At 44.9% G+C, this 61,276-nt stretch overlaps 2 protein-coding genes across 3 annotated transcripts; both read left to right on the forward strand.

The window, feature by feature from the left end:
* Positions 1-5,113: 5,113 nt before the first annotated feature.
* On the forward strand, positions 5,114-13,565 carry LOC128101046 (protein PET117 homolog, mitochondrial). The gene is made up of 2 exons (XM_052723754.1): positions 5,114-5,539; positions 13,248-13,565. Exons 1-2 carry the CDS (start codon positions 5,444-5,446, stop codon positions 13,392-13,394), a joined length of 243 nt encoding a protein of 80 aa, XP_052579714.1. The 5' UTR covers positions 5,114-5,443; the 3' UTR covers positions 13,395-13,565.
* A 100-nt stretch (positions 13,566-13,665) lies between these two features.
* On the forward strand, positions 13,666-48,401 carry Kat14 (lysine acetyltransferase 14). Of its 2 annotated transcripts, none has more exons than XM_052723752.1 (10): positions 13,666-13,941; positions 16,393-16,511; positions 21,609-21,730; positions 28,044-28,225; positions 32,342-32,758; positions 32,844-33,409; positions 40,134-40,270; positions 41,936-42,111; positions 43,743-43,933; positions 47,332-48,401. In XM_052723752.1, exons 1-10 carry the CDS (start codon positions 13,680-13,682, stop codon positions 47,503-47,505), a joined length of 2,346 nt encoding a protein of 781 aa, XP_052579712.1. In that variant the 5' UTR covers positions 13,666-13,679; the 3' UTR covers positions 47,506-48,401. The 2 variants fall into 2 exon arrangements, with proteins under 2 accessions (XP_052579712.1, XP_052579713.1); XM_052723753.1 differs by lacking the exon at positions 47,332-48,401 and adding an exon at positions 42,352-42,398 and having other exon boundaries at positions 43,743-43,855.
* The last annotated feature ends 12,875 nt before the right edge of the window (positions 48,402-61,276 follow it).

The raw sequence follows: 61,276 nt of genomic DNA on the forward strand, positions 1-61,276 counted from the left end.
AAAAAAAAAAAAAAAAAGAATTAAAAGCTGGGCAGTAGTGGTGCATGCCTTTAATCCCAGCACTCAGGAGGCAGAGCCAGGCGGATCTCTGTGAGTTTGAGACCAGCCTGGTCTACAGAGCGAGATCCAGAACAGGCACCAAAACTACACTGAGAAACCCTGTCTCAAAAAACCACACACACACACACACAAAAAAAAAAAAAATTAAAAAGCCACTTTTTACTATTCTTATTTTTATACAAGATTTGGATAGAAGTGTACTGTGCATAGGATATATGCACATAGCTGAAAGTCACCACTGGATCATATTTTGCAGACAGCCAGGACCAATAACCCAGATGAAGAGACTGAATTATATCAGCATCCCTGAAAGCTCCTCTCACATTTTTCCTGGAAGATATATCCTCTCCTGACCCCAACATGGTCCCCAAGATAGTCTCTTCTGGAAAGGAATTTATGCAGATACAATCTTTTATGTCTGGATTCTTGCATTTTGCATTAGGTCTGTGAATTCTCCTGTGAATCCCTTTGTATAAGAGGAATTCTTTCCTTCTTCCTCTTCCTCTTCTTCTTTTTTTGACACAGTTTCTCTACATAGCCTTAACTGTCCTGGAACTCACTTTGTAGACCAGGCTAGCCTTGAACTCACAGAGCTCTGCCTGCCTCTGCTTCCCAAGCTGCGGAGATTAAAGGCATGCGCCACCACTACCCAGTGAATTAATTGTTTCTTAAGACCACTTAGTATTTGCCTATATGACAATCTCACAGCTTCCCTGTCCCTTTTCCTGCTGATAAATGTTTGGGTGGTATACATTTAATATTTATTTTACATTATTAAATAATTTTAACGTTTACTTTTGTGTTTGGTGTACATTTGTCTATCTTTAAATTTTGTAAATTATTATTTTATTTTATATGTATGGGTATTTTGCCTGCATGTATTTTTGCGAACTACATGTGTACCTTGGTGCCAGAAGAAGGCATTGGATCCCCTGGAACCACAGTTACAAATTATTGTGAGTGGCCACATGGGTGCTGGGAATTGAATGTGGGTCCTCTGGAAGATCAGGCATTGTTTTTTTTTTTAAAATTTTATTTTATTATTTTGTGTGTGGGCATTTTGTGTGCATGCAAGGCTGTGCACTACGTGAATGTAGTGCCCTGGAGACCAGAAGATGTTGAATCCCCTGGAACTGGAATTATGTATAGATGTGAGCCACCATGGGTGGTGTTGGGAAGTGAACCTGCATCTTCTGCGTGAACAAGTTCATGCACCATAAATTAACCACTGCATCATCTCTCCAGCCCCACAAGCATTGTTCTTTTTTTTTTTTTTTGGCCTTTCTTTCTTTCTTCCTTTCTTCCTTCCTTCCTTCCTTTCTTTCTTTCTTTTTTATTTAATGCCAAATGCTGCTTATTGAAGGAGGGAAGAGGTCTTAAATACAGGCTTACAGCACAATGGGAGAACCCTGGAGGGCAGAAGTTCACTACTGATGTTTTACAATCTTGCATCTAAGCTGTTAACACCCATTATGTAGGATACACAGACAAGGAACTTCCCTTAAGCATTCAGGAGGGTGGAACCCGGCAGGGAATTAGCATAGGGAGGATATCAAGGTCAAGGTCAGCAAGCAAGGCAACAGTTACCCAAAACAGGGGCCAGGACCCTTCAGGTCCCCCTTTTACTAAAAAATGAGCTTCTGACTTAGGTTGCATGGGACGTCAGCAGGTCACCTTACCCGTCATGGAGACACCTGCCCAGGCCACACAGGCGCTCTGTCTTAGGTTGGTGAGTGCCCCCCAGATATTACCCGTCTCTGAATACTCATTATCATACAGGCTCAATCACGTGTGAGCTGCAGAGTTAATTGCTGCCAAAGATCTCAAAGTGGCACTGGGCTTGTAATCTGTGTGTTCAACACAGAAGAGACCAACAGAGGTCCTATCCCACCCATAGCCAGTAGGCTAAAGGCAACTGAGCCATTCCCTTCCTTAACGAGCCTTACTGCAAGTTGGAGTCCTTGTAAGATGGTATCCTAAAAGCAAATGGAACTTGAGTTTATAAAATTATAATTTTCAAAGCCAATCGAAATGTATATAACTATTGAATTAAATTTATCATGCCCAATAGAATGAAAGATTAACTAACTGTGGTAGCTACTTTTGCTGCCAGGGTCTCCACTGTGCTAGCTGTAGTAAGCAATTATGAAATGGTAATCCCAGAAACAGTAGCAGTGGTGGCCGCCACTGCTATAACAGCAACAACGGCAGCATCAATGTCAAATTCTTTCTGGAGCGTGTGGACATCCACTGGCATGGATACAACTCCAGGAACACGAACCACCAGGGCCCATTTTTCTTGATCCCAGCACAACTTAAGCTGGCAGCTCTGTAAAAGAACAACTAAGAACCATAAAGAAAAAACAGGAGCATAATTAATGTCTTATGATGACTACATTCAGGCTCATAAATTTTAAGGTATCTTCAAAGGGGGGGCTAAATGAATTTCAGGAGGCCAATAAATGTTGCACAGAGCCACTCCTGAAAAGTAGGTACTACACCAGACAAGCATTGTTCTTAAGCATTGATCCATCTATCCATCCCTTATCTATCTTTTTTTTATTTGTTTACATTTACTTATTCACTTATTTTGGGACAGGGTCAGTAGTCCTGGCTGTCCTAGAGCTCACTATGTTGAGCAGGCTGGTTTCACACTCAGATTCTCCTTCCTCTGCCTCCTGAGTGCTGGGATTAAAGGCATGCATACCATGCCTGGCTTGCCTTACCTTGTCTTTTAAGGACATATGCACGCAGCTCTGCTGGCTGTGTGAATCATTTGCTGGATTATGGGGTCCAGGTGTACAGAGAGTTCCAGCTGCTCCATGTGTTAGCCAACAAAGAGTATTGTATGTCAACTGAAGTCAGTGCTTATATAAGCAATGGTAGATAACTTTTAAGTATATTTAAATCATATTTAAAGGATCTAACAACTCTTTCCTTTTATTAACTCTGAAAAAATTGACATTGTTCTCTAATGCTCTGAATGGATTTTGAATCTGAAATAACTTTGTCAAATCATGTACAGGTGTCTAACTTAGGATGTCTCCACTTAACATTTTTAGACTTCGTGATACTGTGACATCTGAATGACATCTGCTCAGTAGGGAAGCAACTGCCTTGGAGCCTAGCAGTGAGCTAAACACCCAGTTCCAATTTTGAATTTTAATGTTTTCTTGCAGTCCCTTCTCCTGATGCCAGACAGTGTAGCAAGTCACAGCTGCCAGAGAGCCTCATAACCATGAAGGACCAACTAACACATTACAGTGTGCTATGTGGCTGGGCCAGGATGCTTGGTAGGTGAGATACCTACATGTGGATATCCAGTTTTTCTCAGCACCATTTGTTGAAAAGGCTATCTTTTCTTATCCTTAAACTACAATTTTGTCCTTGGGTGTCAGTACTTGGAATCTATGAGTCCTGTCACTCCAAAATAGGGAGCCCTGATGATGTTTGGGTAGTCTCTTCCACCTTCTTTCTTGTTGACCACAGTTGCCTATAGCTTTCCCTCCTCTGAGGGATGTGGTTCCTGGGATAAGCCTGCTATGGGGGGCCCATCAGAGATGACCACTGAGACACAGTTTATAGGTAACTGAGAGGAATAAAGTATCTTTATTCCAGCTGGCTGTGATTGCACTTAGGTATTTGGGACCCAAGTGCAGTACTCAGTGTTTGGGGTAAGGGGTTTTTAAAGGCGAAACCACATTCTGGTGTCTCACATGGCAGCTTCAGGGGGAGGTTTTGTGCAAGCAAGCAGTTTGACAGAAGCTAAGATTAGTTAGTTGGGGCATCTTGACCTTGGATTCCTAGAATAGAGTTGGGTAACTTTCTACAGGATTCTCCATCAAGGAGAATAAATTCTAGTTAACCCTAAAATGGCCTCAGCAAGAATACAAGATGGAAGAACCCCTGCACTGTCTTGCCCTGTCACATGCTCTCCCACATACTCTTCTAGCATTTCAGGTGTACCTCAAACATAGGAGTTAACTGAACACGGTAAAATAATGTGTTCATCAGCGATGCTTTCTTTGGAAGGTCTTGGCATAAAAGAGAGAAAACAAGGCCGGGCGGTGGTGGCGCACGCCTTTAGTCCCAGCACTCGGGAGGCAGAGCCAGGCGGATCTCTGTGAGTTCGAGGCCAGCCTGGTCTCCAAAGCGAGTTCCAGGAAAGGCACAAAGCTACACAGAGAAACCCTGTCTCGAAAAACAAAAAAAAAAAAAAAACAAAAAAAAAAAAAAAAGAGAGAGAAAACAAGAAAACTTATTTAGTAGAAACTTCAAAAGTAAATACATTGCTTTTCAGTGTCTGATGGCATGTAGTCACTCAGCCACTAACTTAAATAATAATAATTATACAAAACATTTTGCTTTGGTTGATAAACATTGGTCTACATTTTTCAACATCTATTTATTTATTTATTTGTTTGTTTGTTTAAAATGGGATTTCCTCTGTGTAGTGGCTGTCCTGGGACTTGCTCTGTAAACCAGGCTGGCCTTGAACCCACAGAGATCCAACTGCCTCTGCTGGGATTAAAGACTTGTATTTTGAACCGAGGTGAATGTTGGAGAAGCCCTGGGAAAAGCTGTATTAGCCCTATCAACATCGTCTATGGTTGCTTTCACTGACGAAGCTTTGAATATGTATTTTCGTGGGTAGGAGTGATTTAGTGATACACAGTTCTTCATCGGCAGCTCGGTTAAATACTTAAAAGTTCTGGGAAGCCAAGCCTCTTTTTAATTTAAGGGGGAAGTGCAAATGACACCATCCTTAGCTTCTTGTGAACTACTCTAGTCTCTAATTTTCCTGATTAGTATGACATAAGGATCTTGCCTTTCTGGCAGGCTTCAAGGGAATCAAAGACAAACCGGCTACACATTTCCGGGTCCTTGCTGACCCGGCGCATTTCCCAACTGGAGTTGAGTAGGAGACATGTAGCGGAGGCTGAGGCAGAAGGATTGCGAGTTTGAGGCCAGTCTGAGCTGCATAACAAGAAACCAACCACCCAACTTTTAGACTGCAAGAAAATTCAGGGTCTGATCAGTCACCCCACAGCGTTGAGTTGTCCTCCGCACATACTCCACAAGTACCTCCCAACCAGACCCACGCGTCAACAAAGCTGCCCAGCACAACGACTTCCTGGTGGAGGCGGTCCCCAAACGGGGAATCCCCCTGCCGCAGGGCCCCACTGGAAGCCGCGAAGCGAAGTTGGGCAGGGGCTACGCTCGGCGCTCGATTGCTCGAGCCTGGCGACGACAGAGCCCTTGCGACGGCTCTGCGCTCGAGGGGTCGAGCCTGGCCCGTTGCCGCAGCGGCGGCAGCGGCGGCGAAGCGGCGGCGGCGGCAGCGGGGACGTGAGCGGGAGCGAGTCCGCGGCCCAGAGCGGGAATGTCGAGGAGTTCGAAGGCGGTGCTGGGCCTCTCGGTGCTGCTGACGGCGGCCACGGTGGCCGGCGTGCATCTGAAGCAGCGGCAGGACCGGCAGGTCGGTGTCACGTGAGCGCGCCTTCCGGAGCGCGGAGCCCGCAGCGGTCCCCGCGCGCGTGGCGGGCCGGGCGGGCTTCGAGGGCGCGCGCGTCCAGGGTTCTGACTCCTCTCCCCAGCCACGAGGCCTAAGGCTTGGGCGGAAGCCTCGGGGCTGGGGTGTAGCCCTGAGGTAGAGCGCTGGTAGGGCGAGCACGAGGCCCGGGGGCACCACAGCCCACAAAAGCAATACCCAGTAGTTGTTAAGTCCCGAGATAACGCAGCCGGCTCCCAGCACATCCCCTGTGCCTTTGAGCAAGGCAACTTGAGATTTTTGTAATTTTTGCGTAAATGAACAGTCTGCTATGCAAAGTCGGTTCCGAAAACGATAAAAAAAAAAAAACAAACAGCACCCTCCACGTGTTCTTTTGATGCTTTTATTTCAGGGAATATCTGGCTTGTTGGTCTGCGACGGTCTCTTTATGTTCTCATTCAAGTTTGCAACGGTTAGTGCACTAGGCACATTGAGAACGCATAGTTCATGATGGCCTCTCTGGAGTCTGTTCTTTTTTTACAACGGAGCTACGGTCCGCAGGCCAGTATTTGGTTTTTGGCCTTTCAGGCAACACCTTGACAGGTATTTGGCTTGAACCGGATGTGCCAAAGGCAGAGTAATGAACTGAAAGCATCAAGAGTGAGCAGCCCCATTGACTTCGGTATCCACAATCTAGAAAGCCGAGAGGAATCTTGAAATGTCCTAAGAATTTTGAGGCGCAGGGTGGGATACGCAGTGATTTAGAGGCACACAAGAGATTAGAGATTTGGGGTTAAAGTCTTGTACCATAGGGATATCTTAGAGTAGAAGTAAGCAACTTCCTTCTGAGGAGGAAAAGGAAAAGATGGTGGTGCTGATTAAACTTGGCGGATAGGACAGGATGTCTGTATCATCCTGATGTGTTTTGAAGACAGTGGGTTGGAATTAGAGCTTTGTCTCAAGCCATGTTCCTGAGAAATGTTTACAAGGTGACCAGACCAATGAAACCAGATCTCTGGGAGCATGGAGACTCAGCTATGTTCCAAAGCTATGCCAAGGGCTTTAATGAAACAGGGTTGAGGATGGAAATGTGGAAGAACAGAAAGTTTTAGGTGTTTTGTGGAAGTTAGTGGTAAGAAAGGCCGACCAAATAGCCTCTCCTTCAGATATTCATTAGCAGCTTACCATCTAACATCGAGGAAGGAAGGATTGCTATGGTGGATGTGTTGAAAACTTCAAGGCAGCAATCAATGAAATAATGACTTGTTTTCTGTCTACCCCACACCAGGCGTGGTGTTTTTCACTTTACATACAATGTCTTTAAGCTACTTAGTAGAAACGAAGTACAGATGGTCCCTAACTTACAGACAGTTCAACTTGGTTTTGACTGTGACAATAGGAAAGCAATATGGTTTGTATTTAGTGAAACTTTCTTTGAATATTGAATTTGGGTATTTTCCCAGGCCGGGGATAAATGGTAGGATTCTTTCTAGATGCTGAACAAGCCACAGTCCCCAGGGTGCTGCAGGATAGTGTGTTGCTGAGTCCTGGCATTCGGTGGGTTAGGTGGACTCAGTATACCTTTTGACTTTGTTATTTTCAGTTTCTTAAGGGTTTTTTCTGGGTGTAGTCCTATGGTAAGTTGAGGATGTTAGTGATTCTGCAGGAATCACAGCTCCAGATGTTAGAATTGGGTGAGTAAAGAGCTGTCTTAGGGTTTCTGTTACTGTGATTAAACACCATGACTAACAGCAATTTAGGGAGGAAAGGATGTGTTTCAGTTTACAGTTTCATATCAAAGTCCGTCATCGAAAGAAGCTGAGGCAGGAACCTGGAAGTAGGAACTGAGGGAGAAGCCACGAAAGAATGCTGCTCTCTGGCTTGCTTGCTCCTGGCTTGCTCAGTACATTCAGGACCATGTGTCCATGGATAGGACCACCTGTCCAGGAGTGACATTACCCACGATGGGCTGGGCCTTCTTATATCAATCGTTTATTAAGACAACACCCCATAGATTTACCTCAGGCCAGTCCTAGGCATTCTCTAAGTTAAAATTCCATCTTTCAGGGGTTGGAGAGATGGCTCAGCAGTGAGGAACACTGCTGTTCTTCCTAAGGACCCATGAGCACCCATGCTAGATGGCTCAGAACTGCCTGTAATTCCAGCTCCAGGGGTACACACACACACACTTGCGTGCGCGCACACACACACTCGTAAATTCTCTCTTCAGGTATGTCTAGGTTTGTGTCAAGTTGATAAAAACCAAACGGCACAATTGATCCCTTGTCAGCTTGACACAAACATATCACTTATTAAAGTGTGATCTTTTTGTTCACTCTCAAGATCTCCTATTAATGTCAGTATCACAATATAAAACATATTCCTAACTTTAAAAGTCCCTGTCTTTAAGTCTTAAAAAGTTCAGGTTCTCTCTCCCCCCCTCCCTCCCTCCCTCCCCCCTCCCTCTCTCCCTCCCTTCCTCTCTCCCTCTCCCTCTCCCTCTCTCCCTCCCTCCCTCCCTCCCTTCCTTATGACACAGGGTCTCTGTAAATCAGTGGTTCTCAGCCTTTCTAATGCTGTGACCCTTTAATAGTTCCTCATGTTGTGGCGACTGCAGCCATACAATTATTTTCGCTGCTACTTCGTAACTGTAGTCTTGCTATTGTTATGAATTGCAGTGTAAATATTTGTGTTTTCTGGTGGTATTAAATGAGCCCTGTGAAAGGGTCTTTCCACCCAAAAGGGTTGCAACCCACGGGTTGAGAACCACTGCTCTAAACTGTCTTATTGTCTTGGAACTCATTTTGTAGACTAAGCTGGCTGCTAACTCACGAGGTCTGCCTGCCTCTGCCTTTTGAGTGCTGAGATTAAAGTCATGTACCACCATTTCTGGCCCAAATTCAGATTCTTTGAAACATCAGAGGTCTCCTTCAGAGTTCAGCCTTCTCTAAAATATCCAGTCTCTTAATTGTGGACTCTTGTAAAATCAAAAATAAGTTAAATATTTTCTTACTCCAGTAGGGAAGAACCAGGGCACAGTTACATTCTGAACAAAGCAAAACCAAAAACATTAGTGTAAAAAGTTCAGTGCTTGACATCTGGGACCCATTCACCATCCTTTTGGGCTCTGAGGGGCCTTGTCATTTCTCTAGCTCTGCCATCTACAGCACATGAAACTGGCCTTCTAAGCTCAGGCTGGCTCTACTCCACAGCAGTTGCTGTTCTTGGTGATTATTCAATGATATTGGCATCTCTAAAATATTGGGGTCTGCCCTGCAACTGGGCTGTACAGCTCCCAATAACCTCTTCAGGGCTCTCTTTAGAGACTGACCCTGAAATGTGGTGCAAGCATTTCTCTCCATGATCCTTGGGGCTTAAACTTCAACTAAGCCCTGGGAGACTTACACATCACCAAAGGTACAGTCCTGGCCCCCTCTGGACCACAGCTTCTGTGTTCCTACCCTGAGGAAATACTTCTCTGAAGATTTCACCTCACTGATGCTGGTCTGTTAATCAGAGCTGATTTCTCAGCTGCAGCCAACCCTTGTAAATTGTCCCAGTATAGATCTACTCCAGTGGTGCTGGTATCTTCCTAATCACAGCTGATTCTTAAACCCCAGCTGACTAGAACCATATATTCTCATTTCAAAGTGTCACACAGCCTTCATATAATCTTTAAAAGACTTTCAAAACTTCCCTTTTTAATTTCACAAGCTGGCCTCCACCATTTGCATTTCTCTCAACACTCTTATCTTCAAAGATCCCAGAGAACAACCTTCTGAACTCTGAGCACTCAGCAACTTTTACAGCCCATGTTCAGGTGCCATCTCAACCTTCCTCCCTCAAATACCATCAGATCTAACATAGCAATACTCCACTTCTGGTACCAGTCTGTCTTAGGATTTGGTTCTATTGCTGTGATAAAACACCATGACCACAAGGAACTTGGAGAAGAAAAGGTTTATTTCAGTTTACAGTTCTGTATTACAGTTGATCACTGAGGGAAGTGAGGACAGAGACTCAAACAGCCCAGGAACCCGGGAGAGGAGCTGACACAGAGGCTGTGGAGAGGTACTGCTTACTAGCTTGCTCTTGACTTGTTGAATTTGTTTTCTTAGACTCCCAGGACCATCTGCCTAGGAGTGACACCACCCACAATATGACAGGCCCTCCCACATCAACCACTAATCAAGAAAATGCGCCATAGACTGTAGGTGGACTTTTCTGTCCCGCCAGCCTCCCCCCAAAAAAACACACAGAGACTTAATATTAATTATAAATGATCAGTTGGTAGCTTAGGCTTATTTTCATCTAGCTCTTATGACTTAAATTAAGCCATTTTTATTAATCTGTGTGCTGCCCCGAGACTCGTTTATCTTCTGTACGTACTTCCCATCCTTGCTCAGTGTCTCATGGTGTCTCCTCAGACCCTGCCCCTCTTCTTCCCAGGGTCCTCAGTGTGGTTGTAACCTTATCCTGCCTAGCTATAGGCCAGTCAGCTTCTTTATTAAACCAATCACAGTGACATATATTCACATAGTGTAAAGGAATATTCCATAATAGACTTGCCCACAGGCCAGTCTTGTATGGGCATTTTGTTGTTGTTTGGTTGGTTTTGGTTTTTTGGTTTTTTTCAAGATAGGATTTCTCTGTGTAGCTTTGGAACCTGTTCTAGAACTCGCTCTGTAGACCAGGCTGGCCTGGAACTCACAGAGATCCGCCTGCCTCTACCTCCCGAGTGCAGGGATTATAGGTGTGCACCACCACCCGGCCTGGTGTGGGCATTTTTTAGATTGAGGTTCCCTCTTCTCAAATGACTCTTGCTTAGGTCAAGTTGACATGAAGCTAACGTGGAGCCAGATCTTAGTTTAGTGTGGCAAGTGGGAGTTAGAGGTGTGAGGCAGTCTCTTGAAGGAAGGTAGGAATGGTGGGTGGAGATGAATCTCTCAGCACAGGCTGATGTCCTCCAAAAGGAGCTGGGAGATAAGTATTGAAGGAATTTTGTGCTGTATCTCGGTATGAGGAACACTGTGACAAGACCTGGGGGTTAAAGAAGATTGAGCCAGTACTTGGGAGGCTAAGGTAGGAGATCTTGACTTTGTGGTCAACTTGGGCTAATTACAAGAACTCATCTCAAACAAAACAAAAATTGAATTTCAGTTAAGTGTCCATCCAGGCATTTTTTTTCTTCTTTTAAGGTTTTATTTTATTTTGAGACAAAGTCTCCCTATGTAGTTTTGCCTGGCCTGGAACTGAAGATGTGTACTACCATGCTGGACCTGAGCCCTGTACTCTTAAATTTCCTAACTCCCTTGTGTAGCAAATGAAGCTATAGGCCTGGAAGAGGCTCAGCAAGTACTAGGTGAGTCTTTTTTTTTTTTTTTAAATAAACTTTATTGTAAAAATAACAACAAAAAACCCTTGCAAATAAATAAAAAACATCACACACCAAAGTTAATGAGACTCAAAGACGGTACAGCTCAATGAACTTCTATAGTTTTTAAGTTTATTTATTTATTTATTTATTTTTTAAAGATTTATTTATTTATTTATTATGTATACAGTGTTCTGCCTGCAGGGACACATGCAGGCCAGAAGAGGGAGCCAGATCTCATTACAGATGGTTGTGAGCCACCATGTGGGTGCTGGGAATTGAACTCAGGACCTCTGGAAGAACAGCCAGTGTTCTTAACCTCTGAGCCATCTCTCCAGCCCCTATTTATTTATTTTATTGTTTGATATTTATGAAGGTTTGCATGTAGGTATGAGCACTACTACATTTATGCCTGATCCCATGGAGGTCAGAAGAGGGCATCGCATCCCTTTGGACTGGAGTTACAGATACTTGTGAGCTGCCATGGAAATTGAATTCAGGTCATTTGCAAGAGCAAGCGCACTTAAGCCCTTCTCTCTCCAGCCCTTCTATACTATGGTTAGAGTAGGCATTCAGAACAGAAGCTGTGGAGCTTCACATTAAATTTTATACTTTCGATATCAAATATATTTTATGCACTTGCCACCAAACCCAGAAAATCCATGACAGAATTAGAACTAGAAAAACACTTAACTTATATTCTCTTTTATAATGTGTGTCTATTACCACTCAGTCCTTCCTCATCCCCTTTTGTATAGCCTTTCTTGTTCTCTTTCCATCAGATTATACTATACCCACATGTGCATTTGTTTGTATATATACAAATATCATTGGCTAGATTCTGCATATGAGATTTCTTTATTTGTAATTGTATGACCTTGCTCAATATTATACATTCTATCATTTTCCTACAAATTTTTTAACTTTAATTTTCTTTAGAGCTGAGTAGTATTCTATTGTGTGTGTGCATGTGTGTGTGTGCACATCAGATTTTCATTATCCATTCATCTGTTGGTGGACAACTAGGTTGATTCCAATTCTTTCTTAGGCCAGTCTTTAAAAATAAAGATAAGAGGCAGGCAGATCTCTGCATTTGAGGTCAGCCTGGTCTACATAGGGAGTTCTAGGACAGTCAGGGTTACATAGAAAGATACTTAAAAAATAAAAATAAAAATAAAATAATAAATAAACACACACACACACACACACACACACACACACACACACACACACACAGACTGGAGAGATGGTTCAGTGGTTATGAGCACTAGTTGCTCTTGCAGAGGACCTGGGTTTGATTCCCAACACCCATGTGGTAGCTCACAATCATTTGTAACTCCAGTTACAGGGTATTGGACACCCTCTTCTACCCCTACAGGCACTGTACTGGCATAACTTGTAGATAGAACACCCATATACATAAAGTAGAATTCAGGTTTTTTAAGTGAAAAAAATAAGAATAATAATCTCATGAAGCTTCTGTTAAAAATGTACTCTTGTGAGCTACAAAGTATAAAATATTCATAATAGTAACTGAGTGGGCATTTTAAATTTCATGTTAGGCACCAGGGTCACATTCTGAGATTGTTTTTAGTACTTACTAAGGTAATGACCGTTGAGGAACTTACTTTTTTCACTGGTAATTGTACTTTTTTTTTCTTTCTAATTGTAATTGATTGGGAATTTTGTATTTCTGCCTTTTCATGATAGAAGTCCTTTATTTTCTCACATTCTTACTGTCTTTTTTTCTCTTGATGTTTAGCGTCTGTCTCAGGTAACTGCTTATAGGAAGGCAGTTCACAGTTTTGCTGTACTAACTCATCAGATTTTAAAAGTATCACTTAGAGCCAGGCGGTGGTGGTGCACACGTTTAATCCCAGCATTCTGGAGGCAGAGCTAGGCGGATCTCTGTGAGTTTGAGGCCAGCCTGGTCTACAGAGCAAGATCCAAGACAGGCACCAAATCTCCACAGAGAAACTCTGTCTCAAAAAACCAAAAAAAAAAAAAGTATTATTTAGCAATTAAATTTATAAAATTCAACATAGTGCCAGTTTTTTATATTTCATTAATTCCTATTAAGTTTTCTATGTTCAGGGATTCTTAAAATGTTGTAAGAAGTCACTTCAGTATTAACATAACACATTACCAGATTTACTTGGTGGTTTCTTTATTTACATTGTACAGAAGTTAAAATTGTAATTGGGTATTTGAAATCGGAACATTTTGAGTGTATTTTGGTGGTGCTGTTATTTAGATTTGGAGGCACAGGATGGGAGCCACCTGTTCAGGGGGTAACTAAAAATCTGCTTCTTATGTTTTTAGAGGCTTCGTGACGGAGTGATTAGAGACATTGAGAGGCAAAATCAGAAAAAAGAAAACATTCGTCTTTTGGGAGAACAGATTATTTTGACTAAGCAACTTGAAGCAGAAAGAGAGAAGATGTTGAAAAAAGGATCTCCAAACACTTGACTTTGTGAAAAATTGATGGGGTAGTGCTGGGTTAGCGTGTGTATATGTGGGTATGTGCACGAGTGTGTGTGTCCATAGAGAATAGCTAGTGAGATCTGTCCCCTCCCCCCCAAATCACTGTCCATTTAAACTTTATTAAATAAAGGACAGTGGATCCTGTCTTCTAAATCACTTCTTTTAAGTCTGTTCTGTGTGGATAAAGTACTCGTGGGCAGATGCCCTTCTGAAGTTGTCTGGAGATTTTGCAGCAGTCCCTGTCAGCTTAGGAGAGCTTGTGAGCAGGGAATGATGGAGAGTAACATCCACCTGGGTGGACTGCTAAGTCGGCATGATGATGAAGCCACAAGAACATCTACCTCAGAAGGGCTGGAGGAAGGTGAGGTGGAGGGAGAGACTCTCTTGATTGTCGAATCAGAGGATCAGGCATCTGTGGACTTATCTCACGACCAGAGTGGGGATTCCCTCAACAGCGATGAAGGAGATGTATCGTGGATGGAAGAGCAGCTGTCTTACTTCTGTGACAAGTGCCAGAAATGGATCCCAGCTAGTAAGGAGCTTCTCAATTCCTTTGATTGGTCAATCCCTGTGTGATGGTTTGTTTTCCAGTCTGTGAAAAACACTAATAAAATAGACTTGAATAAAAAGATAATTATTATATTTATTATTATTAACCTAGTTTATCAAATGTAAATATATATGAAAACACATTATTTTGTTTTTAGTTTTCTAAGACATTCATTTATTTTATATGTATGTGTGTGTGCCTGAGTGTATGTACACCATGTGCATGTAGTGCTTGCAGAGGTCAGAAGAAACATCAGATCCCCTGGAACTGTAATTACACATGGTTGTGAGCCACTGTGTGGGTGCTGAGAACTGAACCAGTATCCTCTGCAAGGGCAGTAAGTGCTCTTAACTGCTGCGTTATCTTTCCATCCTCACAGAAACACATTTGTATTAATGAAAATTGTTGATCACTATCCCATTGTTAAATTAACATTCTGGATGGTCGCCCAAGAAAAATTAAGAATCCTGTGTTACTTAAGGAATTGGCCATATTTTCCTAACAAGAATATGCTGTGGGTTGGGGGACACATTCTGTTGCCAGTATAGAATTAAAGTTCAAGTTCACAGAACCTACTGTGTTATAGTTGACATTTGTGGGATACTGCTGTTGTCTTCTGATGAGAGGTTAGAACTGGCAGCGCAAAGACGTTTGCTTCCTGCCTTTAGACCAGGCTTATTTTCCACTCTGGGCCTCTTATCTGCTGGAAGGAGTCACAATGCACAGATCTTGAGGTTTTCAGCTGCTTGCTTCATGCTTTGCCAGCCATCACGATCCTTAGCCACACAGCATTTTCCATCAGGCAAGAGACAGAAAAGGCATGTGTACTGGAGGAATGCTTTATGTAAGAGTTTATAGCTAGTGAAATGGAGCAGTAACACACTTAGTGAGGTGGGTCAGTTTCTGGTATGTGGAGGCTTCTGCTAAAAATGGATTCAGTTGTTCAAATTAATAGCTACTGTAAATAGTTAATAGTAACAGTTGATAGAAAACAAACCTAGAATTGACTATTTACCTGGTTTTTGCTTCTTAGCTATCTAGTAAAGCTAGGTTCCACCCCAAATCTCTGGTTTTTCTGTTGTCCTCACAGGGTAGATTTTTAAGGTGACTTTCATGATTGGGCCCTGCTAACTTTTTTTTAGGGAGGTTAGGTGAACTTTTCATTCTTTTTTTTTTTTAACCGCACCCCCCACCCCCCGGAGTTGAGGACCAAACCCAGGGCTCTACCACTGAGCTAAATCCCCAATCCCGAACTTTTCATTTATAAATAATGCTTTGTGATTCCTAGGACTTTGTACCTTTTTGTTTTCTCTGGAATATGCACCTGTACAGCTTCCCTGCATTCCTGTTCCACAGGCAGCCTCTTCTAGCCAATTTCTATTCTCCCTTGGGCCCAGTAGCCCCCTATTCCCTCCACAGTGGGGTTGGGCATCTCTTTTCTTTTCTTTCTTTCTTTCTTTCTTTCTTTCTTTCTTTCTTTCTTTCTTTCTTTCTTTCTTTCTTCCTTTCTTTCTTTTCTTCCTTCCTTCCTTCCTTTCTTTCTTCCTTTCTTCCTTCCTTCCTTTCTTCCTTTCTTTCTTTTTTTTTTTAAGATTTATTTATTTATTATATGTACAGTGTTCTGCCTACATATATGCTTGCAGGTCAGAAGAGGGCATCAGATGGTTGTGAGCCACCATATGGTTGCTAGGAATTGAACTCAGGACCTCTGAAGAGCAGCCAGTGCTCTTAACCACTGAGCCATCTGTCCAGTCTCCAGGCATCCCTTTTCTATGCCCTTACACTGCCCTGTGATGCACATTACATCCTACTCTGGAAGTTTTCATGTTGCACAAAGTTTCAGCAGCACCTGGGAGCTTTAATTCAGAGCTCAGACCTGGACTCAGACTGAAGCATTTTATTTGGGGCAGACGTGGCCATAGTAAGGAAATAAAGCCCAGCCACCTAGTGGTTCTGATGCTCCAGAATCAGAGAATCCAGAACCAGTGCAGTTGTGTTTACCTATGTTCTTTGCTGCCTCCAGATTTATGAGCCCACGAGAGCAGGCTCAGGTCACGTCTGCCTTACACATTGCATATCCAGTTCCTAGCCTGGTGCCTGGCTGGTGGTACAAGCTCAGGTATTCCCTGAAAGAATGTTTGAAGAGATCTGCCTAGAGGAGTCAGGAATGTGGCCACTGGGAAATCCAGTTAGAGCAATCATACCTGCTTTTCCAGGACCTTTCTCCTAAAAGCTAAGGAGCCACAGGTTCTAGGAGGGGCGTGTGCCTGACATTAGAAGGAGAAACACCTTTTTCCTCTGCTGCTGTCTGGGTTGGCTGCAGAAGGAGAAAAACACACCATGGAAAACTTGGAAATCTGATCGATTGACTGAGCCTTTGGGTTGCCGCTGCATGAGATAAACCCATGATGTGACTTGTGTTTTCTCTTGTAGGTCAGCTGAGGGAACAGCTGAGTTACCTTAAGGGCGATAACTTTTTCAGGTTTACTTGTTCCGATTGCTCGGCAGATGGCAAGGAGCAGTATGAACGGCTGAAGCTGACGTGGCAGCAAGTGAGTACCAAGCTCTTCTCTAGAAGCAGCAGGTTGGGTGCCCAAGAAATTGGAGTGGTTATCCAGAGTGAGGAACTTCAGAGTGGTGTGGGGGTAGGGTGCTTTACACTTCACAGTGGAAAGGGGTACAGTGTGTGGAAAGAGCACTTTGTGGTTTAAAAAAATACTCAATGCTAATTTAGTGAATTCTTGAGAATCTGGATCAATTTCACTTATGTCATACCAAGCTTAGACTCAACTGAAAACCAGGCCCACATTTTCTGGCAGTCATTCCTGGCATAAGAAAACCAGAGGTAGCTACACTGGAAATAGATTTGGCAGAAACAGTTTGACTTCATAACAAAGACAAAATAACCAACAGGTTCAGCATTCCTGCATTTGAACTTGGAGAAAAGTCTTTGTTGATAGATACTTTTAGCTGTCTCAAATACTAGCACTCTAAACAGTAACTTTTTACTGACCTTCAAGTTATATTAAATTATTTTGTTTTATTTTAATATGCATATATTTAGTATATATATATTAAGGTAACAAGGTATAGCCAGTCCTCAAGTTAAACATTAAAGAACTTTACAGTAATCACTGGTTCTGTTGATGTCAGTGATACTGGGGCAAACCCATGGCCTTGCTTACATTAAGTGAGCTATGCTCCAGACCCCCTGGGTGTCTTGCTTTTTAGTTTATTTATTTGACATATCCTGAGTACCTACCGTGAACCAGGTATGATTTGAGGTCTGGAGAATGCTGAGGTGGGTGAGCCAACTGAAGCCTCCACCCCTAGGCCTTAGGGGCCACTGACATTCCACAAACAGATGAAGTGATAATTACCCTAGCACTCCTTCCTTTGAAGAAACAAACAGAAAGGGGAAAGCTTTTAGGTATGCTGTGTTGGCCACCTGGGGTTCTTGTGACTGACTGTACTTGCCTTAACAATCTAAACAGCTGTCTTCATCACCAGTGCTTTTTTAGTTCACACGGGAGTCCTGTCAGGCTGTCTGACTTGCCAGAAATACATAGGTAGAAAATGAAGGAAGTTTGAATTAGTAAATAGTCTCATGAGGGTCACAGTTGCACTTTCCCCGCTGTAGATGTCATACTATATGTAGGCCAGGTATGTTACTACGAAGAGAATTGCAAATACATAGGTGGACTTGTACTTAGCCTGCACGTAGCATCTCATAAAAACTGGAAAATGGAGGAAAGCAAATTTAAGTGGCCATTTTCAAGAATGTTAGTTTTCTAACTAACATGTTAGAAATGTAATGTTTTTAAAAGAAAACTTAGTTCTTATATTCCTCAGAATATGTACTATTGGCCCTGTTTATGTTCTTAGTCGGGTTAGCACTGATTGAGAAAACTTTTTTCACTTCTAGAAGATATATCGGTTGTGGATAATACCCTGGAAGGAAGAAGTCATAACTTAAATTATAAATCTTAGATATACATATAACTTAGGTATACATTCTCATAAGCTACCAACCAGCATTTCTGGACCAGCTAGTCCTCAGTAACTTCAGTAGGGGTCCAGATACTTAGAGCATTATAGTTTGTGTTTTCAGCTTTTTAATCTCAAACTTTAATTTATTGGAGAAGTAAGGAAGATGCTTGCAACACACAGCATTTTCTTTGCATTATAAAATCCTACCAGTAAAGATCCACCCTCTGGATGGAAGACCCCTTCCCTCCATGTCCCTCTGTGTCTTCTCTTCCTCCTGGTGACTCTTGACTTGCAGCACAGAGGAGAAACTTTGCAGAACACCTCGGGGGCTAGAGACGCTTGAACATTCTTGTCCTGGACTTCTGACACAGACAAGCATTCCTTGTCTGCTCTTTCTGGGCACAGTTCAGACGACAGCCCTGGAAATACTTTGTCCAGAAGACCTTATGGTGAGCTTGGTCTGGTGTGAGCAGAAAACTGATCTGGCGTTTTAAGCTCTTAGATCACATTCTGGAAGAGGAGGAACAACGGATCCTTTCAGATTAGTGTACAGTACGTCCAACGAATACTGGTAACAGAAAAGCCATTTTCAAGTAAATAGCTTATAATTCATGAAATATGTTAAACATACTGGAAATAAATAACAGGCAGGTATCTACGCTTGAGATTGACAGTGAGTACATGTTTCTGAGTAGGAGTCTGAGAATAGCCAAGTTTATTCCATAACTAAGGTGTCTTTTGAATGATAATTTTTTTCTTTCTTTGAGGTAAAAGATATTTATGTAACATGTACTGTTTTTCATTGTTCATGTGTAACCATCTCCAAAACTTCTCCCTAAACTGAAACTTGATGTCCATTAAGTGACTCTTGTAGCTAGAGTTTTCCTGCCTGGCCCACAGTCAGGACAAATCTCTCTCACCTGCCAGTCCCACAGCCTCTCAGACCCGACCAAGTAAACACAGAGACTTATATTGGTTACAAACTGTATGGCCATGGCAGGCTTCTTGCTAACTGTTCTTACAGCTTAAATTAATCCATTTCTATAAATCTATACCTTGCCATGTGGCTCGTGGCTTACCGGCATCTTCACATGCTGTTTGTCCTCGTGGCGGCTGGCAGTGTCTCTCTGACTCAGCTTTCCACTTCCCAGCTTTATTCTCCTCCTTGTCCCGCCTATACTTCCTGCCTAGCCACTGGCCAATCAGTGATTTATTTATTGACCAATCAGAGCAACACATTTGCCATACAGAACATCCCACAGCAGACTCTCATCAATTTTAACTGTTTAAAGGAAGTCATGTGTTGGCTGATGTTGACCTAATGTAAAAATAAGTGGAAGACACTTGAACAGTCTGTTTGCGGGGTAAAATGTTCAGATGCTGTGCATATGGTAACGTGCAGACAGTTGAAATTCTGTGATGTAGTTCCTGGGCCCTTTGCATGGTGTAAATGTGGACATAACTCTTCTCTTAGAATCTCTGGGAGGGGAATGTGGTGAGCACACCTGATGGTGGCTTGAATTGCAGCTTATCAGACCTCCTTGTAGAAAGGGTTATTTAAGCATTTTTCTAGACTCTGTTTCCTATTCAGTTTCTTAGACTCAGTGTAAGTTAGGATGTTTTAGAAGATTTATTTTATGTGTATATGCATGTCTGCACATGTGTGCAAATGCCTGCAGAGGCTAGAAAAGGGTATTGGACTGTGGAGCTGGAGTTACAGGCATTTGTGAGCTACCTGACATGGATGCTGGGAACTGAATTTGGGTCTTCTGGAAAAGCATCAATCTCTCTAGCTCTTATGGTTTTCAGTTGCTTCCACAGTTTTGTCCATTTCTGTAAAATTGCTTATATAAAACATCTGCATATATATAGATGCCAGGAATTGTCTGAAAGCATAGCCACTAAAATGCTAAAAACTTTTTATTTTTTCTTTGTTATTACTTGCTTTTTTTTTGGAGACAGGATCTTACTATGTATCTAGGCTGTCATTAAGTTCACAACCTGACCCCAGCCTCCTGAGTACTATGTAATAGGTACCTAACTACTCATAGCAAAAGTGCATGCTTTTTTTCATGTAGAAACTTCAAAGGAATTAAGATTTTATTTTGTGTGTGTGTGTGTGTGTGTGTGTGTGTGTGTGTGTGTGTGTGTGTTTGCATATATGTGCAGGTGTTTGTGGAAATCAGAGGGCTTTTGGATCCCCTGGAGCTGGAGTTAAAGGCAATTGTAAGCCTAATGCTGAGAACTGAACTCTGGAAGAGCAGCATAGGCTCTTGACTGCTGAGCTAGCCCTGCAGCCCTGGTGATTATTTCCTGATTGTAGCACAAATCCTAATTGGTCTTATTAATAAAAACCTGGAGTCAGATTTCAGGATGAAAGCTGAAAGATCAGAGAAGCAGAGCAGCAGCCACTAGTTCTTTCTTACCTTTACAAAATCCTCAGCCAAAAGTGACCTGAGCTCCTTTCTCTTCCTGCCTTGTATTCCTTTCTCTGCCCAGCCATAGCACTTTCTGTCTCAACCTTCCTAGTGCTGGGATTAAAGGCGTGCAAGCGTGTGTGTGTGTGTGTGTGTGTGTGTGTGTGTGTGTGTGTGTGTGTGTGTGTGCGCCTCCCAAGTACTGGGAGCAAAGGCACAAGATCCCAAGTGCTAGAACCAAAAGTGTTTGCCACTACTGCCTGGCTCTGTTTCTCTTTTAGACTGGATCAATTTTGTGTAGCCCAGGGTGACCTTGAACTCACAGAGATCTGTCTGCCTGTGCCTCCGAGTTCTGGGATTAAAGGTGTGTGCCACCACTGCCTGGCCTCTATGGCTAACTAGTGGCTGGCTTTGCCCTCTGATCTTCAGGCAAGCTGTATTTGTTGGATCATACTCAAAATATCACCACATTTGATGGTGGATTTCAGATGCCTTTTACTTCTTACCTTGCTCTCTTCTGTGCTATTGAAGTCTTCTATGACGGCAGGTGTTTTTGTGTTTCTGGACCGTGCTTCTCATAGTAGGCCAGGAATCACTGTCTGTAAAGGTGACAGGATTGGACTAGACAGGAGTTAGGACACTGAGCTTCAGGGTGTCTTGGAGCCTTCTGTGAATGGGATGGGCAGCCAGGCCTTTTAGTTCCCTGCCCCTTGTTTACTCCATTGAAGAAAGGTATCTACAGCTCCAAGTGGCTGTGTCACTGAGAAGATGCCTGTAACTTTGGCCAGGTCTGGAATTCTGCGTCGTGTCTTTACTCTATAAAAAAGCTTAGAAAAGTATGCATTCAGAAATGATTTTTAACATTGAATAAAGGCTAGCACCATCTGTCAGAACATGCTGTGTGGGTCAGCTCCTGGTTGTCAGCAGGTAACCCCTGTTCAGAGCTGCTGTGAATAGCAGGGTGCTTGTGACAGTGCATGCTGATCAGCCCAGCCACACATCAGCCCTCCGTGTGTGACACATACCGAGCGTTGTACCTAATAACTGAACTAGTGATAGCTTACAAAAGCAAAAAAAGACTGCCCAGATTATTGCAAGAGCTCATCCTCTGTGTCCTCTATTCCCCCCGCCCCCCCCCACCCCCCCACCTACTTGGAATGTGAAACAGATTGGCTTTCCCCCATGGATACTTACATCCCTCCTCAGGCTACCCTCCCAGCCCGTCTTCCATTTGTGTTTTAGGTGGTCATGTTGGCAATGTACAACTTGTCTCTGGAAGGAAGTGGACGTCAAGGTTATTTCCGGTGGAAAGAAGATATCTGTGCTTTTATTGAGAAACATTGGACTTTTTTACTAGGAAACAGGTAACATGATTTTAAAACATCTTATACTGGAAGAAAGATGTAATAAGGTATACACAAGCTGAGAACCTAATGTAACCCTGATAGTGCTTTACAGTGTAGCTCAAAATGTGAGTTTGCATTGTTTCCTCTTCCAGAGGAGAGCGTAGGCTTACTGAACATAATTGCTTTTGCAGAGATTCTTAGTGGTTTTTGTTTCTTTTTTTGTTTTGTTTTTTTGAGACAAAGTTTCTCTGTAACAGCCCTGGTTATCCTGGAACTGCCTCTGTAGACCATGGTGGCCTCAAACTCAGAGATTCACCTGCCTGTGCCTCTGCCTCCCATGTGCTAGGATTAATGACAGGTGCCACCACTGCCTGGCTTTCTTCTTAGGTTTTTTAAAATGAGGTTTCAGTAACTAACTTGAGGAAACAGGACTGTGATGTCTGTTTTTTGTTATTTTTCAGATAGGGTCTCATTATGTAGCCCTGGCTGGCCAAGAACTCACTATATGGACCAGACTGACCTTGAACTCATAGATCTGCCTGCCTCTGCCTCCCGAGTGCTGGGATTAAAGGTGTGCACCACATCAGGCAGGGTTTTGTCTGTTTTTTGAGGCTATATTTTACTGTGTAGCCCTGGCACACCTGATTGTCTCTGTGTAGCCCAGGTTGTCATCCAACTCAGGAATATTCCTACATCCGTCTTTAAATATGTGCTAGAATTGTAGGTGTGTACCACCATGCCTGACTCTTATAGATTAGTTGCCATTGTATATAATTTTGTTTAATCTGCTTTTATAGTCCTGGCCTTGAATACTTATAGAGGATAGTGTGTGTGTGTGTGTGTGTGTGTGTGTGTGTGTGTGTGTGTGTGTGTGTGTGTGACAGAGAGAGCACATTTAGGTATACTACATGCCTGCAGGTACCCACAGAGGCTGGAGGGTATTGGATCTTCTGGAACTGAAGTTGCAGATGGTTGTGAGTCACCTGATGGATGTTAGAAATTGAACCTCTGTAAGAGCAGTAAGTGCTCTTAACTACTGATCTATCTCTGCAGCCCCAATAAAATAACATCCCATTTTGTTTGATAATTTTGTTATGTTGTAATTTAATAGGTAATAAGAATAGCTTCTTATTCTCCTTACTTGTACATAAATGGTATATCTTAGTCAGTGGGTTTCAGAGTTGATGGAATATGCTAGAACATAGTCATAATAGTTACATTTTTAAAAACCGTCTGAAAGCTGGGTGTGGTCGAATGTCCCTTTAATCCCAGCACTCTAGAGGCAGAGTTAAGAGAATATCTGTAAGTTCAAGGTCTACAAGTTCCAGGCCAGCCAAGGCCATATAGAGAGACCCTCTCTTAAAAACAAAACAAAAAACAAACAACAGCATCTGGAGAGTTGGCTCAAGGGTTAAGAGCACTTGTTGCTCTTACAGAATACCCAGATGGATTCCTAGTGCCCACATGGCAGCTCCCACTCACCTGTCACTCCAGTCCCAGGGACTCTGAAGACCTCTTTTGAATGTCATGAGCACCTGGCACACATTGTACAAACATATATGGAGGCAAACACTTATGCACATAAAATAATAAAACAGAATAAACAAATTTAACAAAACAAAACCTCAACCACCTGAAAGATGATCCCCACCTATTATAATCTCACTTGTAGAGCTATGTTAAGGAAACTATGTTTGAGCTCTGGAGTTTAATAAAGGCTTGCATCTTCTAGGAAATTGGTCAGTTTCAGTTCTTAGCACCATAGCAGATGCTATGCCACTAGTTATATGTCACCTACCTCCAGCTCGAGGCAGGGAGCTGTATACACCTGGTTTTGTGGATGCTTGCAAATAGACTACAGGACCCAGGGTAGCCAAAAAGAACCTTCTATAAATACTGTGTTTGTGTTCTGGTCACTGGTTACTGCTTATCATCACACCCATGGACAGAGACAGCATCCAGTGTCACTGCATCTCCCCTCACTGCAGATGTGGGTAATGAAGTTACAAAAATGGTGAGTAAGCACATAAAAAGATGCTCAAAGTCACTATCACTAGGAAGATGCAAATAAAACTGCTGTGAGGTACCACCTCACCCTATAGGGCAGCTGCTGTGAGGTATCACCTCATCCTACAGGGCAGCTGCTGTGAGGTATCACCTCATCCTACAGAGCAGCTGCTGTGAGGTACCACCTCACCCTATAGGGCAGCTGCTGTGAGGTACCACCTCATCCTACAGGGCAGCCCTCAGAAAACAAATGGGCATGGTGGCACATACCTATAATCCCCATTCAGGGGCATGAGTCAGGAGGATCAAGAGTTTGAAACTAAACAGAGGCTATGTAGAAGTTTGGACAGATAATGAAAGCCTTCTCCTTGGATCAGTCAGTGAATAACGACTGTATTAGCATGCCCACACACCCAGGATAGGAATATAGAATTGCATGAACATAAAGTCTGGTGACTCCTCAAAAAGTTAAATGTAGGATTATCATATCTAGCAGCTCTACTCTGGTCCTCACAATAACTAAAATGAGGAAGCAATACCAGTTTATCCACACATGATTTATAAGCATAGTATGTACATATAATGGAATGAATATTTAGTCTTAGAAAGGAAGAAGATTCTGCTGTGTTACAACATGCATACATCTTAAGAACACTATGCTAAATGAACTCAATCATAAGCACACTGTGTGATCCACTTACACTAGGTAGTTAGAGTAATGAAAATACATAGGTCCAGGAAGCAGAATGATGTTTGTCTTTGGTTGGAGAGCAGGGCAGACTTTGAGAGAGTTATTTGTTTAATGAGTATAGAATTTGCTTTGTACAATAAAATGAAGGTGGGTGATGGGAATGGTTGTAGAATATGAGTGTTTGTAATGTCTACTGAGCTGTGCACTTAAAAGTGGTGAAGATGTCCGTAGTTTGCCTATTTCACCACAATAAAAATTTGGTTCAGAGAGGGGTAAATAGGTGAAAGCCATTTTCACAGAGGTATTGCTGCCTGCTCCACAACAAACTGACTCCGTTCTGCACAAGTAGTGCTGTCTGCTGTGTCTGTGCTGTGATTTTCATAGGCTCTGTTCACTTGTGGGTGGTTCCTGGATGAAAGGGCCATCAATGGATGCATTAGCAGCAGAAGGTTACTGCCTGCCAGTCCTGGAGGCTGACAGTATGAACTCAAGGTGCCGGTGGGGTCATTCTTTCTGAAGCTGTGAAACTCAGTGTATTCTTAGGCCCTCTTCCAGCTGCTCTTAGCTTCATGTGTTCCTTGATTTGTAGATGTCCTCCCTCTGTCTTTACATCTCTCTCCTGTGTCTGCATTTGTCCTGGGTCCACAGTTCACAGCCTTGTATAAAGACAATGCCAATGGGTACTGTTGCTTAGCACTTGCTGCTAAGCTTGACAACCTGGGCCTGATGCCCAGGACCTGCATGGTAGGAGGAAAGAACCAATTCCTTAATCTCTGGCCTACACACACACACACACACACACACACACACACACACACACACACACACACACCAATGACATCATCTTACTGCTTGAAGTCCCTAAAGAGACAATTTCCTGTAGGTTTCTTGTCAAGTCCTGGGGATTATACGTGAAATATTTTTTTATGGGAGGAGCACAGTGTTGTGAAACGTCACTCAAGAGGTCTTGGTAGGTTTGAGCCATGAGACATGCCATGCGGGCAGCAGCTAAGGGGGCACATCGAAAAGTTATTCACACCATGCAGGCAAGGCATCCATGTGGAAAGTGTTATTGGGGGGAAGAAAGGAAAGGAGAAAGGCGGGGGGAGAGAGAGGAGGTGTACACCTTGTGGGAATAGAGAGAAAGAGGGGGTAAGGAGTTTTCTCTTAAGAATGACATGGGTGGGTCCCCAAGGGGCGGGTCTGAATGCCAACATTCTCTAACACACAGTTCAGTTTTTCTGTTTGAATCAGCCTTGTAAACAATATTCTCGTATATGTTTCTTTCCTGTCTTTGATTTCTGGGTTCCAAGTGTTGGTTATGTTATGGCGCTGCTCCTTGTGGCTGGCCGCAGCCTGCGGCCATGCCAGCAGAGGAGAGTGCTGATTGGAAGAATCACGGCCATGGTTACCTTTTTAGAGCTTTATTGGGGGGGGGGAGGAAGAGACGGGGGGGGGGGGGGGGGGGGAAGGAAGAAGCGGAAAGGAAAGAGAGGGACGCACAGAGGGCCCACCCGCTTTTTAGGCTGGGACGCTGTTGCAGGCTGATGACGTAATTAAGGACAAAATCCTTACACCAAGGATACACACATGAAACACATATTCTGAGAGTAACCTCCGGAAAGCATGCTTAGATTCCCACTAGCAGTGTGTGAGTGCTCACATCTCATACTTTTAAACAATACGGTAGGGTTTTTTGTTTTTTGGTTTTTTTTTCTGAGACAGGGTTTCTCTGTGTTGCTTTGCGCCTTTCCTGGATCTCTCACTCTAGACCAGGCTGGCCTTGAACTCACAAAGATACACCTGCCTCTGCCTCCCGAGTGCTGGGATTAAAGGTACGCTGCCACCACCTCCCACCTGGTAGTTTTGTTTTTAATTTTGTTTTTATGTGTATGAGTGTTTTTGTCTTCGTATCACTTGCATTCCTGTTGCCCACAGAGGTCACAGGAGGGTATTGGGTCCCTGGAAACTGGAATTATGGATGGTTGTGAGCCACCATGTGGGTGCTGGGAACTGAACCCAGATCCTCTGCAAGAGGAGCCCCAGGGAGCCTTTGACATCTCATTAAGAATTGCTGATATCAGGGCTGGAGCAGTGGCTTAGAGTTTAAAAGCACTTAGAGTTTAAAAGAACTCAAGTTCGATTCCCAGCATCAGTATCTTAGCTCACAATCATCTGTAACTCCAGCTCCCAGGGGCTGTCTGTCTCTAGGGCACCTGCACACACACATACACAATAAAAATAAACTTAAAACTGGGTGGTGGTGGTGGTGGTGGTGGTGGTGGTGGTGGTGGTGGTGGTGGTACACGCCTTTAATCCCAGCACTTGGGAGACAAAGGCAGGCAGATCTCTGTGAATTCGAGGCCAGCCTGGTCTACAGACTGGGTTCCAGGACAGCCAGAGCTATTACACTGAGAAACCCTGTCTTGAGGGAAAGAGAAAACAAAACAAACAAAAAACCTTAAAAGAATTGCTGGGTTGGCTGAGCTCGGAGGAACATTAGCTGTTTGGTAGGCATGATACTGCACTTTTTCTTGTAATTGTTTGGATCCTAATGGCCACGTTAAAAGACATTCCTTGGCAGAATGATTGCCAAGGGATGGGTGGGCATGAGAAAGCAGGAAAGACAGTTTCTCCCATGGTCTTACCCTTGGGTGAGGGGGCGTGGGTGGGAAAGGTTAAAAAAGTGGGGATGTAGGAGAGATCCTTGGAGACCAAAGAAGCCTTTGCCCATGGACTGGAGGACTCATGTAAGCTGTAGCTCTTACTAAGCTTTTCTTTTCTAGTGCGTTCGTTTCTTTTCTTTTGTTTTCTGGCTGTTAGATTGTTTCCCTTTTGTGAAAGAGTTTTTGAGAATTTCTGGTAATTGATTTATGTCTGCAAAGTGGAAATCGTGGCCATTGAAGTAATTTTCAGTAGATGAGGAGTGGCCTTCAGCATGTTTCTCCACTTGTTATGTTTGCTGTCTATGAAGCATGTCTTGGAACCACTCTAGTACGTCAGGGCTTGCTGAATCAGATGTTCTCCAGGTGAAGTAGGACTAATTCACTAGGACTAATGATTAACTGTTACCAGTGCCAGGCTCATAGTCAAGAAAGCTGACTTGCTTTCTTGACACCTCCCTGGCCTCCCCCTCCCCCATGCTGAGGACCAAACCCAGGACTTTGCCTAGCAAGCAGTCTACCACTGAGCTAAATCCCCAACCCCAAGTGCTTGTGTTTTGTTTGTTGTGTTTTTTTGAGCCAGGGTTTCTCTATGTAGCCTGGAACTTGCTCTGTAGTCCAGGCTGGCCTAGAACTCACAGATATCTCCTGCATCTGCCTCCTGAGAGCTGAGATTAAAGGCATGCACTATGCCTGGCTGTGATAAGTGTTTTATGTTTGAATTACTTCATTTGATCCTCTTAGTTACCCTATAAGGTAATTCTGTTATCCTGGTTTCACAGAGAAGAAACTAAGGCAGCTGGAAGGTGGTGGAGCCAGGACTTGAAGCCAGGCAGACCCCAGCCTTTTCTCTGGGCTGCAGTGCTCTGTCTCCATTTGACAGCCAGGCATCAGTGAGAGTTAAATAGAGTGTACTCGCTGTGCTATGGTCACATGGAAGTGCCAGTAGCTTTTGACTTACCTGTTTTAGGAAGAAGACTTCAACGTGGTGGAGCACAGTCGCTGGCTGCCTCAGTGTGGGGAGTCCTGTGTACTTCCGTTCCGGCGCTCAGGAATTTGGAGAGCCTGGATGGTGGAAACTTGTTCATAACAGGCCCCCAACAATGAGACCCGAGGGAGAGAAGCTGTCTGCCTCCACTTTGAAAGTGAAAGGTAAGGTGTGAGAACTGCCCAGGACCCAGGCTGGAAACTTACCCAGCCTTCCCGCTGCATCTGGAGCTGTGAAGCTGGACAGTTTCAGTCACAGGGGCAGGGAGGTGTGTGTGTGTGTGTGGGGGGGGGGGGGGTTGCTGTATGTAAACACTATAAAAATTATCATTTTAATAACTAATCAAGTTACTAGTTTTATCATTCAGGGTTTCTCTGTGTAACAGCACTAGCTGTCCTGGAACTCACTCTGTAGACCAGGCTGGCCTTCAACTCATAGAGATCCACCTGCCTCTGTGTTGTACAATCCTAAATGGTCTTGTAATAAAAACTTGGGCCGGGCGGTGGTGCCGCACACCTTTAATCTCAGCACTCAGTAGGCGGCAGAGCCAGGTGGATTGCTGTGAGTTTGAGGCCAGCCTGGTCTACAGAACGAGATCCAGGACAGGCACCAAAACTACACAGAGAAACCCTATCTTGGAAAAAACCAAATTAATTAATTAATTAATTTTAAAAAAAGAAAGGGAAAAAAAAAACCAGAGCCAGATATTGGGGTAAAAGCTAAAAGACCAGAGGAAACAAGCCACAGCCACTTCTCACCTCACCGACTCCTCAGCCGATCCTGTCTCCATGAATCCTCAGACTGAATGCCTCTGAGTCCTCAGCTGAAAGAGGCTCTAGTTCCTGTCTCCTCTCGTCTTCTATGCCTTTCTCTGCCCAGCCATCACTTCCTATCTCAACCTTCCTAGTGCTGGGATTAAAGGCATGTGTGCTTCCCAAATAACTGGGGTTAAAGGTGTGTGCCACCACTGCCTGGCTTTGTTTCTCTCCTAGACTGGATCAATCTCATGTAGCCCAGTGTGGCCTTGAACTCACAGAGATTCAGACAGATCTCTGCCTCCCAAGTGCTAGGATTAAAGGTGTGTGCCTGGCCTCTATGTTTAATCTAGTGGTTGGCTCTATCTGATCTTCAGGCAAATTTTATTAGAGTACAACAAAATATCACCACACCTCTGCCTCCCAAGTGCTGGGATAAAGGGGTGTGCCACCACTCACCACTGCCCAGCCAAAAACCTTGTTAAAGCTTATAAATTTAAAAAAATAATTGGTGTGTGCCTTTAATCCCAGTACTCTGGACGGAGAGGCAGGTAGATCTCAGTGAGTTCAAGGCCGGTCTGTTCTACATAGTTCCAAGACAGCCAGGGCTACCCAGTGAGATCCAAAACACACACACACACACACACACACACACACACACACACACACACACACACACACCCTGGGGATTGTAGGGTTTTGTGTTTTTTTTTTTGTTGTTTGTTTGTTTTTACTCTTTGGGGGCCCAGCACTCAGCTCCCAAATAAAGACATGGAGACATGGAGACTTACTTATGAATGCCTGACCTTAGCTGGCTTGTTTCTAGCCAGCTTTTCTAACTTAAATTATTCTGTTTCTCTTTAACTATGTTTTGCTTCTGGGCTTTTTAATCTTTCTTTATTCTATATATCTTTCTTTCCTTCTTGCTCCGTAGCTGACTGTGGCTGGCCCGTGTCCTCCTCTCCTCCTCTCCTCCTTTCTTCTCTCAAGCCTAGATGTCTCCTCCTATTTATTCTCTCTGCCTGGCAGCCCCTGCCTGTTTTTCTCTCCTGCCTAACTATTGGCAGTTCAGCTCTTTATTATCAGGTGTTTTAGACAGGCAAAGTAACACAGCTTCACAGAGTTAAACAAATGCAACATAAAAGAATGCAACACATCTTTACATTATTAAACAGATATTCCACAGCATAAATGAATGTAACACATCTTAAACTAATATTCCACAACAGTGAATAGGGGGTGTCAACTAGCATCGAAGAATGTTCAGTCTCCTACAATCTCTTGCCTAGAGTTTCTTTTCCCAGAGTAACCTCTGTTACCTCTTGTGAATGCTATTAGAGATTATCTCTAGATTTGAGCATATTTTCTCTCTCTCTCTCTCTCTCTCTCTCTCTCTCTCTCTCTCTCTCATACACACACACACACACACACACACACACACACACACACAAATACACAAAGCATAACTAGGTATAATAGCACACACTTGTAATCCAGCACTAGCGAGGCTTGAGGCATAATGATTATGATTGGCTCAGAGGCCAATCTGAGCTACAGCAAGACTCTGTCTCAAAATAAATTGAATGCAAAGCAGAAACATACTGTAATATTAATCCTTCACATTTCCCCTTAAAATGCCTTGGGCATCTTTCAATTGTAGTGCATGTAGATCTACCCTATTTTAATTTCCTTGACTACATTATATGACCATTTTATGGTAACATCAAAACACTCCCCTCTTGTCTTAGTCAGGGTTACTCTTACTGTGATGAAACACTCTGACCAAAAACAACTTGGGGAGGAAAGGGTTAATTCAGTTTGTACTCTGTACTGTGCATCATCAACTGTAGTCAGGACAGGAACTCAGCCAAGGCAGGAACTGATGCAGAGACCATGGAGGAATGCTGCTTCCTGGCTTGCTCTGCATGGCTTGCTCAGCCTGCTTTCTTGTGGAACCCAGGACCACCAGCGTGGGGGTGGCACCACTCACACTGGGCTGGGCCTTCCCACATCAATTAGTAATTAAGAAAATGTGCTACAGGCCCCCCTATAGCCTGATCTTATTGAGCCTCCCTCCTCTCTATTGACTCTAGCTTGTGTCAGGTTGACATAAAACTAGCCATTTTGGTTGTTTCTTCCTTTGTTGTTATTGTATGGTTGGTTGGTTTGAGACAGGGTTTCTGGTAGCCAAGGCTGGTCTTGAACATCTGATCCTCCTGCCTCCAGTTCTGGGATTACAGTTGTGCCACCATGCCTGAACTTTATTTTTAATTCTTATTTTTAAAATAAATTTGTGTGCGTAGGGAGGAAGGCATGCCACATATACCTGTGGAGGTCAGAAGGTGACTTTGGGGGGAGTCTCTTATGGAGCTCCGGTGGTCAGGGTCAGCAGTTGCCTGGGCTCGTTGAGGCAGAGTCTGCTGCTAGGTACTCAACTATAGCCCCAGTACCCGAGGCAGTCTCATGTAGCCTGCGCTGGCCTTGAATTCTGACCCTCCTGCTTCTGCTGCCTAAGTACTGCGATTATAGGTGTGAACCCATAGAGGCAGCTTTTGCCCTTTTTGTTGTTAGTATTTTAAACAGTGCTCCAACTTCTCAAATGTTTGCATATGTACATATTATGATAAATTACTGAGAATAGTGTTGATGAATCAAAAGGGTATATTTAGGTGAAAATGTCAGTGGTAATGCTTAAATTATCCTCCACAATGTAAAATTTATGTTTTACAAAAAAAGTCAGGAAGGCACATCATATTCTTGGTGATCATTATGAAATCTTACCAATTCCAGTATGTGAAAGATAGAATTGATAGTGATAATTGGTTTAAATTTGCATTGTAGCTTTTGTTTAAGAAAGTTCTTGTGCTGGGTGGTGGTGGTGCATGCCTTTAATCCCAGCACTCAGGAGGCAGAGCCAGGCAGATCTCTGTGAGTTCGAGGCCAACCTAATCTACAGAGTGAGCTCCAGGACAGGCACCAAAACTACACAGAGAAACCTTGTTTCAAAAAAACCAAAAAAAAAAAAAAAACCAAAAAACCAAAAAAAAAAGAAAGTTCTTGCTATATAGGCTGGCATTAACTCCCCATTACCTCTGGCTGGCTGGCTTTGAACTTTAGATTCTCATCCTTCTACTAATGGAATTATCGGTATGAACCATCACACCCAGCCAAAACTTTTTTTTTTGATAGTGAGGTAAGGTTTTTTTGGTTGGGGTATTGATTGAGCATTTCTGTGTATTGACATGGTGCCAATAGTTAACATTAAAAAAAAAAAAGAATAGTTAAGGGGATGGAGAGGTGGTTCAGCCATTAGCAGCACTTGAGGCTTTTGTAGAAGGCTTGAGTTCAGTTCCCAGTACCCACATCAAGGTGGCTGAGAACCTCCTGGATCCAGCTCCAAGGAATCTGGTACCTTCTCTCACCGGTACATAAATGCCTAGAAACACATACATGGACATAGAAATAAAATATAGTTTTAAAAAGAACTGTTAACATAGAAATTAGATATTTCTTCTTTTCTGGCAGCCTCAAAACCAACGCTGGATCCCATCATCACCGTTGAGGGACTCAGAAAACGGGCGAGCCGGAATCCTGTGGAGTCTGCCATGGAATTGAAAGAGAAGCGGTCCCGAACCCAGGAAGCAAAAGACATCAGAAGAGCGCAGAAGGAAGCAGCTGGCCTGCTTGACAGGAGCACCTCTTCTACCCCTGTCAAGTTCATAAGCCGAGCCCGGAGGCCAGATATGGTTCTGGAGAAAGGAGAAGTAATTGACTTCTCGTCCCTCAGCTCCTCAGACCGCACCCCCCTCACAAGCCCATCTCCTTCCCCTTCTCTGGATTTCTCTGCCCCGGGGACACCGGCCTCGCATTCGGCCACCCCAAGCTTGCTTTCTGAAGCAGACCTCATCCCAGATGTGATGCCACCCCAAGCCTTGTTTCATGGTAAGACTTGCTGCTGTTTTCCTCCTGGGGGTGAGTCTGTGCTCTGCCTTTCTGTGTCTTGACGACAGTACTTTTTCCTGCACAGATGACGATGAGCTGGAAGGAGATGGAGTTATAGACCCAGGGATGGAGTACATCCCACCCCCGGCTGGGTCAGCAGCTTCTGGGCTGCTTGGGAGCCGAAAGAAGGTCAGAGCTCCGGAACAGATAAAACAGGAGGTGGACAGCGAGGAGGAGAAGCCAGACAGGATGGATGGAGATAGCGAAGACACAGATTCAAACACTTCTTTGCACACTAGGGCTCGAGAAAAGAGGAAGCCACCCCTGGAGAAGGACGTGAAGCCCAAGGGGCCCAGGTATACACCTGTGAGCATCTATGAAGAAAAGCTGTTGCTCAAGAGGCTGGAGGCGTGCCCCAGTGCTGTGGCCATGACTCCAGAAGCCCGGAGGCTAAAGCGGAAACTGATCATCAGGCAAGCGAAGAGGGATCGGGGTTTGCCACTTTTTGACTTGGACGAGGTAGTGAATGCTGCACTTCTGTTAGTCGATGGGATTTATGGAGCCAAAGATGGAGGAGCTTCCCGGCTTCCAGCTGGACAAGCTACATACCGGACCACCTGCCAGGACTTCAGGATCCTTGACCGGTACCAGGTGATGTGGGCTGGAAGAGGGAGTGAGGCAGGCAGCACCTGGCAGTGGATACTGTTGCTGTGCATTTGATATCATGAGTAATTTGGGGAGAAAAAAAGCAATGTAAAACTTGCTGGGCTTCCTGTTCCAAAATTGCTCATCATTTAATGCCCCTTCATATACCTGAGTTTCTTTCTCACTCAGCATCCAAGGAATAGCCTAGACATTTCTTGCCTCTCTCTTGAGGGTAGCTATATGTGGTCTGTTTCATGGTTTTGATTGACAGATTTGTTGAGGACATGTAATATCCTGGACCCTGCTGCGCTGGAGCTGTGAGTGTGTAAACATCTGTGTGCTTAGGGCCCAATATGAAGAACTATATAGTCAGCATTACTCACAGGGTGAGGTCCACGAGTGCTCTGACAACATCTAATTCCACTTAGGACTTTCCCCCCCATCAGTAGTGACCTAGTTTTGCTGGAACTTCACCCTCATCTGCCTTAACTTTTACCAATCCGATGGCTGTGAAGTGTAATCTCATCTCATATTTCCATCTCTTTGGTTGTAGGTGAGGTTGAACGTTTTGTGTTTCCTATTTGTTTCTCTGTGAATTGCTTGTTGAGAGTCTCTGACGTTTTTCTCTTGTCCTCTGGACTCTTGGAAATCTTTGTCACATGTCTGATTGTCAGTGATATGCCAGGCCCCAGGCCTCTTTTCTCTGGGTGTGCTTGGTGCTTGGTGTGGGGCCTTTTGATTTGATTATTTCCTTTCTAGAGTACTCCCTGTTTCCCCTGTTCTGTCTTTTAGGAATTCCTTATTGTTTTGAATTGGCATACCTTTTGTGTAAAGGGCCTGACAGTAAGTACTGTAGGCCCTGCAGGCCACACAGTCTGGCTTGTAACTGAGACCCATCTGTGATGGAAGCAGCTGCAGTAGTACATGACTCCAGCTGTGCCCCAGTGAGGACATCTACTAAGATGGGCAAGGGCTGGGCTTGGCCTGAGGGTACCTATCACTGAGACTGTGCTCTCATGGGTCCTAACTTAAGAAGTGTTTTTTTGGCTTGGTGGTGGCACACACCTTTAATCCCAGGTGTGTGGGAGACAGAGGGAGGCAGAGGCAGACCCAGACGGATCTCTGTGAGTTCAAAGCCAGCCTGGTCTACAAAGGGAGTTCCAGTACAGCCAGAGAGACTGTCTCAAAAAAACAAAAGATGTGGGGGCTGGAGAGATGGCTCAGAGGTTAAGAGCACTGCTTGCTCTTCCCAAGGTCCTGAGTTCAATTCCCAGCAACCACATGGTGGCTTACAACCATCTGTAATGAGATCTGGTGCCCTCTTCTGGCCTGCAGGGATATGTGCAGGCAGAACACTGTATCCATAATAAATAAATAAATCTTAAAAAAAAAAAAAAAAAAGATGTGTTTTTCCGTCTTGTTAAATGTTAGGTTATTGATAGCCCCTTCCTCAAAGTGCCTTTCCTTGCCCGCTCTCCTCTTTTCTCTTGTGTTGCTTATTGAAATGATGGTAGACGGGTTTTTCTTTATTTCTCCCTGTATTAATTGCTTACTCTACGTTTTTCTCTAACAGTTCTTTACAACATGCTCTCTTTTTGTTTTGTTTTGTTTTTCGAGATAGGGTTTCTCTGTGTAGTTTTGGTGCCTGTCCTGGATCTTACTCTGTTGACCAGGCTGGCCTCGAACTCACAGAGATCCGCCTGGCTCTGCCTTCCAAGTGTTGGAATCAAAGGCATGTGCCACCACAGCCCAGCTAACATGGTCTCTTTTAACATTTATTTATTGTGTGCCTGTGCATGCCGCAGCACATATGTGGAGGTCAGAAGACAGCTTGTTCTCTTTCACCATGTGGGTTTTTAGGTTTGGACTCAGGTCTCCAGCTCGGTGGAAGTGCTTTTACCTAATGAGCCATCTCACCATCCCTAAGTGTGGTCTTTTTGAAATGTGTCTTGGAAACCTATATGCCCAGAATATCTTTATTATAATAATTAATAAAGTTGTCTTTCTGTTTTCTCCTTTGGCACTGTGAAGTCACTCCCAAAAGCCCCATTTTCTTTTGTTTTGAGATAGGGTCTCACTGTGTAGCACTGGCTGACCTGGAACTCAGAGATCTGCCTGCCTCTGCCTTCCAGATGCTGGAATTGAAGGTATGTGCCACCATGCCTTGCTGTGAGAACCCCATTTTCAATCTTATTTTTTCTTTGTGGCCTTGCTTCTTTTAAAAATGCCCCCCTTCTTCTGGAAGCTTTCAGGTTTTCTGTTTCTGAGGTCAGTGTATTTCCAGTGCTTTTTCTGCCTTTTGTTACCAGACAGTTCTGCTCTTGGGCTAGCACTTGTTGTGTAAGCTTTTCCTGGGGAGAAACAAACTGTCCTACCTAGGCCATCAGCAATAGACCAAAACAACAGTTCCTCTAAGTCTGGGTGCTGAAAACAGTTTAATGAGGGTCACTGTTGTAGCATGAATCTTAACAGTTCTCATTCATAAAAACAAACCTGGAGCCAGGCATTGGGGTGAATGCTGGAAGATCAGAAAAGCAGAACAAACCACAGCCACCTCACCTCACCAGTTCCTCAGCTGATCCTGTTTCCTCAGACTGGAAGCCTCTGAGTTCTCATCCAAATGGATCTCAGCTGAACTGCTGCTCAAAAGCCTAAAAGCTTAACCAGCCTAGTTCCTGGTTTTCACACCTTATATACCTTTCTGCTTCCTGCCATCACTTCCTGGGATTAAAGGCGTGAGTCACCATGCCTGGCTGTTTCCAGTGTGGCCTTGAACTCACAGAGATCCAGACAGATCTCTGCCTCCCAAGTGATAGGATTAAAGATGTGTGTGCCACCATTTTCTGCCCTCTATATCTAGTGGCTGTTCTGTTCTCTGACCCTAGATAAGTTTATTAGGGTGCACAATATTTTGGGGAACACAGTACCACCACACACTGTCTTGGTTTCTTTACTTATTGCTGTGAGAAAATGGGTTTCTTTTGACTCCCGTTCCAAGTGCAGAGTCCATCGTAGGCAGGAAGAGCAGTGGGAGCTGCTCAGATGGAACCTGTTACCAGGAGCAGAGCAGTGAGTTCATGCTGCTCGGCTCCCTTTTCTATTATCTCAGCCAGGTGACAGCCCACCCACTGTGGGCACGGCTTCCCATTCAGTTACTGCCATCCAGATAACCCTCAGTAGGTATTCCTAGGGGCCAGTCCTAGGTGTGCCTGGATCAGCAGTTCTCAACCTGTGGTTTCCAACAACCCTTCCACAGGGGTCACCTTAGACCACTGGAAAACACAGAGAGTTACATTCTGGTTCATAGCAGTAGCAAAGTTACAGTTATAAAGTAGTAACAAAAATTTCCTGGCTGGGGGTTACCACACCATGAGGAACTGTATTAAAGGGTCGCAGCATTAGGAAGGTTGAGAACTGGCCTAGATTGAGTCTAGTTGACAGTTTACACGAAACAGTACAGCTACTTGCAGAAATGGAAAGGATTACTTCCAGGAACATGGGCAGCTGATGGGCAGCTGTCATTGGAGGGGGAAATCTCTTCATAACTGTTCATAAATCTTGGGGAGAGAAGTGACCTCACGAGCACCTTGTATTAACCCTTTACTATCTGTAAATCCTTGGGGGAGGGGCGTAGCCTCGGAATCCCTCCCCCACTCTCCATGGACAGTTAATGAGCCCACTCTTGCTCAGGTCTCCTTCAGGTAACCACAGCTGCTGATGGCCGTGGCATGCCTAAAGGATGGCATTCCACAACAGAGGTGTCTGATATGCTGTGTGGTATTTATCTCATCTGGGGTTATCTGAGCTTCCTCGGTCTGTGGTTTAGTGTCTGACATTAGAGTTGTAACTGCTTCCCATGTTTTCTGTTCCCCTTTCCTTCTGTGTTCTCCTTGTCATACCTTTTATAGTTCCCCACAATTCTTGGGTTTCCTGTTCCATTGATTTTTAGTCTGTCTGTCTTTGCTTTTTGGTTTGGGAAGGTTTTGTTGACAGACGCTCAGGCTTAGAGAGTCTCTTCTGCGCTCTGTGCAGGTTGTTGGTTAGTCCACTGTCAGAGCCATCGTCATTTCCGGTTTTGGTCTCTAAGCATTAATTTAGTTCTTGGGGTTAAACTGCCGTCTGCTCTTGCATGCGTGCCCCTTAGAGCACGTAACGTAACGACTGCAACGTTAAGTGCCTTTTCCAGGAATCTCAGTATTCCTGCACTGATGTGCTTCTGGAGCTTGTTCTGCCCCTTCACAGGGGCCTAGGGGCCTGGGTTAGCGGTGCTCCCTTAACCTTTAGTAGAGTAAGAGGCACTGGCCTGCCCCTTCCCATTCTCTGTTTTCCAGAGTCAGACAGGCTCTCCTGTCAGGAAGCCCTGCTGCTCTGTGATCCCTCTGCTGTTCCTCCTGGGCTGTGGATGCTCAGTTCTGACTCTAGTGGTTCTTCTCCTCTGTCTCAGGAAGATTCCAGCAGACAGTTGCCTGGCAAATTTGGTTGGCAGTCACCCACCCAGAGTAGCCACTGAGGGGGTGTAACCAAGCCTTTCTGGCCCTCTGGTGCAGAGCCCTGCTCTGTTCTCACTTTGTTATTAGTTCTAGCCACTTTCTCCTTCCTAGGCTTTTCCTCAGCCTGTGTTGCTATTTGTGACCTCTCCCAGACTGGGTTTGGGAAGAGACCCAACACACCTAAAGGATAGCATTTAATGCTGTCCACACCTTACTTGACTTTGAAACCATTTTTCCTCATCCCTTTGTGATTCGGTAAATGTAATTAAGTATGTGCCAGACACTACTCTGGCTGGGCATACTACAGTAAATTGCTGCTAAGTGGTTTCTGCCCTCCAGAGCTGACGTCCTCAAACAGTGAAATGACAGTGTTAGCTCACTGGGCCCAGATCTCCTGACTCAGGAGGTATACGAAAGAGAACTGGACTAGAAAGCCAGACATAGGCCCTGAGGCATGAGAAAGACTGATAGATGTCATGGGAACATCATGACACAGGAGTATGGTCCTGGGAGGTGAGACCACAGTATAATAGGGTCAGGTCCTGTAGGTTCCCCGAAAGGCACAGGTGAGGACCTTAAAATATATTCTGAACATGCAGTGGGAATACACATAGGAATTATGAACCAGAGGGGTGAGTTGATGTTTGCTTTTTAAATAGGGTTTCACTGTATAGCCTGGATCTCACTTTGTAGACCAGGCTAGCCTTGAGCTCACAGAGATCTGCCTGTCTCTGTCCCCCAAGTGCTAGGATTAAAGGCATGTACCACCATGCCCACTTCGTTTATTTTTAAAAGAAATACCTGGCCTGTACGTGGGGACTGTATGGTGTGGGGCGAGAGTGGGCCAATAGGAGGCAGTGGTGGTTGTCCAGGCTTGGTGGAGGGTGTTTTGGAGAAGGGTGGAAGCTGCGGAGGTAGGGGAACTGTAACATCCACAGGGCTCACCCTGAGACTGTTAAGAAGGGGAGATTATTTTGTGGACTGGTGGGTCTACAAATTAGCTGACATGGCATTGAAAGCCAACTTAATGACTTGCCATGAGAACTGCTAAATGTTTCTTGGACTTCTACGCCTGACTGGACTCAACTGAATGGTTCTTTTACCTTGTGAGCTGACGGCTGGGGCACTGGGGCACTGGGATCGTGTCTGTGGCTGCATTCACTGGGGAGCTGGTTGCACGGGATCGCCTGGGACACTGCTCTCCTTCCAGGCTCTGGCTCCAGGGCCCAGTCGGAGCTATCTGGCAGCCATGCATCGAGGTGGAAGAAGCTGCCAGTTGTCTTAAGATTTGGGCTTGAAGTTCCAGCTGTTACTTCTGACAGTCTGATAGGTCAAAGTTCTTTACAACTTTGTTAGGGGTTCAGGGTTCAAGGGTAGACTCTACCTTCTGGTAGGAGGAGCCATTATACCTGCAAGGGTGGGAGGACTTGCTAGTGGCCATGTTTGGAAACTGTGAGCCACAGCTTTGAAGATTACTTTGAAATTCACTTGAAGCCTTGGAAGAATTTCAAAGCTGGCTTTTGAGGAGTTTGGTGTCCAGGCTGGAAAAGTCTGAAGGCAAATTAAAAAGGAAGAAACCTTGCTCTTTCAACACGTTCTTTCCTAGGCTAAGAGCAAACTGGCTCTAACAGACAACTGGTTGCTGCGCTTCATCTTGGCACTCCCTTTGCAAAGATCTTTTAATCTTTGTCGGAGCTCTTTGCTGTTACAACCCTAATTGCGGTGTTCTGTTGCTACATGACCTAGGGCTCCAGGTTAGCAGCCCTCACTGAAGAACACCTTACCATCAGTGTGGCCAGCATAGAGCAAGTATGTGAAACCAACCGGTTCTGCCCCAATACCTGCCTAACAGACTAAGGCCACGCCTTTGCCTAGTCCTTGCTGGGGCCTCCTTACTGTGGTGACAGGTTTTAGGGCTGATAATCAATATAACTCCTGTGTTTGCCATATTTACTTAGTGAAAAGGGGACACAGTCAAAAAAAGAAAAGAAAAAAGTTCATTAGCCCTGATGGCCCTTCGGATGAAACTGTGGTTGTATAATAAATAGTCAGTAGCCCACCCCTGTTAGTTGTTTTGAATTTAGTTTTAGGCAAAGACATGTGAAGTTTATGTCAAAACTTCAGCTTTCCAAATAGGTAGTACAAAAAAGACCTACTCCTGACACAGAAAGATCATTAGACATGGAAGATAACCATTTTTGAGTGGTTTTATTTTTATATAAACTGTTTCTTTGCCACAGACTGCTTTACCAACCAGGAAAGGATTCAGGCACCAAACCACCAGATTTTTGTATCGTTTGGTGGGATCAGAAGATATGGCTGTGGACCAAAGTATTGTCAGCCCTTATACTTCTCGGATCTTGAAGCCTTATATCAGGTATCCATGACGTCAAGACTGGCGGGAGGGATGATGAAGCCTTATATCAGATATCCATGAAGTCAAGACTGGTGGGAGGGTTGATGCTGGTGGTTTCTGTACCCAGTGTATAGGGGTGAATATGTCCTGACATGGAGCAGGTTCAGGCAAGGACAGACAAGCAAGTCCTTTGAAGGAGGTATAAAAAGGGAGACTGAGTTAACTTTGATTTCTTGGTCGTTGTCATCATCATCATCGTCATCGTCATCATCATCACCATCATCATTTTTGGTCTTTTGAGACAGGGTCTCTCTACACAGCCTTGGCTGTCCTAGAACTCACTATGTAGACCAGGTCGGCCTTGAACTCACAGATATTCACCTGCCTCTGCCTCCCTAGTGCTGGGGTTAAAAGCATGTGCCACTACAACTGGCTTTTGTTACTCTGTCAAAATTAGGTATATTTAATAGTCTGTGAACTGAAAAGTAAGAAAGGAAAGCAGTCTCAATTGAGCCAATGTCTGGACTGAACATTGGGACAGTTTCTGTTTTCCGTCTTTTTGTGTGTGCACATGTGTGTGTGCCCCCGTGTGTGTGCACACACATGCAGGTGCACTCATCTGTGGAGTGCTATGGTTGACTTTGGATATTTTTCATTATTACTCTGAACTTTTTTTTTTTTTTTTTTTGGTTTTTCGAGACAGGGTTTCTCTGTGTAGCTTTGCGCCTTTCCTGGAACTCACTTGGTAGTCCAGGCTGGCCTCGAACTCACAGAGATCCGCCTGCCTCTGCCTCCCGAGTGCTGGGATTAAAGGCGTGCGCCACCACCGCCCGGCTCCCTGAACCTTTTTTAATAAATTTAGTTAATTAATTAATTTTGAAGCAGGGTCTCACTGAATCCTTGGCTGGCCTGGAACTCATTGTGTAGACCAGGCTTTCCTTGAACTCAGAGATCTGCCTGCCTCTGCCCCTCCTGTGCTGGGGTTAAACACCGGTGCTACCGCACCTGGACTGCACTTTATTTTTTGAGACAGCGTCTCTCAGTCAATCTAGAGTTGACTGTTTCAGCGTAGGCCAGCTGGCTTGCAAGCCCCAGGGACCTTCCCGTGTCCACTCCTCGCACTGGCATGCACTGCCACACCCCCTTCTACACGGCTACGAGGGACTCAAGTCCTCACGCTTGCATAGCAGGCACTTTACCCACTCAGCCGTCTCCCTAGCCCCATTCTGTCTTCTTGTTGGACAGTTTCTAATGCATGTTGTCTGGGCAGTGCATGGAAGCCAGGCTTCCTGGAGAGGCTGTGCTTGCTCTGAACTCTGCCATCACCCTGACCCCCTCACTTACTACTTGGTTCCTGGGCAAACCTGTGGAAAGGCCATTGCAGGCCTGCTGCAGCCTTGCTCTCATAATCTCCAGCTGCCAGTGGAGTTGGGCAGTCCCTCAGGGCATATCTAAGTGCCGTTTCTGTTTCTCACTTCCCCTCATGCAGTCTCCCAGTGGGTCTGGCTTGATCCTTGTTCAGAGTGAATTTAGAAAGCATTCAAACTGCATACTAGCCAGTTAGCATACAAAGCAGTGCGACTTAGTATGGTTTAGCAAGCAGTTCCAAGTAGCTTTGAGTCAGATAGCTAGCAGTAATGAGTGTTTTTCTTGACTTGAATTTGTTTATTTTCTGTGGTGCTGGAGGCGTGATTATGAGACAAAGCCACCCAAACTACAGCTCCTGTCACAGATTCGTTCCCACCTGCACAGGAGTGACCCTCACTGGACACCTGAGCCTGAGGCACCTCTCGATTACTGCTATGTCCGACCAAATCACATCCCAACGATCAACTCCATGTGTCAGGAGTTTTTCTGGCCTGGTATGTGTCTACTCCCAACCCAGGCAGATTGGTTTTTCTGTACATATCACCTGGATGCCTTTCTAAATAGCGTCTGCCATCTGACCCTAAGCTCTTTACTCTTGATTCCATTTAGTCTGTCTTTACTAACAGAAGTATTAAAGCATAAATGCCTTTCGCTTTCCTAAGATCACGAAGCCAGCAATTAAGTAATCAACAGTGTTTTGTTTGTTTTCCTTCCCTGTTTGTCTCTGCTTCCAGAATAAACGATTCATCCTGTTTTGCTTCTGCCTGTGTTTAGATACCAGGTAATGTCTCTTCAAGATACACAGACTCATAGCGGGCATGTGGACACTTTTGGGTTTTCCTAATAGTTCTTTATGCTTTGTTGTTTAGCTATTTCTTAGAGAGTGTTAGGACACCCAGAAGGTGTTTGTAAGAAGCCAAATGCCCGCTGACTTCAGGAGTCAGGGTAAACAAGGATGATTTGTCATTTCATCAGCCAAGACCTAGGCCATCATTGCTAAATACAAGCATACTCTCGGTGGGCCTGCTCTGAAACCTACAGATGTCACAGATTTCATCAGGGTTAGAGCCCTGCCCTGCTTATGGTCTGACTGTGTGGTTCCATCTCTTCTAGGGTGCTACTGGGCCTAAGAGTCACATTCTAGAAATATCGGCTTCTTCTGCCCTGATGTTAGGTGTTTGCCACACATTATGCACACCATCTGTAATTATTTTTTAAAAGATTTATTTATTATATATACAGTGTTCTGTCTACATGTATGCCTGCAGGTCAGAAGAGGGTGCCAGACCTCATTACAGATGGTTGTGAGCCACCATGTGGTTGCTGGGAATTGAATTCAAGACCTCTGGAAGAATAGCCAGTGCTCTTAACCACTGAGCCATCTCTCTAGCTGCCTAAAATTTTTATTTTATTGTGAAAGCTTTCATAGAAAGATTGTCAATGGTGTGTGAGTGGGATAAAGAAAATATTAGCAGGCTCATGAGATGGCACAGCTGGTAAAAGGGCTTGCCTGTAAACCTGCCTCCTGAATTCTATCCTTAGATCCTCCTTGGGAAGGAGAGAACAGACTTCCCACAGTTGTCCTTGGACCTCCACACACACACACACACACACCATGGCACATGTGCATTGCACTCATACATACGCACACACACAACAAGAACAATAATAATAACAACAAAATTTGAAGAAAAAGAAAGGAGAGAAAATGATATTGGCACTTTCAGGGACCTTTACCCCTACTCTGTCAGGGCTCAGTATGTACCTTGTCTTAATACATTGCAAGAAATGAGGCATTTTAAAATGTGCCAAATCACACACATGGTAGACGAGGCTGAGTCAAAGCCAGGTGTGTCCATTCTGAACCTGGAGTACTCTCTGCTACCCAACCTGTCTTGTCTCTCTGCTTTTAACATATGTACTTAGAAAAGACTATGTTAATTTTGATATTTTCCAAAATGCATTTTTCTGATCTGAATGTGTGGTATCTATGGTAATGTCTTTGCCTTCAATTTGGGGAATTTTTTTAGCATGCAGGTGTAACAATAAGTACAGGCTGAACAGCTTGTTTTCATTAGCTCCAAAAGGCACATGGCCTGAGTGTCTGGCTGGTTCTTTTCTTTAGGCATTGACCTGTCTGAGTGTCTGCAGTATCCAGACTTCAGTGTTGTAGTCCTTTATAAGAAAGTCATTGTTGCCTTTGGCTTCATGGTTCCGGACGTGAAGTACAACGAAGCTTACATTTCGTTTCTGCTTGTCCATCCTGAATGGAGAAGAGCGGGGATTGCCACATTCATGATCTATCATCTGATTCAGGCAAGTTCTCTCTGCTCATGATTTACCTAAATTAAGTGATTTACCTTTCAGGGCTTCCCTGAAAGACTTGAAGGAAGCAGGAGGCTGAGCTGGCTTTTCCAGCATAGCTCAACCAAAAAGGAAGCCATTGTCACCAATCATGAGACTATGGAAATTCATGGATTAAACCTCCAGCCCCTAAAATAAGATTCTATTCTTGGCTTTAGAGAAGCCCCTAGATGAACATGTATCATAAGTAAAACAGCAATACCACATGTAAAACTGTAAAGCACATGCAGTTCTGTATTGATACTGTTCTGCTCTTAGAACAAGTCTCACATGACTGTGAGGGTGTATTATCAGTTTATAAACATTTATCACAATTGAATCAATAAGCAGTACACTCAGAATGAATGAATGCAATGATTTTTTCCTCCCACAAGTAAAAGATTGTTTTGTTTTGCTTTTTAGGCAAGATGATATGAAACCCTGGTTGGCATGGGATTTACTGTGTCTCTGTCTTAGTCAGTGTTCTACTGCTGTGAAGAGACACCATGATCATAGCAACTCTTATAAAGGAAAGCACTTAATTAGGGCATGCTTACAGTTTGAGAGGTTTAGTCCATCATCCTCATGGTGGGAGCATGATGGCATGCAGGCAGACATGGTAGCCAAGAGTTACCTCTGGATCTGATGTATCTGGCAGGAATAGAGAGCTACTGGGCCTGGCTTGGGCTTTTGAAACCTCAAAACCCACCCCTAGTGACACACTTCCTCCAACAAGGCCACACCTCCTAATCCTTTCAAATAGTGCTATACCCTGGTGATTAAGCAGTCAAATCTCAGAGCCTCTGGGAGCCATTCTTATTCAAACCACCACAGTCACCCAGGCTAGTCTTGAACTCATGGCAGTTTTCCAAGAGCTCAAATTATAGACCTGAGCTATTGCACCCAACAAGGATTTTGTTTGTTTGTTTTAAAGCAGGATCTCTCTATGTAGCATTGGCTAGGTTTGAACTCAGAGATCTTCCTGCCTCTGCCTCCTATGTGCTGGTCCTTAGGGTATGTGCTACCACTCCTGGTCCAGCAATGATTTTTTTTTATAAAACAATAAACATTTTTATTGCATGAGCTAATAAGTATAGGCAACTTACTGTCTCTTTGAACCTTAAGCTTCCTGAGGTACAACGCCACCAAGCAAGAATTTTTTTTTTTCTCAAGAATTCTTTTGGTAAATTCTATTTAGAAACTATTTGGTATAGAAGATTATGCAGACTGAGTGGTGGTGGCACACACCTTTAATGCCAGCACTCGGAAGCAGAGGCGGGTGGATCTCTGGAGGCCAAACCTGGTCTACACAGAGAAATCCTGTCTCAAAAACAACAACAAAGATTATGCAATATTGATTTGGGCAAAATTCTTTGTTTCATTTTGAGATAAGGTTTCTCTGTATAACATAGGCTGGACTGGAACTTGAGATCTTCTTGCCTCAAGAGAGGATGGAAATGATAGTGTTTTTCTAATGCTTAACCAAGCTTCTCTTTCCAATGTTAATGAAATTTACTTACTGATTCCTATATATGGGTAGGAATCTTAGGAGCATCTTTCTAGAAATCACTTCTGGGGTTGGGGATTTAGCTCAGTGGTAGAGCGCTTGCCTAGCAAGTGCAAGGCCCTGGGTTTGGTCCTCAGCTCCAGAAAAAAAAAAAGAAAAAGAAATCACTTCTGAGGCAGAGACTGTAAGACATTGCCTAGTGTTCACACATGCTGCCTTGTGTTGATTCCACATCCTTTCTCTGCTTTATGCTCCCTCAGGATGCATCTCCTCTACGTTCATCTTTCTCTCGCAGAGTGCCTATGCCGTTCTCTGGCTCTCTTGTTACTATCAGGGGCTGGAGTAGGGTGGGATGATAGCTCAGAAGGCATCCTTGGGCTGGCATGGAGGCAGGTCCTTGTGGACTGTTTGCTCAGCTCTTCTGTACCTGTGGGCACTTTGTATCCCGGTCAGACTGTAAGCCCAGGGCCCAAACCTGGGCTCTGTCTATAGTACCTGGTGATGGCCATGGTTAGATGTCTGTATGGACTAGCTAAAACCACTGCCATCACCCTATAGAATTACTGTGTGCTCACACCATTCTGTTGTCCTTGGGATAATAATCATATTCTCTTGTCTCAGATGTGTTTGGAGGCACATTGAAAAATTAAATAGACCAAGAAGGAAACTGTTGGTTGTCTTACACTGTGTCCTTGAACTCATTCATTTTAAGGATTGTTAACTGCAGCATTTTCCTACCTTCCTCATTAAACAGTTCATACCTGTGTGGCCTGGAGTACATCATTCTGTGTGGCTGATTAAAGAATCTAAAAACATGCCTTTATATTCATAGAACCTTCTCTGCTCTTTTTCTCTAAACACAGAAACCTCAATTCTGGGAAGTTAATTATGTCAGATTTAAAGAGACCTAAGGACTTAGGTGTACAAGATCTTCAGACTTTATAATTAAGATTTTGTATTTAGAAGTAATGTATGTAATTTAGTGTATTTTCTAGCATTTCTAGGAAAGGAATTATTACAATTGTGAAGGTGGTGTAACTGTCACCTCTATGGAAAACAGAATTTCTCGTTCTCTAGTTCTTCAAGGTTGTCATCTTGTTGGTACTGGTGTGTCTGATATTTAAACTTAATTGAATTACAAATACAATAATATGGAGGCTGGTGAGATGACTCAGTGAGTCAAAGCATGTGCCCCTGAACCTGATGGTCTGGGTGTAACACTGGGGATCCACAAGGGGAAGTAAAGAACTGATGCCCAGTGGTCCTCTTACCTCCAGTTTGTGCAATATGGCATGCACAAGTCCCCCCATACACATACACACACCACCCCTGACACACGATAATATGTAAGTAAATAAAACGTAATTGAAATAATAAACAGGGCTGGAGAGATGACTCAGCTGTAAGAGCACTTACTGTTTTTGCAGAAGACCTAGCTTTGGTTCCCAGCACCCACATGGCAGGTCACAACCATCTGTAACCTCAGTTCCAGGGGATTACCACTTCTTCTGACCTGAAGTCCCCTGCACACATGTGGTACATAGACATTCATTCAGACATACAGTAAAATAAAATAAATAGTATAAATTAACAAATATATGTAATATAGCAAAATATATTCTGTGGACTTTTGCTTCAGGGTAGAAACAACCCCCTCAATCCTGCCCCCAGCACATGAATCCCTTTAGTCTTGGCGACACACAGCTCAGTGGCTAAGTGCTCCTGGATTTCCATCTGTTGATAGTGCTGCTGTGCCTCAGCCCCAGTCCCTAATACCCCACTTGTTTCCTTCTGAAGGTTGTCTTCATTTGTTCATTCTCTCCCCGTCCCTGTGGCTTCACCTTGTGTTTTTCTACTTTGGCAGACGTGCATGGGCAAGGATGTGACTCTTCACGTCTCAGCAAGCAATCCTGCCATGCTGCTATATCAGAAGTTTGGCTTCAAGACTGAGGAGTATGTTCTGGATTTTTATGATAAGTATTACCCCCTGGAGAGTACAGAGTGTAAACACGCATTCTTCCTGAGGCTCCGACGCTGAGGTGAACCCAGTTCTGCCCAGAGAACGTGGATACTGTCGGAGAATGGGCCTTCAGGAGCTGTGAGGCAGTTATCCTGCCGTGGGCCCTGGTCTCCTGGCAGTGATAGCCTCCACGTGGCCCAGTTGGGTGAGTGAAGCCATGTGCAGTGGTACAAGTAGGCAGCTCTTCCATCCAGAAACCCTCCAGCCCATCCTGGAGTGGCCTTACAGCGGCATCCTGGACTCCACTGTTAACCAAAACCAAGTGACTCTGCCATCCTCTTTCCACACAGTAGTGAGTGAGCACAAGAGAGCTGCCAGACGGAAGCCTGTGAGAGAGGGCCTGCTTACCCTGTGTTAGAGCTCAAGAAACGTGAAAGGTGTTCAAGGTTTGCAGTGCCCACGTGGCCTTCTGCTGTCCTGGGATGAGAGATTCTAAGGTGCCAGGAATGATTCCAACCCTGTTCCTAGCCTGTGGTGTGCTGTCATTGAGTCGCAGAAGACTCATGGGGCACTGAAGTCCTTTTGTCTTTTGCTGATTCTGGTCCCAGTCAGGAGGAATAAATTCATTGTTTATCTCCATGCTGCTTTACCTGATCTACCTGCTAGCATCTCCTTGCAGGGACTGACCTGGTATAAGGAGTTCATTTTGGCATGGCCTGGGAAAATTGCTTGAGAGGAACAGTTGAGCTTGATACATTAGATGCCTTCCCTGGCCCTTCTCATGCCCAGAACAGTTGCACCACAGGAGTGGAGTCATGGAGTGATGCAGGCAGAATGGGATGCCCTGTCAGCAGGGTGAAGCTGCTTCCTATGTTGCAAATGTTGGAGATGGACTGCAGGTGTCTTTGGACCCAAAAGTGCATTTCCAAAAGTATCAGATATTCTCAAATAAAAATCTTATGTGTAACAACTCACAGCCAGGGCTTCAGGTCAGTCATTTGCCCTCAACTTGTCTTTAATTAGGATCAGTGGCTGTTTTCTTCCTTTGTGGGCTTTGGGTTGGGTTGAGAATCCAGAGAGAGCTGAATGCTTTGTAGAACACTGCCATGCACATTTAAAACTTTACCATGTGGAACACTATTTAGATCCTCTGCCCATGGGCTCTGCCTGTAGCTTGAATCCCTGTGTTGAGAGCAGTGTTTCTCTGTTACCTGGAGCAACAGTTGAGGCTCTTTCTTTGAGGATTTAGAGCAACACCGTCTAGCATCTTCCTATTTCTTCTTCCTTCCTCCCAAGCACTTTTTACCTTTTAAAGGTTTTTGGTGATAATGGGTCATAAGCCCTATCCTAGTTACTTTTCTATTGCCCTGATAAGACACCCATGACCAAAGCAACTTATCGAGGAGTTTATTTGGAGCCTGCAGTTCCAGAGATTTAGAATCCATGACCATCATGGTAAAGGAACATGGCAGCAGGCATGCAGGCAGACATGGCACTGGAACAGAAGCTGAGAGCTCACATCCTGAGACACAAGCATGAAGCAGAGAGAAAACTAACTGGGATGATGTGGGCTTTTGACATCTCTTAAAGCCCACTCATAGTAGCACACCTCCTCCAACAAGCCCACACCCCCTAATCCTTCCCAAACAGTTCCACCAACTGGGGACCAAGTATTCAAGCATAGAGCCTATGAAGGCCACTCATTCAAATAACCATAAGCCCCATGAAGTAAAATTGAGGAAATGACATTTTCCAAACCTGGGAACCAGCTTGCAACTGTCTTAGGTAAATGTCAAGCACCAGTGTGGTAGAGTGGCTGGGGGCTGGGGACTGTCTCCAACTTCCTGGTGCTGAGGAAGGCCATGATTGCTTTCATTCTATTCTACATCTGCATTTAAGGGCTTCACCTTTCTCTTTTATACAGTGCAGCTTTATCTTTCCCTATTTTACATATTTTTAAAGATTATTTTATTTTATATATATATGAGTGTTAAAAGTAAGTGCTAAGTATTGTGTGGTTACACCATCAACACTTATTTAGGTAGGTATTCCTGACAGTTACAGATATTTCCTCATTATCTCACTGATACTTCATTGATGCTTATTATCAATCTGTATAAGTCAGGGTTCTCAAAAGAAAGAGAACTGATAGGATGAGTGTGTGTGATGTATATGTGTGTATAGAACAAAATAAGGCAAACATTTGTCAATTATGATATATATGTCTCTCTATAAAGGAGGATTTATTAGACTGGCTTAAGGGGTGTCATCTGCGTAGTCCAACGATGTCTGTCTTATGATGGAAGGGCTGAGAACCTGGTAGTTACCCAGTTCAGAAGGCTGGGTGACTTTGCAGTCCCTCTCTGTGCTGGAGACCTAGAGGATTCCTGGAGTGCTACCAGTCTCTATTGGAATCCTGAAGAAGTTGAACTTAATACTGGCCACAGCAGCAGAGTAGACGAACTTGCCAGCAAGGGTGAGAGCAAGCAGGCAAAAAGCAAAGCTTCCTTTTTCCATGTCCTTTGAGGGCTGCTACCATAAAGTGTGCTCCAGATTTAGGGTGGGTCAGCCTTCTCCGAATAATCTGATTATGAACAGCCCTCACAGGAGCGCCTAGCAGTTACCTCCAGGTGTAGTCAAATCGACAAGATTAGCCATACAGGTCCATTCCTTGTTATGTTACCTTGACTCATATTCACATCTCCTTGTATCATGCTTACTTTCCAAATGAAAACAATAGCCAGGTCATAATTCTGCCTGACATTATACAACTATCCCATGTACAACTGCAAACATATCACATATTTTAGGTGGTAAAGTCTTTTGAGGAATGGTTAGTCTTTTAATTATAGATTTACAACACTTAGCTACTAATGTTATCTCAGTGTTACATTAAATGGAAATAAAGGAAAAGACACAAATATCTGCTTAATATGTGTGTGTGTGTGTGTGTGTGTGTGTGTGTGTGTGTATACATGTGTGCAAACACGTTCTTAACAAAATCAGACAGAAATACTTGTCAATTACAATCTTCATTTCCGAAATTAGTCTCATGGCCTTGGCTGGCATTAGAGTGAATATTGCACTTCAGCTGCCTCACCTGTAAAATGAGGATACTACCCACCTCAGATTTGTAGCAATAGGTCCAGAAAGAAAATCTAAAACAGCTGGGGTGCGTATAGCTCAGCAGAAGAGCACTTGGCTAGGGTGTGCAAGGATTGGGGTTCTGCCCTCAGCACTGCAAAACCAAGTAGCAGAAATAAGAGAACTGTCAGTTCAAAGCTTAGCAGACTGACGTCCAAAGCAGTCTTGCTTACTCCGACTTCACCTGGGGGTGGGGTGCTGGCTGTGCTCAGAACTGCTGGCTTGAGCAGAGCACCACATGCCTTGGCTGAACAGGAAGGAAGTGCTGTCCCAGATGCTGGGCCAGGCAAACCAGCTGAATTTTGCCTCTTGCTCTGTTCACTCTTCTTCATGCTTAGAATATTTCCATATATCACAGATTGTCTCATAGTGCCCACCCCCTTCTCTTTGCCTAGATAGGTGAAGGAGACTCCTAATTTTTAGAGCCTTTCACTGTATACAGGTTTCCCTATGCTAAGAGGTGTAGCAGGCATCTTAACCGGTCTTATTAATAAAAACAAACCTGGAGCCAGGTATTGGGGTGAATGCTGGAAGATCAGAGAACCAGAACAAGCCACAGCTTCCTCACCTCGCCAATTCCTCAGCTGATCCTGTTTCCTCAGACTGAAAGCTTCTGTGTCCTCAGCCAAATGGAACTCAGTTGAACTGTGCTGCTCAAACCCTAAAAGCTTAACCAGCCAAATGCTTCTAGTTTCTGGTCCTCACGCCTTATATATCTTTCTGCTTTCTGCCATCACTCCCTGGGATTAAAGGCGTGAGTCACCATGCCTGGCTGTTTCCAATGTGGCCTCGAACTCACAGAGATCCAGAGGGATTTCTGTCTCTGGAATGCTAGGATTAAAGGCGTGTGCTACCACTGCCTATCCTCTATGTTTAATATTGTAGCTGTTTTCTTCTCTGACCCCAGATAAGTTTATTAGCGTGCACAATATTTTGGGGAACACAACACTGCCACAAAGAGGACCTCTGCAAAAGTGAGTAAAGTCTGGAAACGTTTGGTTTTCGTGAGCTGAAGAGGAAGACGATGGTGGCTTAGCCAAGAGGCTGGAGGGAGGGAGGCCTGTGCCTAGGCTTTCTAACCTCAGCTCCTGGGGACAGTTTTCTTGGGCCTGTGCACAGTGATCTGGCAGCTCACCCCGGAGTCCCATGAGTAGTGGGCACATGAGCTGCTCTTGCACTGCCCACAGGGTCAGGACCCAGGCAGAGACGGAGCTGCCAGCTAATGTTTCTCCTGCTGTGTAGAGTGTCAGGTGGAGAGGGTTAGGAAGGTCACATAGGCCCCTGGCAGCGCTTGCCACAGCCTCAGGCACATTGCATTCAGAGCAGTTTGTGACTGCTGTGCTGGTTCTAGGGAGAGCACTTTCTGCACTGCAGCACACATCCTGTCAGTGGAAAGAGAGAGGGTAGATCAGGTGGAGAAGGCGCCCGTGCTGTGTTCTCCAGCTCAGGCAGCTGAGATGTATTGGTCACACTGGGAACTCCAGCCAGGGCTTAGCTTACTCTGGTCCTGTTCCTGGCCATTCAGGCCCAGGTCCTGTCACTCAGCTTCCTAAATAACCCTTGACCCTGGCTCCTCCACTGACTCCCAGCCGGGTCTTAATATCTCTTCTCCCTGCAAAGATTAAATTAGATGATGAGATAAGGAGAGCACAGCAGAGCGTGGTGGTGCATGCTGGTAATCCCAAGGCCGGCCTGGGCCAAGACTCTGTCTCCTTCCACCACAGGAGGGCACGGCCTGCTGGCTCTGTCTTTGAAGCAGAGCGGAAGCCTTCACCAGGCAATCCATCTCACACATAAAGCTCCCCCACATGGCTGCAGCATCAGTCACCCTGTCTGGTGTTTTGTCCTGAATGTTCTAGAACGCTGGCCATTCTCCCTGGGGCAGCTCTCTAAGTTGCTATGCCATCCTCTCACTGCTTCCTGCTAGCTACCTTCAGTCTGATGCCAGCCGGTTGTGTTTCTTTAAGAAACTTATAAAAACAGGTACAATAAAGAAAAAGTTTAAAGTAAAAGAGAAAACGGGAATTCTACTCTCAAGTTACTTTTTCGTTGGCTTTTTTTTTTTTAGCTTCACAGTACACCTGAAGTTTTCATGTCCTACTTTCCTAACACTGTTTATATGATAACTGTGTCTTCATAAATAGCACTGCAGTTAACATATCTGTACTTTTTTTTCCACCTTGGATTGGGCCTTTTACTTCTGGATAGATTCCCAGATGTGGAGTTCTTAGGTCAGAGTTCAGAGGGAGTGTGTGGTGATATTTTGTGTATTGACAAATAAAGCTTGCCTCAAGATCAGAGGGCAAAGCCAGCCACTAGTTAGCCATGGAAGCCAGGCAGTGGTGGCACACACCTAACCCCACCACTGGGGAGGCAGAGGCAGTTGGATCTCTGTGAGTTCAAGGCCACCCTGGGCTACACAAGATTGATCCAGGCTAAAAGAGAAACAGAGCCAGGCAGTGGTGGCACACATCTTTGATCCCAGCATTTGGGAGTCACATGCCTTTGCTCCCAGCACTAGGGAGGTTGAGACAGGAAGTGATATGGCTGGACGGAGAGAGGAATATAAGGCAGGAGGAGAGAGGAGTTCTTTCAGGCTGAGGATTCAGTAGAGGTAAGAAGTCTTTCTAGTGGCTGCTGCTCTGCTTCTCTGATCTTTCAGCTTTCACCCTGATATCTGACTCGGGTTTTTTATTATTAAGACCAATTAGGATTCGTGCTACAGGTGTATTCATTTTTATTGCTAGTTTCTAACTGCCAGCGTCTTCATTTATAAATGAAGGTACCTGTCACATATGAAAGCTACCAGTATTCGAGACTGGGAAGATGCAGGTAGCTCAGTCAGTAGAGTGACTACTTGCCACACAAGCAAGAGGACCTGAGCTCACTCCTCTGTACCAGTGTAAAAAGCTGGGTGTACTGGTGCACACTTGCGACACCAGAACTGGGAAGGCAGAGACAGGATCTCTGAGGGGCTTGGGGAATAGCCAGCCTGGGCCAATAAGCAAGCTCCATGCCAAGCAACAGGGTGCAAGCTTAGTACTTGGCTCTAAGGCAGTGGTTCTCAACCCTCCTAATGCTGTGATCTTTAATACAGTTCTTCATGCTGTGGTGACCCCCAACCATATAATTATCTCATTACTAATTTTGCTACTGTTATGAATCATAATGTAAATATCTGATATGCAGGATAGCTGATATGTGACCCCTATAAAGGGGTCATTTGACCCCAGAGGTCATAACTCACAGGTTGAGAACCGCTGCTCTAAGGCCTAGGAAGAGGGGCTGTGAGGAAACCTGGTCTCCTTTTTTGTTTCTCAGGAAATGTACTGCTCAGCTATGAGATCTGTTTTAGCTGCTCCTCTTGGTCACACAAAGCCTGATACTAGCAGTACATTTGGCCCGGGCTTCCTTCTCTGGCTTCTCCACAGCACCAGCAAACTATTCTTGGTTTCCACCCAGATCCAGATCCACCCCCAACACCACCCCCCTCCTCCCCCCCCCCCCCCCCCGCACCCTCCCACCCCGTTTGCATCTCACAGAACTTGTTTCCTAACTGTGAGGCCATGGGTGTCACACAGGTGTGTGGTGCAATTGTAAAAGCCTGGCCTGGACATTTGGGCCTGAATCTTGCATCTGTCACAGTCTCTGAGCTAGCCTTCACTCAGCCCCAAGGCCCTCAGCTGTGGTCACTTACTTGCTCAGAGAGAGCAGAAACCAACCTTCATTTCTCTTCTCCAGGGAGAAGTTGCTCAGTCTGGCCTTTTCCTCCCTGAACTTCTGTTGATTGAAGGACTCAGGCCAGGGAGATGTCAGAGGCCAAATGCCTCGATGGCAAACATGTGGACCTGAGTGACTCCCAGGATCCACATGATGTAAGCAGATTGAACCAACTCCTCCTACAAGTGTCCACTGACCGCCGCATGTGTGCTACACATTCAAGTACACACCCCCAACAAAAATGAATGTAATTAAGAAAAACAGACTTGGAGATGGGGATTTAGCTCAGTGGTAGAGTGCTTGCCTAGCAAGCGCAAGGCCCTGGGTTCGGTCCTCAGCTCTGATTTAAAAAAAAAAGAAGAAAAAGAAAGACTCCTGGTGTGGTGCCGCCAGAAGCCTTTAATCCCAACACTTGGAGGCAGAGGCAGGCAGATCGGAGTTTGAGGTCAGCCGGGTCTACAAATAGAGTTCCAGGCCAGCTGGGGCTGCATAATGAGACCCTGTCTAAAAAAAAACCAGACTCTGTCTTCTGTGCTCCAAAACTGTAAACCCTTGTGAGAGGCATAGAGGACCACATGGCCAGGTGTTTGGGGAAAACAGGTCAAAGATTCCCTGGGGCTGGAGAAGATGAGGGGCAGTGAGAGGCATGAAGCTGGGAGAAGGTTGCAGAGGTGAATTAGGCAATAGCCTTTAGGCAGTATGTAGCAGAGCCCCAACTCAAGTTGACTTTAAAAATGGCCATCACCAGCTAGGTGTGCTGGCACATACCTTTAATCCCAGCACTGGGGAGGCAGAGGCAGGTGGATCTCTTGAGTTCAAGGCCAGTCTGGTCTACAGAGTGAGTTCTAGGACAGCCATGGCTAAATACATAAACCCTGTCTCTGAAACCAAAGGGGGAGGGGAAAGGCCATCATCAGTTGTTACTACACCTGCGTAAACCCAGAGGCAGTGTGTCCCCAGGCCACAGAACTCTGTAGCTCATTAGCAATGTGGCTTGGGCAAGTAACCTGAATTTCCTTATCTGAAAAAGGATTGTTGGGATCAGATGACTCTCTCTCTCTCTACACACACATACACACACACACACACACACACACACACACAGCAATCCTTAGTGTTGAGTGTTTTCTCAGTATTTTTAAACAATTTTAATTTTTATTTATTTCACATTTTGGGGAGGGGGCTTAGATAATGCACCTCACAGCTGTGAGTGCAGGTGCTGAGAAGGCCAGAGATGCTTCATCCATCTGGAGCTAGAGTAGCAGGCAGCTATGAGCTGCCATGTTGGTGTAGGGTACTGAACTTGATCTTCAAGAATAATATTAATCTTAACTGCTGAGCCACATTTTTCCAGCTCTAGAAGTGAGAAACTTAATTTCCTTTCCTTGACACACACACACATTAATTTCTGTGTCTTGGGAGACTTCCATGTACTCTTCGTTACTGATTTCTAGGTCAGTTCTCTTGTCACAAACAAGCGTGGTGTGAGTTAAGTTTACTGAGGTTGATGCTGGGCTGTGGTATGTGGTAGAATGTCTCTGCACGTAGGAAGCTTGCCCTGAAACATCTAGAGGTGAATCGCCGTTGGCATGTGTGACTAACTCTCAAGTGGGTCAGAAAAAAACCTGCACGTGGGAGTAGATGGGAGGAAGTGGAGGAGTTTTAGATTAGGAAAGAGGGAAGTAGAGGGAAGCCCTAACTGCCCCACACCTTGTCTAGCCCTCTGTGGATTTGTCTTCCAGACCTTCTCCATGCACATATAAACCACATTAATATTTAAACTCTTAAGTGGGTTTGTTTTTTAAGTCAAAGTAAGATCATCAGTTATTAGTGCAGTTTGATCTTCTCTCAACAATGTATCATAAGGGAGATGGAGAGATGGCTCAGTGGCTAAGAGCATTGGCTGCTCTTGTAGACGACCCATGTTTGATTTCTAGCCCCTGCATGCTGGTTCACAACCATCTGTAACTCCAGTTCCAGGGGCTCCAACTCCCTCTTCTGGTCCTGTGGACACCAGACACACACATGGTGGGCAAAACACCAATAATTTACACATAGTAAATTTTTTTAAATGTGTAATAGAAATCTGTATAGGCAAAAAATAAATTGTTTACTTTTAAATAGAATTAAATAGTATTCTGTAGGTATGTGAATACCACAGTTCCAACCATGTCATCATTGGTGGGCATTCTGGTAGCTTTAAGTTTTTGCCACCACAAAAAAAGATACAAAAATAAAAGTCCTTGTACATATTATCTGTTGTATTGGTGCAAAATCCCATGAGTTATTTATCAAGTTAGGTTTTTTGTTTGTTTGTTTGGTTGGTTGGTTGGTTGGGGCAGGGTCTTGATGTATAGCCCAGGCTGGCCCTCCAGCTCACTATGTGGCTCAGGTTGGCCTTAAAGTCAAGTTCCTCTTGCCTTACCCTTCCCAGTGCTGGTATTACAGGCTGCCAGGCAGAGACTGAAATTAGAATTCCAGTGAGAGCCAAGAAACACAGCAAACCCTTCAGGATCCATTAAGCTTCAAGCTGGTTTGCTGTGGGTATAAAGGTGGTCTCCAGAAGCAACTGCCCCCACCCTGGGTCCAGTTGCAGGAAAGCCCAGTATTTTCTGGAGTTGAGCTGGAGTACCCTTCAGGAAGCAGGGTCCATCAGGTTTCTCTTCAAAAAAGAAATCGTGCTCTCTGTGGCAGGTTCCCCATATCTGGTGGGTGCCTCCAACATAACCATATGTCTCCCAAATCCCACACATCTCTTCTTAGCTACTTTATGAGTACCCACTGGTGATATAACTTTAAAAAATTTGTTTGTTAGAAATTCTGTGCAGGGTCTAGGTTTCTGTAGGTGGGCAACATATGTTTCATAAGCAGCTGACTGGATGCTCAGGTGGAGTCAAGGCATAGTTTTGATCTCCACATGGTACACAACATCTCACACCAAAAATAATAGGCATTCATGGGATGTCGCCTTGTGTTAAGCGTTCAGCCAAGCCCTTTTACGTAGAATCTCTCACTGAACTCCATCCACAGCTCTGTGAGGCACAAGACTTGTGCAACCTCGTGCCATCCTTTACCCATCACCACAGTAGATCTACAGAAAACCCTCCCCAAAACTTAGTGGACTAGAAAAACCACTTACTGGTTGTGATTTGTAAGTAATTTAGGTCAGCTAGTGCTGGTTTCGGCCCTTTTGTTGGGGGCTAGGCATCCTGGCCTCTGGAAGCTGGCTGGCTGTGGACTAGGATGATGGTGGGTTTTGGTCCATGCAGTCTCTCCTACAACAGGCTTATTTACATGGAGGGAGGTAACAAGGCTTCTGAGTGGGAGGCAGATGGAGAAGAGACAGAGAGGATGACAAGGTGGGGTGGGGCGGGGGTGCTCACCAAGGTCCACCTCAGAAGTGGCCTTTCGTTTTTGCCACATTTTGTAGGCAAAGCAAGTCACAGATCAGTCCAGATTCATTGGATTGGAGACTTGACCTCACCTCTTGGGAGGAGCTGAAAAGTCACACTGCATAAAGCATGGATTCAAAACTGATCAGACATCAGGCCTCGTGAGTGGCGCACGCCTTTAATCCCAGCACTCGGGAGGCAGAGGCGGAGACAGGTGGATCTCTGTGAGTTCAAGGCCAGCCTGGTCTACAGAGTGAGTTCCAGGACAGTCAGGGCTACATGATAGAGAAACCCCATCTTAGAAAAAAAATATATTTTCATATTTAGACTCTTGTCTTAAAAAAAAAAGTCTTGACAAACTTTTGTCATTCACTTAACCTGTTTTTGTAGGTCAAAAGAAGGAAGAACCGAGCCAAAAATGGTAGCTGGATCCCAGAAGATCAGACAGTAGGGCCTAAGCATTCAGCCCATCTCCTTCTATCTGGGCGTGTGACAGCTCCTGACCATAGCAACCCTCCACGATCTCCACTTACAGAAAACCCTTGCACAGAAGTGGACCTCAGAAAGAAGCACTGGGTCCTTGAAGGAGAGATGTGGGGCGGAAGTGGAAGGCTGCATGCACATGGTCTGTGGCCATACATATGGGTGGTTGAGTGGAAAGGTGTGTGGTGTGGGTAAGTGCGAGGAGCCGGAGCTATGTGCCCAGGAACTTGGATGAGTGGGGGGCACACAGGGAAGTGTATGGATGGGAGAATGAGTGCTTGGCCAGTAGACAGGAGGGGCTGAGGATAGCTCTACTGTCTTCTCTGCTTGCTTTTGACTGACATTTAGAGGCAGGAAATAAAGAAATGTGGACCAATAGGAGGCATCTCTTGGGCTGAGATCCTGACAGGGGAGGGAGACTGGCTTTCTAGTCAGATATGTGACAATGTGGAACCTGAGCTGGAAGGGAGCACAGAGCTTTCCTCCCTTCAGGGAGAATGTGCAGAACCAAACATAAAGGTACCATTCAGCACCAAAGCACAGGCTGATCAATTTCCACATCTCTCACTTCACTAGTCCTAAGCATTCTATCCCTGACCCGCTAAACCTCCCTGTGCAAGGTGCTGGGATCCCAAGAGCTGACAGTCAGGGCCTCCCCTCGGAGGCCTTCAGGTAAGGTCAGGAATGGGTTCTGCAGGCCTGAGTCTAGGCTGGTAACTAGTCTTTCTCTCCCTTTTCGTGGGCCACTCTGGATGGACGGCTCCGTTGTGGATCCATGTCTGTAACCAGGATTTGTGTCAAGCACCCCAGATCAGCCCAAATTGCTTTATAGGAAGGAAAGGCCTGGATTCTGGCCTGGAAGCTGGGCTGCCCTATGGGTTGGCTCACTGTGCCATTGTCCAAACCCCAGTTCCTCCCCACATAGAATTCTGAGGAGACAGGATGGGCCCCAGATGTAAGGGCAGGGACAGCCTCTGAGAGGCGGCCTTAGGGAGCTGCAGCTTCTGCCCCACCTGGCCCACACCTGCCAGCCCAACACCTGTGTTCCTGGTTCCTTGAAACCTCTCTGGTGTTTTGTGTCTGCCTGCTGACTTCTTACCTGGGTACATCAGATGTTTAGCTAAAGGTCAGGGCCCTCTCCAGTGCTGCAGAGGCATCCCTGTGCCTCGCCGAGATTGCCACTTTCTGACCTTTGTCCCCACAGGTGACTTTTGCTCATTCTTGACCTCCCTATAAGCAGAATGAGCATTAGCTCCGAGTCCCCAACTTGGTGTGCGTATAGTTCATTCGCATCAGCACTCCCCACAGCCTGGAGCTCCTTGAGGTGGGACGGAGTCCTCTTTACCTCTGTGCGCCTCCCTGCTGCCTCCAGCCTGAGGCAGGTCAGGGTGCACAGTGGATGGTCCTCCACAAAGGGCACCTATTCGCCCCACAGCAGAGGGCGTGGGAAAGAGCATCAGCTGCCCACCTTCAGATCCAGCTTGCATTTACCACTGTGTGACCCTAGGCAGGGTTCCCAACCACTCTTTACTCAGGTTACGGAAAATAATAGTGCCGGGCTTCTAGGGCCGTTGAGATAATTAAATGCATCACTGTGCCGAGGCACTTAGGGACAGCTGGAATACAGAATAGGTGCAGAGCTGAGTCTAGAGAGCAGTTGCCAAGTTTCCGGGTTCTTGTGCCTCTTTGCAATGATTACAGGAAAGAAGGTAGTTTATTAAGGGAGAGACACGGAGGAGTGTAAAAGGTGTGTTTCTCACCTGTGGCCAGGCAAGAGGGCAGAGAGGAATGAGGCGGGGTTTGCAGTGACTTTTTTGTGTTATTGATAAATAGATACCTACCTCTCCCAAGTTCATATAGCTTGGGCTTTCCTGAGCTTGCTCCCATGGCTGGATGAGACCCAGGTAGACTAAGGGCCGCAGGCTGTGGCTGTCCCATTTCCTAATTCATCTCTGGAGCATCCCTCTCCACAGTTTTCTCCTGCCTCAGTACCGTGGAAATGTTTATCAGATGAAGACATGAGAAGTATTTTTTATACCTCAGTAACTGAGAGTAGCTAGCATTAACTCTCTTTTAAAACACTGTGCCCAGAGTAGAGGTCTGCAGACGGCATCCTGAACATCACTTATTTTTGTGAATGGCATTTTATTGGTGTATGTACTGCCTGATCTTTCATGGCACAAGGCTGAGTTGTTACCACACAGATCATATGGTTCACAGAGGCTAAAATGTTTGCTACAGGCCCCTTCAGAATAAGCCAGCTGGTTCCTGCCCCGAGTTCTCCAAATACTCCCCTAGCAAAGATAAGTTGTATCTTTAACGTAAACTGGCCTTACCAGGGGAAAAAATTGCCTCTGTGGATGGCTCATGTTCAAATGTCTGCCTGTTCCCTTGAATCCCAAGGGTGTCCCTGGTTTTCTTCATGGCTCTGAGAGATGCTTGTGGGCCCAGCCTTTGGCAGCTCTTTGTTGGGGGAGGTGGGGTAGGCTTGAACTTGTGATCTCTAAGAGTGGGAACAGGTGAGAGGAGAGCAGACAGGAATTCCCTGTGGGAATCCAAGGCCACACAGAGAGAGGCTGGTTGTCTCCCTCTTTGCCAGGTAGGGCACAAATAGCCTTGTTTGAAGTGAATTGTTAAGTTTTGGCCTCGGGGCCAAGCTCTGGCAAGCCTGCCATCACATCTAGTACTTTCTACCACAGCTGCTGTTGGAGATTACTCTGGAAGACGCCAGAGACGTGAAAATAAGATCCACTTATTATGTAAACCTAAGCTTGGTCTTAACAGCTTTGAGTTTACTGGGCTTTTTGCTCAGGGCCTTGATATTGTCATTCTTGGGAATAGATGCGTGCCAGCATGCATGTAGAGGCCAAATTTGGGGTGTTGATCTTTTGAGACAGAGTCTCCCATTGGCCTGGAGCTTCCCAGTTAGACCACTGAGCCCCAGGGATGTGCTCTTTGCCTCGTCAGTGCTGGGATTATAAAGGCATAGCACCAGCCCGGATCTTTTACATGGACTATCTCCCGAGCCCCAATGGCTCAATCTTAATGTACTTATTTGGAACCACCTACAAGATGTACTGAACCAAAAGGATAAAATTCAGAATAGCTTA

The sequence above is a fragment of the Peromyscus californicus genome, unplaced genomic scaffold (assembly GCF_007827085.1).
Source record: "Peromyscus californicus insignis strain IS unplaced genomic scaffold, ASM782708v3 Scaffold_7__1_contigs__length_154581171, whole genome shotgun sequence".
In the NCBI taxonomy this organism is placed as follows: Eukaryota; Metazoa; Chordata; class Mammalia; order Rodentia; family Cricetidae; genus Peromyscus; species Peromyscus californicus.

Excerpts from the sequence above, each read along its gene's own strand:
- LOC128101046 (XM_052723754.1), top strand. The coding sequence starts at position 5,444 with ATGTCGAGGAGTTCGAAGGCGGTGCTGGGCCTCTCGGTGCTGCTGACG. Across the intron at positions 5,540-13,247 it reads AGCAGCGGCAGGACCGGCAG|AGGCTTCGTGACGGAGTGAT; the intron begins GTCGGTGTCACG and ends TTATGTTTTTAG.
- Kat14 (XM_052723752.1), top strand. The coding sequence starts at position 13,680 with ATGATGGAGAGTAACATCCACCTGGGTGGACTGCTAAGTCGGCATGAT. Across the intron at positions 16,512-21,608 it reads TGAAGCTGACGTGGCAGCAA|GTGGTCATGTTGGCAATGTA; the intron begins GTGAGTACCAAG and ends TTTGTGTTTTAG. Across the intron at positions 21,731-28,043 it reads ACTTTTTTACTAGGAAACAG|GAAGAAGACTTCAACGTGGT; the intron begins GTAACATGATTT and ends TACCTGTTTTAG.